General features: G+C 65.5%; 4 protein-coding genes across 9 annotated transcripts; all 4 read right to left on the minus strand.

Annotated features, from left to right (window-relative positions):
• Positions 1-984: 984 nt before the first annotated feature.
• Positions 985-7,763, minus strand: IL6R (interleukin 6 receptor). Its single transcript, XM_064176109.1, has 10 exons — positions 7,618-7,763; positions 4,875-5,126; positions 4,638-4,761; positions 3,165-3,349; positions 2,905-3,065; positions 2,635-2,779; positions 2,498-2,541; positions 2,308-2,377; positions 2,096-2,204; positions 985-1,652 (listed from the first exon to the last, which is right to left on the minus strand). The coding sequence occupies exons 1-10, from the start codon at positions 7,703-7,705 to the stop codon at positions 1,463-1,465; spliced, it is 1,368 nt and encodes a 455-aa protein (XP_064032179.1). The 5' UTR covers positions 7,706-7,763; the 3' UTR covers positions 985-1,462.
• A 1,836-nt stretch (positions 7,764-9,599) lies between these two features.
• ATP8B2 (ATPase phospholipid transporting 8B2) lies at positions 9,600-35,457 on the minus strand. Of its 2 annotated transcripts, XM_064176055.1 has the most exons (27): positions 35,311-35,457; positions 33,203-33,261; positions 31,975-32,088; positions 31,771-31,869; positions 31,573-31,634; positions 30,453-30,525; positions 30,099-30,169; positions 29,931-30,010; positions 28,385-28,543; positions 28,164-28,252; positions 27,137-27,333; positions 26,041-26,249; positions 24,830-24,873; positions 24,556-24,721; positions 24,259-24,447; positions 22,246-22,361; positions 21,105-21,269; positions 20,334-20,445; positions 18,808-18,913; positions 17,726-17,906; positions 16,701-16,884; positions 16,302-16,525; positions 15,095-15,178; positions 13,729-13,974; positions 12,330-12,468; positions 12,079-12,209; positions 9,600-10,477 (listed from the first exon to the last, which is right to left on the minus strand). In XM_064176055.1, exons 1-27 carry the CDS (start codon positions 35,339-35,341, stop codon positions 10,196-10,198), a joined length of 3,612 nt encoding a protein of 1,203 aa, XP_064032125.1. In that variant the 5' UTR covers positions 35,342-35,457; the 3' UTR covers positions 9,600-10,195. The 2 variants fall into 2 exon arrangements, with proteins under 2 accessions (XP_064032125.1, XP_064032126.1); XM_064176056.1 differs by lacking the exons at positions 31,573-31,634; positions 31,975-32,088; positions 33,203-33,261; positions 35,311-35,457 and having other exon boundaries at positions 9,601-10,477; positions 31,771-31,867.
• A 1,075-nt stretch (positions 35,458-36,532) lies between these two features.
• AQP10 (aquaporin 10) lies at positions 36,533-42,668 on the minus strand. The gene is made up of 6 exons (XM_064176128.1): positions 42,479-42,668; positions 39,913-40,039; positions 39,663-39,800; positions 38,593-38,711; positions 37,619-37,836; positions 36,533-36,793 (listed from the first exon to the last, which is right to left on the minus strand). Exons 1-6 carry the CDS (start codon positions 42,572-42,574, stop codon positions 36,586-36,588), a joined length of 906 nt encoding a protein of 301 aa, XP_064032198.1. The 5' UTR covers positions 42,575-42,668; the 3' UTR covers positions 36,533-36,585.
• Positions 42,626-47,708, minus strand: HAX1 (HCLS1 associated protein X-1). Of its 5 annotated transcripts, none has more exons than XM_064176120.1 (8): positions 47,557-47,698; positions 47,172-47,368; positions 45,898-46,061; positions 45,745-45,790; positions 45,517-45,605; positions 43,909-44,059; positions 43,692-43,823; positions 43,062-43,165 (listed from the first exon to the last, which is right to left on the minus strand). In XM_064176120.1, exons 1-7 carry the CDS (start codon positions 47,607-47,609, stop codon positions 43,711-43,713), a joined length of 813 nt encoding a protein of 270 aa, XP_064032190.1. In that variant the 5' UTR covers positions 47,610-47,698; the 3' UTR covers positions 43,062-43,165; positions 43,692-43,710. The 5 variants fall into 5 exon arrangements, with proteins under 5 accessions (XP_064032185.1, XP_064032186.1, XP_064032190.1 ...); XM_064176118.1 differs by having other exon boundaries at positions 43,683-43,823; positions 45,517-45,632; positions 47,557-47,697; XM_064176117.1 differs by having other exon boundaries at positions 45,517-45,632; positions 47,557-47,696.
• Positions 47,709-60,948: the final 13,240 nt, after the last annotated feature.

Raw genomic sequence — 60,948 nt, forward strand, 5'->3', positions numbered from 1 at the left:
GGGGTGGGGGGCACGGATGCTGCGCAGGGGATGGGATGGGACTGCGGGCAGGGGGCTCGGATGGGGTTGGTGCCCCTGAGGGTAGATGCCCAGGGCGTGGGTGGGCAATGAGGCTGCCCCAGCCTCCTTCTCTGCCTGGGGGTGGTGATGCCAGGCTCTGCTCTGCCAGCTGCTGGGTGGCACTACCCCAAAAACCAGGGCAGGTTTATATTTGGGGTGCTGGGTGGCACTACCCCCTCCCCTCACCAAAATGGGTCACCAGCCTGGCACGGTGCAAAGGGGGTGGCAGCCCTGGGCAGGAGCCAGCCTGGTTTTGGGTGCCAGGGGCTCCCCCTCCCGCACACATCTGCTTCCTGCCAGGCTTTTTATAGCGTGGGGCAGGGGCAGTGCCAGTCCCAGGGGTGCCCAGGCACCAGCTCCCCAGAGCCTGTGGTTTCCTGCCCACAGCTGCAGCTCCTGAGTGGGTGGGGGGAGGGCGTGGGGGGGTGTTGCATAACCCAGCACGGGGTGGGTGGGCACTGAAGGGGCATGGGGCACGGTTTGGGGTGGGTGCATGTTGGCCTCGAGGGCACAACTCGAGGTGCATGGCATGGGAGATGCTCATTGGCATTGAGGGGCACAGTTTGGAGTGCACAGCTTGAGTGGGCACGGGGTGGGGGTGGGGGGGGGGCATGGTGGGCAGGGTGTAAGAGGGTACAGCCTGGAAGTGGGTGGCAGAGGGGCAATGGCATGAGGGTGGCATGTGGGTGACTGTGCTCTGGGGTGGCACAGCAAGGCAGAGGGTGCTTGGATTGGGGGGGGGGGGCACAGAGCTCAGGCTCACCCCAGCACCTCCTGGGGGCACTCCTAAGAGACCTACCCCTTGCCCTGGCACCACGGTGCCAACTCCCATCACATACCCATGGCATTCATGGAAGCAGCACCTCCTGGGGGCACTCCCAGACCTCCTCCCCCCCTGCCCTGGCACCACAGTGCCAACTCCCATCACATTTCCATGGCATTTATTGAAGGGAAAAACCTTTCCCTGACTCCTGAATCAAGAACTGGCCCTGGCAGGGGGCCGGGGGGGGAGGGATGGAGCTGATCCAGCCAGCGCCCCCCCCTCACCTCCCTCCTCCCTTCTCACTCTGTGGGGGGAGTGATCAGCCCCTTCCCCATGGGACCCCCCCCCCCACCCCAAAACCTGGCCCTGCTCCCACGCTCCAGCCTGGCAGAGCTGCCAGGACCTCGAAGCTGCCACAGCCCTGAGGCTGCCTCCCCTGGGACCCATAGCTGAGCCCTTCCCTGCTTGGTTCTCCTCTGGGGGCTGCTTTGATTTCCTCCCCACCACCACTGTCAGAGGCTGCTCCCAGCTACCCACACCCTCCCCCTGCCCCCCAGGCATGGGCAGTGCCAGGCCCTGGGATGCCCTCAGCCTCCCTGCCTGCCCGGCAGGCAGCTGCCAATGTGCCCAGCTTGGGGCTCACTGCCCTGAGAAGAAATAGTCCAAGTTGGTGATGTGCAGAGCCCCAGGGGCCAGGGGCCCGGGGGGTGGCAGCAGGGAGGTGGCACTGAGTGGAGGGCTGGAGGGTGCCAGGGTGACCAACATGTGCTGCCCTTCGCCCTGCGGCTTGGCACTGCAGCCCTGGCTCCTCTGCCACAGCTGCCGGTACCTGCGGGGGGCACAAGGTCGGGGGGGGGCAGAGGGGGACAGGTCAGGGGAGGGCAGAGGGGCACAAGGTCAAGGCAGGCAGAGGGGCAAAAGGTCAGGGGGAGGGCAGAGGTGGACAGGTCAGGGGAGGGCAGAGGGGCACAAGGTCAGGGGAGGGTAGAGGGGCACAAGGTCAGGAGAGGGCAGAGGGGCACAAGGTCAGGGGGGGCAGAGGGGGACAGGTCAGGGGAGGGCAGAGGGGCACAAGGTCAGATGAGGGCAGAGGGGCACAAGGTTGAGGGAGGGACAGAAGGGCACAAGGTCAGGGGCAGAGGGGCAATAGGTCTGGGGGGCAGAGAGGCTCAAGGTCAGGGAGAGTGCAGAGAGACTCAAGATCAGGGGAGGGCAGAGGGGCTCAAAGTCGGGGGGGGGGGAGCAGATGGAGACCCCTCCCCAGTCCCTCACCTCACCACGATGCCAACGAAGAGGATGATGCCCAGGAGCAGGCTCCCCCCGGCCACCAGGAAGGCGTAGGGCGATGCCATGGAGCGGGCACTGGCTTGCACAACAGCCCCTGTGGCAGGGATTGGGGGGCACTGGCTCAATGTGGGGGGGGGGGGGGGAGACGACTCTCAATGCCTCCCCCCCCCCCAGCCAACCCAAGGACCCCTCCTCACCATCAGCAGCACCTTCCTCCAAGAGCTCGGGGGGCAGCGTGACCCTGTAGGTGCCATCCTCCGTGGGGAACTGCAAGAGGGAGGTGGGGCAGGGGTGGGCAAAGGGCTGGGGCAGCCCCTCCCTGCCTTGGTGCCCTCTGGTCCTGCCACGGGAGCCAAGCAGGAGCCAGAGCTGAGGCTGTGCCCCTACCTGAGAGCTGAAGGCTCCCACTTCAGAGGTGAACTCCTTGGGGTCTGCAGGGTGAGGTGGGCAGAGTGAGGCTGAGAGCCTCCAGGCTGAGCCCCCAAGCCTCGGGGCCACCTGCCCCCTCCTCCTCCTCCTCCTACCTATCCAGGGGGTGCCAACCACCTCCTGGCTCCACTCGCTCCAGGTGCCATGGCCAAACTCCTCCTGTGCCCGCACCTGCACCACGTGCGGTGTGCCCTGCCAGGCGTCGCGGATGTCCAGCCAGGTGCTCAGCACTTGGTCCACCTAGGCAGGGGGTGGCACAAGGCTGGCACGGAGCTGGGCACGACCTCGCGGCGGGCCGGGTGGGCGGTGTGCAGGGTGGGGGTGGGAGGGATGTGGGCAGCTCTGTGCCGAGGGGGAGGTCTCACCTCGGTGAAGGTCGGGGCGGGCCGGGGGCGGTAGCGGACCTGGAAGCGGAGCCAGTAGAAGCGAGGGTCCCAGGAGGAGGGGTAGGACCAGTTGACCCTCAGGCGCTGCGGTGCCCTCTCCAGCGGCTCCACCGTGACGTTGAGGGGGGGGTCGGGTTTGACTGAGGTGGGGGGAGGGGGTAGAAAAGAGAGCTGAGAGCCTGGCACTGCGCTTGGGTCAGCTTTGGGCAACCTTGCCCCGTCCCGTCGAGGGCACTCACGGACGCTGCTGAGGGTGATGATCCTGTCCTCGCCCGCAGCGCTGCCCGCGGCGTTGCTGACGCAGGTGGACACCACCAGGGGCTTGGTGTCGTCGGCGCCGGTGGGCACCGGCAGCCTGCAGACGAACTTGCGTGCCCTGGAGAAGTGGCGGCACCGCTGCTCCGTGGCGTTCTCCACCGCGAACCTGCCGGGAGGGTGGGCGCTGCGGTGGCGTTCGGCGGGCACGGGGCACAGCCCCCTGCCGGTGTCGGCGGCGAGAGCCACGAAGGGAGGGACAGCAAAGTGCCATGGGGCATGGGGCATGGGCACAGCCCCCAGCCGGTGTGGGCAACGAGAGCCACGAAGGGAGGGACAGCAAAGTGCCATGGGGCATGGGGCATGGGCACAGCACCAGCCGGTGTGGGCAACGAGAGCCACGAAGGGAGGGACAGCAAAGTGCCATGGGGCATGGGGCATGGGCACAGCACCAGCCGGTGTGGGCAACGAGAGCCACGAAGGGAGGGACAGCAAAGTGCCCTGCGGGGCATGGGCACAGCCCCAGCCAGTGTGGGCAACGAGAGCCATGAAGGGAGGGACAGCAAAGTGCCCTGTGTGCCATGGGGTACAGCCCTGGCTGGTGTGGGCAACAGGAGCCACGAAGGGAGGGACAGCAAAGTGCCCTGTGTGCCATGGGGCATGGGCACAGCCTTGGCTGGTGTTGGCAACGAGAGCCCTGAAGTCCCCTGCGTGCCATGAGGCACAGCCCCAGCTGGTGTCAGCGATGACAGCCACGAAATGAGGGACAACAAAGCCCCCTGCATGCCATGGGGCACGGGGCACAGCCCCCAGCCGGTGTGGGCAACAAGAGCCTTGAAGTCCCCTGTGTGCCATGGGGTGTGGAGCACGGGGCACAGCCCCCAGACGGTGCTGGCAACAAGAGCCACGAAGGGAGGGACAGCAAAGTGCCCTGCGTGCCAGGGGGCACAGGGCACAGCCCCCAGACGGTGCTGGCAATGAGAGCCACGAAAGGAGGGACAGCAAAGTCCCCTGCGTGCCAGGGGGCACAGGGCACAGCCCCCAGACGGTGCTGGCAATGAGAGCCACGAAAGGAGGGACAGCAAAGTGCCCTGCGTGCCAGGGGGCACAGGGCACAGGGCACAGCCCCCAGACGGTGCTGGCAATGAGAGCCACGAAACGAGGGACAGCAAAGTGCCCTGCGTGCCATGGGGCACAGGGCACAGGGCACAGCCCCCAGACAGTGCTGGCAATGAGACCCATGAAAGGAGGGACAGCAAAGTCCCCTGCGTGCCATGGGGCACAGGGCACAGCCCCCAGACGGTGCTGGCAATGAGACCCACGAAAGGAGGGACAGCAAAGTCCCCTGCGTGCCAGGGGGCAGAGCCTCAGCCGGTGTTGGCAACGAGAGCCCGTAAGGGAGGGCCAGCAAAGTGCCCTGCGTGCCAGGGGTAGGTGCCAGGGGGGGGGGCGCTCACCTCCTCTTCACCCGCAGCACCGCCCTCGTCCCCGGGGAGGGTTTGGCCCTCAGCGGCCACTCGCAGAGCACATCCTTGTCGTGGCTCCGCCGGTAGCAGGAGACTCGAGGGGTTTCGGGGGGCTCTGCAAGGCAGGGAGGCGTTGGCACAGAGGGGACCCCCTCCCCCCCCATCCCCCCTCCCCAGAACGGGAGAGCTGCTGGGAGGGGACCCCCCCAAACCCCAGCCCGGACTCACCTTCCACCAGCAGCTTCAGGGCACGCAGGGGGCGACCCCCCCCGAGGCAGAGGTACCTGCCCGAGTCCTCGTAGCGCAGCCCTGGCAGCAGCAGGGAGTTGCCCTCTGCCAGCTGCCGCCTGCCGGTCCCCGCCGCCGGCCCCCGCTCCTCCCGCTGCCAGGACACGGTGACGTCGGCTGCTGGCTCCCGGGACAGGCAGGTCAGGGTCACGTTAGCTCCCGGGCGCCCCAGCACCGTGTCCCGGGGAAGGCCTGGGAAGGGCGAGATGGGATGGGGGGGTGGGGGGGTCAGAGATGGTGGGGGGGGGGGGGGGGTGAGATGCCAGGCTCTAAAGAAAGGGGGCACCTCCTATATGCTCCCTGTGCCCAGGGGCTGCCCGGTGCGGGGAGGCAGCGAATCGTCGCTGAGCTGGGCGCTGGCACCCCCCCCCAGGACCACCGTGGGGATGGGCACCACAGCAGCCTGCCAGGGGGAGGGGGGGAGGGGGGCTGGTGGTGGGGTGAGGCTTGCGGGGGGGGTGGGGGTCTCATGGTGGGACAGGGTGCGATGAGGGGGGGGGGGGGTCTGGCTGCCAGAGCTGCGTGGGCAGCGTGGGCTTAGTGCCCCGAGGAGCTGCGGGGATCGCGGGCAGCTGCGGGGAGGTGCCAGGGTCTGGCTCTGCAGGGGTTAACAAGCCTGGGGGGCACCAGGCCAGGGCTGGGCTGGGGCCAGGGAGGCCTCCCCGGGGCAGCTCTCCAGGCTCTGGCTGCAAAGGGCAGCGGCCAGGGAGGACCTGCCGGGAACGCGCCCAGCACCCAGCGCCCAGAGCTCAGCACCCCAGAGCTCAGCACCCCAGAGCTCAGCACCCCAGCGCTCAGCACCCCAGAGCTCAGCACCCAGCACCCCAGAGCTCAGCACCCCAGAGCTCAGCACCCCAGCGCTCAGCGCTCAGCACCCCAGAGCTCAGCACCCCAGAGCTCAGCACTCCAGCGCTCAGCGCTCAGCACCCCAGAGCTCAGCACCCCAGAGCCCAGCGCCCCAGCGTCCAGCGCTCAGCACCCCAGCGCTCAGCACCCCAGAGCTCAGCACCCCAGCGCCCAGTGCTCAGCACCCCAGAGCTCAGCACCCCAGAGCTCAGCACCCCAGAGCTCAGCACCCCAGAGCCCAGCACCCAGCGCCCAGCGCTCAGCACCCCAGTGCTCAGCACCCCAGAGCTCAGCACCCCAGAGCTCAGCACCCCAGAGCTCAGCACCCAGCGCCCAGCGCTCAGCACCCCAGAGCTCAGCACCCCAGAGCTCAGCACCCCAGAGCTCAGCACCCAGCACCCCAGAGCTCAGCACCCCAGCACCCAGCGCCCAGTGCTCAGCACCCCAGAGCTCAGCACCCCAGAGCTCAGCGCTCAGCACCCAGCGCCCAGTGCTCAGCACCCCAGAGCTCAGCACCCAGCGCCCAGAGCTCAGCACCCCAGAGCTCAGCACTCCAGCGCTCAGCACCCAGCGCCCAGTGCTCAGCACCCCAGAGCTCAGCACCCCAGAGCTCAGCACCCAGCACCCCAGAGCTCAGCACCCCAGCACCCAGCGCCCAGTGCTCAGCACCCCAGAGCTCAGCACCCCAGAGCTCAGCACTCCAGCGCTCAGCACCCAGCGCCCAGTGCTCAGCACCCCAGCGCTCAGCACCCCAGAGCTCAGCACCCAGCACCCCAGAGCTCAGCACCCCAGCACCCAGCGCCCAGTGCTCAGCACCCCAGAGCTCAGCACCCCAGAGCTCAGCGCTCAGCACCCAGCGCCCAGTGCTCAGCACCCCAGAGCTCAGCACCCCAGCGCCCAGCGCTCAGCACCCAGCGCCCAGTGCTCAGCACCCCAGAGCTCAGCACCCAGCGCCCAGAGCTCAGCACCCCAGAGCTCAGCACTCCAGCGCTCAGCACCCAGCGCCCAGTGCTCAGCACCCCAGCGCTCAGCACCCCAGAGCTCAGCACCCAGCACCCCAGAGCTCAGCACCCCAGCGCCCAGTGCTCAGCACCCCAGCGCTCAGCACCCCAGCGCCCAGAGCTCAGCACCCCAGAGCCCAGCACCCCAGCTCCCAGCACCCCAGAGCCCAGCGCCCAGCACGCTGCAGCCAGCAGCCGCCTCCCAGCACCCAAAGTGCAATGCACAGAGCCCAGTGCCCAGCGCGCAACGCCCCAGTGCCCAGCACCCAGAGCGCAGCACCCAGCACCCAGCGCCCAGCACCCAGCGCCCAGCACCCAGAGCGCAGCACCCAGCACCCAGAGCCCAGCACCCAGTGCCCAGCACCCAGAGCGCAGCACCCAGAGCGCAGCACCCAGCACCCCGAGCGCAGCACCCAGCGCCCAGCACCCAGTGCCCAGCACCCAGCGTCCCAGTGCCCAACACCTAGTGCCCAGCACCCAGAGCGCAGCACCCAGCACCCCGAGCGCAGCACCCAGCGCCCAGCACCCAGTGCCCAGCACCCAGCGTCCCAGTGCCCAACACCTAGTGCCCAGCACCCAGAGCGCAGCACCCAGCGCCAGCGCCCGCCCCCGCGCAGGGTGCCCCGGGCCCGGTCTTGCTCCACCGGAGCGGGCAGGGAAAATTCCTGTCCCCGTCCCCACCCCTGCGATCCGCCCCGCGGCGTCCCGGTACCGACAGGCACCTGCCCCCCGCGCCCGTATCCCGATCCGGGACAGCTCCGCCGGGGGCAGGGGGGGGTGTTGGGGGTGTCCCTCCGCTCCCTAACCCCCCCCCCCCACACACCTTCCGCACTCACCGGCGGGGCCGCAGAGCCGCCCGGTAACGGGAGCGGCGGCGAGCAGGAGCAGAGCAGCGGACAGCAACGACCCCGAGCAGGAACACATCGACGGCGCCACCGGCAGCGCGCCCGGTGCCCGCGGTTGTGAAACCGGGAACGGGGCGGGGGGGGGGGCGGGGGGGGAGGAGGGAGGCGGAGGAGGGAGCGGGGGCGGTTCCGTGGCGGCAGCACGTGCGCCCGGGAGGGGCGGGGCCAAACCGGTACCGGGGGAGGGGGAGCGGCACCGGGAGAGGGAGAACTGCACCGCCCCCCCCTCTCCCTCCCCCTCCCCACTCTGATCCCTGGGGTCCCCCTTTCGGTATCTCCCACGGCAGAGCCTGTCCCGAGTGGCTTCCTCTCGGGAAAGAGCGGACACAGGAACCGCCCCCCCCCCCCTCCCCCCCAAACCCCCTCCCCAACTTTCGACTTCCTCCTCTGCCCCCCCTCCCTCCCCCCCCGAACTCTCCGGTGCCAACTTCCCCTTCCTCCCTCCCCGCCACCGGCGGCAGAGGGTCTGCTCTTCCCCCCACGAGGAGGAGGAGGAGGAGGAGGAGGAGGAGGAGGAGGAGGAGGAGGAGGAGGAGGAGGAGGAGGAGGAGGAGGAGGAGGAGGAGGAGGAGGAGGAAGGTTGTGCAAGACCCCAGCGTGGGAGTGAATCACTGCAGCCAGGCTGGAGCCCGCAGAAAGCAGGAAGGACCTGGGGGGGACCTGGGGGCTGCTTCCCCTTTCCCACCCCCGGCGGTGTGTGTTGGGGGGAGACCCTCCGAGAGACTCCTCCTGGATTCTCCCCCCCCCGCTCCAGCTCCCTTCCCGACCCCCTAACCCTTCCCAGCCCTTCCCCACTCCTTCCGGACCCCCCTCCCCACCCCCTCCCCTTCCCCATCCCCTCCCGACCCCCCACTCCTACCCCTTCCCTACCCCATCCCCTCCTGACCCTCACCTCTCCCCACCCCCAACCCCTCCCCATTCCCTCCCGAACCCCCATCCCTACTCACCCCCACCCCTTCCCCACCCCATTCCCTCCCCCACCTCCTCCCCTACCCCCTCCCCATCCCCTCCCGACCCCCAACCCTTTTCCACCCCCTCCCGACCCCCCACCCCATCCCCTCCTCATCCCCACCCCATCCCCATCCCCTTCCCCTCCCGACCCCCCACCCCATCCCCTCCTCATCCCCACCCCATCCCCATCCCCTTCCCCTCCCGACCCCCCACCCCATCCCCTCCTCATCCCCACCCCATCCCCTTCCCCTCCCGACCCCCCACCCCATCTCCTCCTTATCCCCACCCCATCCCCTTCTCCACCCCCTCCCGACCCCCCAACCCTTTTCCTCCCCCTCCCGACCCCCCACCCCATCTCCTCCTCATCCCCTTCCCCTCCCGACCCCCCACCCTATCCCCTCCTCATCCCCACCCCATCCCCTTCCCCTCCCGACCCCCCACCCCATCTCCTCCTTATCCCCACCCTATCCCCTTCTCCACCCCCCTCCCGACCCCCAACCCTTCTCCACCCCCTCCCGAACCCCCACCCCATCCCCTCCTCATCCCCACCCCATCCCCTTCCCCATCCCCTCCCGAACCCCCACAGCTCCCCACTCCCAACCCTTCCCCACCCCATCCCCACCCCTTCCCCATCCCCTCCCGACCCCCAACCCTTTTCCACCCCCTCCCGACCCCCCACTCCTCCCCACCCCCAGAGGTGCCAACCTCTCAACTCCCCCCTTCCTCTCCCCCTCCTCCCCCCCCCAATTCGAATCCGAATCTGCATCCCAACCCCCCCCTCCCCCTCCCCTTTGCCCCCTGCCCCCTCCCTCACTCTCTACCTCTCAGCCCCAAACCCCAGCTGAGTTTTGGAGGTTTTTTTGTTTTCCTCCTCTCTTCTTTCTGTGTTTTTTTTTTTTTCCTGTGGTTTTTATTTGTTGAGATTTTAAATTTTTTTCCCTTTTTTTTATTCCTTTTTTTTTAATTTTATTTTTTGTTTGGGTTTTTTGTTGGTTTTTTTTTCCTCTAAGTTGTGGTTTTTTTAATATATATATATATATATATATAAAAAAGAAGACACCGTGGGTGAGAGGGGGGGGGAGGGGAGGGTACCCCCCCACACCCTCCAGACCTGACCCCCTCTTCCCTCCTCCTCCTCCTCCTCCTCCCCACCTCAAGCCTGCCCTCGGTGTGATACATTCGCTGTGTGTAAGGAGATTGGCAGAGGGGAAGGGGGGGGGAGGGGAAGGAGGAGAGCGTGGGAGGGGGATGCAGAGGGGTTGCCGGGGGTGGGGTCTGTCCCTCTGTCCCTCCCACCCCCACCCCCACCCCCTTTTTTGTCTGCCCACCCGCGGGTGGAGCAGTTTTTGGTTACGCTGCAACAGTTCCGACTCCTCCGAACCTTCACCGCCTGCCCTCGAGGGGCTTGGACCTTCCTCCTCCCCTCCTCTCCCTCCCTTTCGATGCCCACAGTGAGAGAAGGGCACAGTGAGGAGGGGGTCCAAGGGGCTGCCCGAGGGGAGGGAAGGTCATTATTTGCCTCCCCCCCCTCCCCTCCCCCTTCATCTCAGCTCCGGCTTCAGAGCTTGAGGGCTCTGTCCGCGACGGCGCCGCTGGGGCTGCCCTCGCTGCTGCCCTTCTTCTTCCGCAGGGTCTCGATCCAAGCCGTGCCAGGCCGGGTGGTGAAACTGGCGAGTGCCAAGGAGCTGAGCCTCATGTTCTTGCCGGACATGATCAGCTCCCCGAAGCCCTCCTGGTGGGAGAAGGCATAGCCGGAGCGCCGCGACCCCCCGCGCCCCCCGCGCCGCATGCAGCGGTGCTGAGCCTTCTGCTTCTTCCTCACCAGCTGAGTGTAGCGCACCTGGGGGCAGGGCACAGCGTCAGGGACCTCCCCCAGCACCGCCCGTGCCAGGGCACAGCCCCCCAGAGTCTAAGGGTCAGCTTCAGGGATGCCCCAGAACTGCCTGTGCCAGGGCACAGCACCTCAGGGGTCTTAGGGACAGCTTCAGGGATGCCCCAGAACTGCCCATGCCAGGGCACAGCACCCCAGAGTCCTAGGGACAGCTTCAGGGATGCCCCAGAACTGCCCGTGCCAGGGCACAGCTCCTCAGGTGTCTTAGGGACAGCTTCAGGGACCCCCCAGAACTGCCTGTGCCAGGGGACAGGACCTAAGAGTCTTAGGGACAGCTTCAGGGACCCCCCAGAACTGCCTGTGCCAGGGCACAGCCCCCCAGAGTCTTAGGGACAGCTTCAGGGATGCCCCAGAACTGCCTGTGCCAGGGCACAGCCCCCCAGAGTCTTAGGGACAGCTTCAGGGACCCCCCAGAACCGCCTGTGCCAGGGCACAGCACCTCAGGAGTCTTAGGGTCAGCTTCAGGGACCCCCCAGAACCGCCTGTGCCAGGGCACAGCACCTCAGGGGTCTTAGGGACAGCTTCAGGGATGCCCCAGAACTGCCTGTGCCAGGGCACAGCACCTCAGGGGTCTTAGGGACAGCTTCAGGGACCCCCCAGAACTGCCTGTGCCAGGGCACAGCACCTCAGGAGTCTTAGGGTCAGCTTCAGGAACCCCCCAGAACCGCCTGTGCCAGGGCACAGCACCTCAGGGGTCTTAGGGACAGCTTCAGGGACCCCCCAGAACTGCCTGTGCCAGGGGACAGGACCCTGTGCCCCCAAGGGTCAGCTTCAGGGACCCCCCAGAACTGCCTGTGCCAGGGGACAGGACCCTGTGCCCCCAAGGGACAGCAGACAGGACTGGAGACAAAGGCACAGGAGCAGGGAGCTACAAAAGGGCCTGGCCCTGGGGACAGAATCCTGAGTCCCTTGGGGACATGGCCCTGGGTGCCTTGGGGACATGGCCCTGGGTCCCTTGAGGACAAGACTCTGGGTCCCTCGGGATCAGGTCCCTGGGTCCTTTGGGGACAGATCCCTGGGTCCCTTGGGATCATGTCCCTGGGTCCCATGGGGACAAGACCCTGGATAGCTTGGGGACAGGTCCCTGGGTCCCTTGAGGACAAGACTTTGGGTCCCTTGGGGACAAGACTTTGGGTCCCTTGGGATCAGGTCCCTGGGTCCCTTGAGGACAAGACTTTGGGTCCCTTGGGGACAGGTCCCTGGGTCCCTTGAGGACAAGACTTTGGGTCCCTTGGGCTCAGGTCCCTGGAGCCCTTGGGATCAGGTCCCTGTGTCCCTTGGGGACAAGACTTTGGGTCCCTTGGGCTCAGGTCCCTGGAGCCCTTGGGATCAGGTCCCTGTGTCCCTTGGGGACAAGACTTTGGGTCCCTTGGGATCAGGTCCCTGGAGCCCTTGGGATCAGGTCCCTGTGTCCAATGGGGACAAGACTTTGGGTCCCTTGGGATCAGGCCCCTGGATGCTTCGGGCACAGCCCCAGCCCCCCTCCCCTCCCGGGGCACATCCCCCCCCTACCCCCACCCCCGGGCACAGCCCCCCCCGGGCCCCCTGACCGTGTCTGAGAGCTGTGGCTTCAGGTCCAGCTTGAGGAAGCGGAAGGCTACGACGGGCACGATGCAGACCACGGCGGTGAGGGCGATGGTCAGCCAGACCGTGGGCTGTGCCAGCGTGCTCTGGGCACTGCCTGGGGGGGGCAGCAGGGCAGGCAGGGCTCAGGCTGGGAGCTCTCAGCTGGGACAACACCCAGCCAGGTGGGTTGGGGTTGGGGGAGGGTACGAGGGTGGGCACTTGCCCAGGGACTCACCCACGAAGCGGAACTGGTTGGGGAAGAGCTGGAAGAGGCCATCGCTGTGCATGGCAAAGAGGATGGCAAAGTAGGCTGCCAGGCTGCCCCAGATGAAGAAGTGGTTGATGGCAGTCCAGAAGCCTGTGTCCAGCCCGATCTGGGAGCAGGGGGGGAGGAGAAGGGGAAAGAAGAGGCTGCAGCGCCCCCATCAGGGCTGGGGAGGGGGGAGCAGGGCTGGCTTGAGGTCCCTGCCAGCCTGTGCCCACTTTGGCTGCCCTCTCAGGCCCTGGAGTTAAAGGTTGGGGGGTTAGGTGGGCACCGTTCTCTGCCAGCCTGTGCCTACTTTGGTTGCCCTCTCAGGCCCTGGAGTTAAAGGTTGGGGGGTTAGGTGGGCACTGTACTCTGCCAGCCTGTGCCCACTTTGGTTGCCCTCTCAGGCCCTGGTAGGCAGCTGGCAGTGTGTGGCAGGAGGGGAGTTAAAGGTTGGGGTGGTGGTGGGCACCGTGTAGGCACTGTGCCCTGCCAGCCTGTTCCACTTTGGTTGCCCTCTCAGGCCCTGGAGTTAAAGGTTGGGGGGTTAGGTGGGCACTGTTCTCTGCCAGCCTTTGCCCACTTTGGTTGCCCTCTCAGGCCCTGGTAGGCAGCTGGCAGTGTGTGGCAGGAGGGGAGTTAAAGGTTGGGGTGATGGTGGGCACTGTGTGGGCACTGTGTCCTGCCAGCCTGTCCCACTTTGGCTGCCCTCTCAGGCCCTGGAGTTAAAGGTTGGGGGGTTAGGGGGAGGTGGGCACTGTGCCCTGCCAGCCTGTCCCACTTTGGTTGCCCTCTCAGGCCCTGGAGTTAAAGGTTGGGGGGTTAGGGGGAGGTGGGCACCATGCTCTGCCAGCCTGTGCCTACTTTGGCTGCCCTCTCAGGCCCTGGAGTTAAAGGTTGGGGGGTTAGTTGGGCACTGTGCTCTGCCAGCCTGTGCCCACTTCGGTTGCTCTCTCAAGCCCCGGCAGGCAGCTGGTAGTGTGCAGCAGGAAGGAGTTAAAGATTGGAGGGGTTGGTTGCCCTCTCAGGCCCTGGAGTTAAAGGTTGGGGGGTTAGGGGGGAAGTGGGCACAGTGCTCTGCCAGCTGTGCCCACTTTGGTTGCCCTCTCAGGCCCTGGAGTTAAAGGTTGGGGGGTTAGGGGGGAAGTGGGCACAGTGCTCTGCCAGCTGTGCCCACTTTGGCTGCCCTCTCAGGCCCTGGAGTTAAAGGTTAGAGGGCTAGGGGGGAAGTGGGCACAGTGCTCTGCCAGCCTGTGCCCACTTCGGTTGCCCTCTCAAGCCCCGGCAGGCAGCTGGCAGTGCGCATCAGGAGGGCAGTTAAAGGTTGGGGGGGTTAGGGGAGTGGTGGGCACCCTGTGGGCACCATGCTCCTTCCCTCTGTGCCCACCTGCACGCTGACCACGATCACCAGGGAGGTGGCCACGGTGACGGCGAAGGATTGGTAGTCTGCCAGCTGGGCACCGTCGTCGCGGGTGGCATCGGCGAAGACGCCGTAGGGGATGAAGAACATGAGGACGGAGGTGTAGATGCCCTGAGCGATGCAGATGAAGAACTCCCTCTTGTTGAAGAGCAGATTCAGCTGCCCAGGCTCGTACAGCTTGGGGTACTCCATGCTCCTCTGCTCTGGCACGTCCTGGGCACAGAAAAGGGGGCACAGAGAGGCTCTGGGCATCTCCGTCTGGTTGTGGTTAGCTGGGGTCAGGGCACGACCCAGGGAAGGATGAGGATAGGGCAGGCTGGGGAGACTGGGCAGAGCCTTCCTTCTCTGGTAGGTCCTGGGTGCCCTCTTGGGGTAACCCAAGGTGCCCTCCTGGTGCAACCCAAGGTGCCCTGCTGGTGCAACCCAAGATGCCCTCCTGGGGTAACCCAAGGTGCCCAGTTGATGTACCCCAAAGTGCCCTCCTGGTGTAATCCAAGGTGCCCTCCTGATGCAACCCAGGGTACCCTCCTGGTGCAAACTCAGGATGCCCTCCTGGTGCAACCCAAGGTGCCCAGTTGGTGTACCTCAAAGTGCCCTCCTGGTGTAATCCAAGGTGCCCTCCTGGTGTACCCCAAAGTGCCCTCCTGGTGCAACCCAAGGTGCCCAGTTGGTGTACCTCAAAGTGCCCTCCTGGTGTAATCCAAGGTGCCCTCCTGGTGTACCCCAAAGTGCCCTCCTGGTGCAACCCAAGGTGCCCAGTTGGTGTACCCCAAAGTGCCCTCCTGGTGTAATCCAAGGTGCCCTCCTGATGCAACCCAGGGTACCCTCCTGGTGCAAACCAAGGTGCCCTCCTGGTGTACCCCCAAAGTGCCCTCCTGGTGCAACCCAAGGTGCCCTCCTGGTGTACCCCCAAAGTGCCCTCCTGGTGCAACCCAAGGTGCCCTCCTGGTGTATCCCAAAGTGCCCTCCTGGTGCAACCCAAGTTGCCCTCCTGGTGCAACCCAAGGTGCCCTCCTGGTGTACCCCAAAGTGCCCTCCTGGTGCAACCCAAGGTGCCCTCCTGGTGTAACCCAATGTGCCCTCCTGGTGCAACCCAAGGTGCCCAGTTGGTGTACCCCAAAGTGCCCTCCTGGTGCAACCCAAAGTGCCCTCCTGGTGTAACCCAAAGTGCCCTCCTGGTGCAACCCAAAGTGCCCTCCTGGTGCAACCCAAGGTGCCCTCCTGGTGCAACCCAAGGTGCCCAGCTGGTGTACCCCAAAGTGCCCTCCTGGTGCAACCCAGAGTGCCCTCCTGGTGCAACCCAAGGTGCCCTCCTGGTGCCCCCTCAGCTCACCTGGTCGAAGATGCCCATGGCAAGCACTGGCAGCGAGGTGTAGACGATGTTGTAGAGGGTGATGAAGTATTGATCATAGACAGTCTGTGTGGCACAAGACAGAGACTGGCACCTGCCCACCCCTGCCCCAGAGCTGTGCCCCCCCAAACCCACCCCCACAAACTGCTGCAGGGTTGGGAGAGTCACTGGCAGCAACCTCCCCACGGCCCAAGCTGCTCCTCACCCCCTGCCTGCCATGCCAGGGATGTGCCCACTGGGGTAGGATGAATCACAGAGCCATAGAAGCAGGCAGGGTTGGAAGGGACCACAAGGAGCAGGCAGTGCCAACCCCTGCCATGCCCAGGGACACCCTACCCTAGAGCAGGCTGCCCACAGCCTCAGCCAGCCTGGCCTCAAACACCTCCAGCCATGGGGCCTCAACCCCCTCCCTGGGCAGCCCCTGTCAGGCTCTCACCACTCTCCTGCTCAACAACTTCCTCCTCACCTCCAGCCTCACTCTCCTCACCTCCAGCTCTGCTCCATCCCCCCCACTCCTGCCACTCCCTCACAGCCTCAAAAGTCCCTCCCCAGCTTTTTTGCAGCCCCCTTCAGGTCCTGGCAGGCCACAAGAAGGTCCCCTGGGAGCCTCCTCTGCTCCAGCCTGCACAGCCCCAACTCTTTCAGGCTGTGCTCACAGCAGAGCTGCTGCAGCCTCTCAGCATCCTCCTGGCCCTGCTCTGGACACTCTCCAGCATCTCCACAGCCCTCTTGGCCCAGGGGCTCCAGAGCTGGAGGCAGGACTCCAGGTGGGGTCTCAGCAGAGGGCAGAATCCCCTCCCTGGCCCTGCTGCCCACACTGCTGCTGCTGCAGCCCAGGCTCTGGCTGCTCTCTGGGCTGCAGTGCTCACTGCTGGCTCCTGCTGAGCTTCTCCTCCAGCAGCACCCCCAAGTGCCTCTGCTCAGGGCTGCTCTGCAGCCTGGCACTGCCCAGCCTGCAGTGGTGCTTGGCATTGCCTCCACCCAGCTGCAGGACCTTGCCCTTGGTTGCACCTCCTGAGCTTGCCTTGTGCCCACCTCCACAGCCCATCCCTGGCCCTCTGGCTGCCATCCCTGCCCCTCTGGCTGCCATCCCTGCCCCTCTGGCTGCCATCCCTGCCCCTCTGGCTGCCACATCGAATGCCCCTCACCCTTTCAGGGCTGCCAGGCAGAGGCTTTTGGCTGCTCTCACCTGAGCTGAGAAGCCACAGAAGAAGCCAAACCAGAAGTGGACCATGGTGAAGGCAAAGTTCTTGTAGAAGAAGTAGCAGAGGAACTTGCACATGCGGAGGTAGGACCAGCGCCCATGCACCAGCAGGAGGCGCTGCAGGAACCTGAACTGCGAGAAGGAGTAGTCCGATGCCAGCACCGCCTGGATGCCCTCCTGCCCGCTGATGCCCACTCCGATGTGGGCAGCTGGAGAGGAAAGGAGGGAGGCAAAAAAAAAACCCACCCCAGCAGAGGCAGAGTAAGAGCAGAACAGCAAAGGGGAGGAAGCAAACTGGCAGCTGGGGGTGGCAGCCGGGCAGGGGAGGGGGGGAGATGGCAAAGGGCAGAGCGTGGGCACCTCGGGGATGCCCACAGGGCTCACTTTTGATCATGCTGACGTCGTTGGCACCGTCCCCGATGGCCAAGGTGACAGCTCTCTTGTGCTTCTTCACCAGCTCCACCACCTGAGCCTTCTGCAGGGGAGTGACTCTGCAGCAGATCACAGCCCTGCAGGCGCAGGCAGTCTCCAGGAACTCCACCTCCATGTCAGCCTCCAGGGCATGGGCCTGAGGGGGCAGCCGGAGTGGGCACAGGCTGGCAGAGCACGGTGCCCACCTCCACGCTAAGCCCCTAACCTTAAGCTTTAACTCCCCTCCTGCTGCACACTGCCAGCTGCCTGCCAGGGCCTGAGAGGGGCAGGCTGGCAGGGCACAGTGTCCACTTCCCCTCCAACCTTCATCTTCTTCCTGCTGCACACTGCCAGCTGCCTGCCAGGGCCTGAGGGGGCATCCGGAGTGGGCACAGGCTGGCAGGGCACGGTGCCCACCTCCACGCTAAGCCCCTAACCTTAAGCTTTAACTCCCCTCCTGCTGCACGCTGTCAGCTGCTTGCCAGGGTCTGAGAGGGCAACCAAAGTGGGCACATGCTGGCAGGACACGGTGCCCATCTCCACCCTAACCTTAACCTTTAACTCCCTCCTGCTGCATGCTGCCAGCTGCTTGCCAGGGCCTGAGAGGGGTAGGCTGGCAGGGCACAGTGCCCACCTCACCCCCAACCTTCAGCTTCTTCCTGCTGCACACTGCCAGCTGCTTGCCAGGGCCTGAGAGGGCAACCAAAGTGGGCACAGGCTGGCAGGGCACAGTGCCCACCTCACCCCAGCCTTCAGCTTCTTTCTGCTGCACACTGCCAGCTGCTTGCCAGGGCCTGAGAGGGCAACCAAAGTGGGCACAGGCTGGCAGGGCACAGTGCCCACCTCACCCCCAACCTTCAGCTTCTTCCTGCTGCACACTGCCAGCTGCTTGCCAGGGCCTGAGAGGGCAACCAAAGTGGGCACAGGCTGGCAGGACACAGTGCCCACTTCCTCCCCACCCTTTATCTCCCTCCTGCTGCACACTGCCAGCTGCCTACCAGGCTGTGCCCGTTGATCACCAGGGCATACTCGCCCGTGATGGCTTCCAGCACAGAGGTGAGCTTGGAGGAGGAAGAGGAGGAGGAGGAGGAGGAGGAGGAGGAGGAAGAAAGCTTCTCCTGGTAGGAGAAACCATTGCCCACGGAGCGGGAGGCCTCCAGCATCTTCTCCCTGGCTTTCCTGAGCGGGGGGAGAAAGAATCAGAGCCAGGCAGGCTGGCAGAGAGCTCCAGGCTCAGCCATGCCAACCTCTCCCCCAGCCCTGCCCAACCAACCAGCCCATGGCACTCAGTGCCCCCAGCCAGCCTTGGCTTCAGCACCCCCAGCCATGGGCACTGCACCACCTCCCTGGGCAGCCCATGCCAGTGCCAATCACTCTCTCTGCCAACAGCTTCCTCCTCACACCCAGCCTCAGCCTGCCCTGCCACAGCTTCAGCCTCTGTGCCCTGCTTCTGGCCCTGCCTGCCTGGCAGCAGAGCCCAACCCCAGCTGGGCACAACCTCCCTGCAGGCAGCTGCAGGCAGCAATCAGCTCTGCCCTCAGCCTGCTCTGGGCCAGGCTGCACCCCCCCAGCTCCCTCAGCCTCTCCTCACAGGGCTGTGCCCCCTCCCCAGCCTTGCTGCCCTGCTCTGGGCACCTGCCAGCCCCTCAGCAGCTCTCTGCAATGCAGGAGCCCAGAGCTGGGCACAGCACTCCAGGGCTGGCCTGAGCAGTGCCAGCACAGGGGCACAAGAACCTCCCTGCTCCTGCTGCCCACACTGCTCCTCAGCCAGCCCAGGCTGCCCCTGCCTCTGCTGCCCACCTGGGCACACTGCTGCCTCCTCTGCAGCTGCCACCCAGCACCCCCAGGGCCCTCTCTGCCTGCCTGCTCTCAGCCACTCTGTGCCCAGCCTGTGCCACTGCTTGGCCTTGCTGTGCCCAAAGTGCAGACCCTGCCCTTGGCCTTGTTCAGTCTCATCCCCTTGGATGAGAGAGAGAAAGAGAGAGAGGGGAGTGGAGGGGGGGGGGAGGGAGGGGGGGAGGGGCTGTGCATCAGCTGGCACCACCCCGGGGTGGGCATTTCCTTGTGCCCTGAGCCCCACCTGAGCTCCTGGCGCACCTCCAGCACCGTGTGCCCGGCGACCACGAACACCTCAGCCAGGTCCTCGGTCAGCATCTTGCAGGAGTAGCCAATGTTCACTGCCGTCTCTGGGCGGGGCAGGGCGGGGCAGGGCGGGGCAGGGCAGGGCAGGGCGAGGCTGCAGCCGCCTGGCGCCGGAGCGCTCCCCCAGCCCCCCCCCCACCCCCGCGGCCAGCCCATAGCCCCCAGCCTCACCCCCAGCCTCACCCCCAGCCTCACCTCCAGCCCCAGCCCCCTCTTCCTCCCCCACCTTCACCCTCAGCCCCCTCTTCCTCCCCCATCCTCACTCCCAGCCCCACCGCCCTCTCCCTGCCCCCTCTTCCTCCCCCATCCTCACCCCCAGCCCCACCCCCTCTCCCTGCCCCCTCTTCCTCCCCCATCCTCACCCTCACCCCCAGCCCCACCCCATCTCCCAGCCCCCTCTTCCTCCCCCATCCTCACCCCCACCCCCAGCCCCACCCCCCTCTCCCAGCCCCCTCTTCCTCCCCCATCCTCACTCCCAGCCCCACCCCCATCTCCCAGCCCCCTCTTCCTCCCCCATCCTCACCCCCAGCCCCACCCCCATCTCCCAGCCCCCTCTTCCTCCCCCATCCTCACCCCCAGCCCCACCCCCTCTCCCTGCCCCCTCTTCCTCCCCCATCCTCACTCCCAGCCCCACCCCCATCTCCCAGCCCCCTCTTCCTCCCCCATCCTCACCCCCAGCCCCACCCCCATCTCCCAGCCCCCTCTTCCTCCCCCATCCTCACCCCCAGCCCCACCCCCATCTCCCAGCCCCCTCTTCCTCCCCCATCCTCACCCCCAGCCCCACCCCCATCTCCCAGCCCCCTCTTCCTCCCCCATCCTCACCCTCACCCCCAGCCCCACCTCCCTCTCCCAGCCCCCTCTTCCTCCCCCATCCTCACCCTCACCCCCAGCCCCACCCCATCTCCCAGCCCCCTCTTCCTCCCCCATCCTCACCCTCACCCCCAGCCCCACCCTCCTCTCCCTCCCCTACCCCCACACCCTCTCCCATCCTCACCCCCAGCCCTTCTCCCTAGCCCCAGCCTCACCTCCTCTCCCACCCCCATCCTCCAGCCCCGCTCCCCTCTCCCTCCCCCACCCTCATCCTCACCCCCAGCCCCACCCCCACCTCCTCTCCCACCCCCAGCCCCATTCCCCTCTCCCTCCCCCACCCTCATCCTCACCCCTGGCCCCACCCCCACCTCTTCTCCCTCCCCCGTCCTCATCCTCACCCCTGGCCCCACCCCCAGCCCCATTCCCCTCTCCCTCCCCCACCCTCATCCTCACCCCCAGCCCCACCCCCACCTCCTCTCCCACCCCCAACCCCATTCCCCTCTCCCTCCCCCACCCTCATCCTCACCCCCAGCCCCACCCCCACCTCCTCTCCCACCCCCAGCCCCATTCCCCTCTCCCTCCCCCACCCTCATCCTCACCCCCAGCCCCACCCCCACCTCTTATCCCTCCCACCCCGCCCCTCCCCCTCCTCACCCTGTTTGTCCCCTGTCAGGACCCAGATCTTGATGTTTGCCAAGGTCAGCACCGCGATGGTCTCGGGCACCCCCTGCTGCAGCTTGTCCTCGATGGCAGTGGCACCCAGCAGCTGTGGGCACCCAAAGGGGCATGGGCAGGAGGGGCAGAGGGAGCTGCTCACCAGCCCCTGTGCCAGCCCCTCCTGCCCTACCCCGTTGGGTGCCCACAGCAGGCAGGGCAGGGGGGGTCAGAGGGAGCTGCTTGCCAGGCCCTTCTGCCAGCTCCATCCCTGCCAGCCCCACCCTGCCCTGCCTTGCCTGCTGTGGGCACCCAAAGGGGCAGGGCAGAAGAATCAGAGGGAGCTGCTCACCCACCTGCCCCATGCCAGTCCCCTGTGCCCTTCCCTGCCTGCTGTGGGCACCCAAAGGGGCAGGGCAGGAGGGTCAGAGGGAGCTGCTCACCCACCTGCCCCATGCCAGTCCCCTGTGCCCTTCCCTGCCTGCTGTGGGCACCCAAAGGGGCAGGGCAGAAGAATCAGAGGGAGCTGCTCACCCACCTGCCCCATGCCAGTCCCCTGTGCCCTTCCCTGCCTGCTGTGGGCACCCAAAGGGGCAGGGCAGGAGGGTCAGAGGGAGCTGCTCACCCACCTGCCCCATGCCAGTCCCCTGTGCCCTTCCCTGCCTGCTGTGGGCACCCAAAGGGGCAGGGCAGGAGGGTCAGAAGGAGCTGCTCACCCACTCCCCTTCCCCCCCCGTGCCCGCCCCCCGTGCCCTGCCCTGCCCCCCATACCATCAGGTCTTGCTCCACCTCGTCGTAGAGCCGTGCCAGGCGATCCTCACGGGCCTCGAGGGTGGCACGGGCACGGAGCAGCCTCTGTGCCCACTCCTGGTAGTAGCTCTCCTCCAGCTCCCTGTATGCCAGCACCAAGGTCCGCAGCCCCTCCCCGGCGTACTCCTGCAAGCAGCAGCAGCTGGGCACAGGGGGCAGGCCCCAGCCGTGCCCACGGACCTTGGCTGCCACCCCCCCGACGCCCATGGTGCTGCCAACAGAGCCCTGTGCCCTCCCAGGCGCTGCCCCCAGTGCTCTGCGCCCTCCCTGGTGCTGCCCACAGAGCCTTGTGCCCGCCCTGGTGCTGCCCACAGAGCCCTGTGCCCACCCATGGCACTGCCAACAGAGCCTTGTGCCCTCCCTGGCACTGCCCCCAGTGCTCTGTGCCCTCCCTGGTGCTGCCCACAGAGCCTTGTGCCCTCCCTGGCACTGCCCCCAGTGCTCTGTGCCCTCCCTGGTGCTGCCCAGAGAGCCTTGTGCCCTCCCTGGCACTGCTCCCAGTGCTTTGTGCCCTCCCTGGTGCTACCAACAGAGCCCTGTGCCCTCCCTGGCACTGCCCCCAGTGTTCTGTGCCCTCCCTGGTGCTGCCCACAGAGCCTTGTGCCCGCCCTGGTACTGTCCCCAGTGCTCTGTGCCCTCCCTGGTGCTGCCCACAGAGCCTTGTGCCCTCCCTGGGACTGCCCCCAGTGCTCTGTGCCCTCCCTGGTGCTGCCCACAGAGCCTTGTGCCCACCCTGGCACTGCCCCCAGTGCTCTGTGCCCTCCCTGGTGCTACCAACAGAGCCTTGTGCCCTCCCTGGTGCTGCCCCCAGTGCTCTGTGCCCTCCCTGGTGCTGCCCACAGAGCCTTGTGCCCTCCCTGGCACTGCCCCCAGTGCTCTGTGCCCTCCCTGGTGCTGCCCACAGAGCCTTGTGCCCTCCCTGGTGCTACCAACAGAGCCCTGTGCCCTCCCTGGCACTGCCCCCAGTGTTCTGTGCCCTCCCTGGTGCTGCCCACAGAGCCTTGTGCCCTCCCTGGCACTGCTCACAGTGCTCTGTGCCCTCCCTGGTGCTGCCAACAGAGCCCTGTGCCCTCCCCGGCGCTGCCCGCGGTGCCCTGCTCACGTTGAGGTGCTCGGTGGTGAGGCTGGTGAGGGCCTGGTTGGCAGGGCACAGCCTCTCCAGCAGGATGGTGTCAGCTCCTTTGCAGTACAGCAGGATCCTGCCCTCGGGGCTGCGCACTGCGGGCACAGGGCAGGGCAGTGCCAGCCTCGGCGGGCACCGCCCCACGCCCCCCGCTCTGACCCCCGCCATGGGGAGCAGGGCACAGGTCTGCCAGGCTCAGGGGCACAGGAGCAGGACCTGCCCCATGCCCTCCACAATGCCCTCCATGGTGGGAAGCTGCCAGGCTCAGGGGCACAGGAGCAGGACCTGCCCCATGCCCTCCACAATGCCCTCCATGGTGGGAAGCTGCCAGGCTCAGGGGCACAAGAGAAGGACTTGCCCCATGCCCCCCACAAGCTGAAGCTGCCAGGCTGGGAGGTGGCACAGGAGAAGGACCTACCCCATGCCCTCCACTCTGACCCCCATGGTGGGGAGCAGGGCACAGATCTGCCAGGCTCAGGGGCACAAGAGAAGGACCTGTCCCATGCCCTCCACCATAAAGCTGCCAGGCTGTGGGGGTGGCACAGGAGAAGGACCTGCCCTATGCCCTCCACCATGAAGATGCCAGCCTGTGGGGGGTGGGCACAGCAGCAGAACCTTCTCCACACCCTCCACTGCCAGGCACACCAACCCCCCTGCCCTCATGCCAATGTGTGTGTGTGGGGGGGTGCCCCCTTGGCACAGGAGTGGCACAGGAGAAGGACCTGCCCCATGCCCTCCACAATCTGAAGCTGCCAGTCTGTAGGGGTGGGCACAGCAGCAGAACCTTCCCCATGCCCTCCACCATGAAGCTGCCAGGCTCAGGGGCACAGGAGCAAGACCTTCCCCATGCCCTCCACCATGAAGCTGCCAGCCTGTGGGGGTGGCACAGAAGAAGGACCTGCCCCATGCCCTCCCACAATGGGAAGCTGCCAGGCTGGGATGGCACAGGAGCAAGACCTGCCCCATGTCCCCCACTGTGACCCTCATGATGAGGAGCAGGGCACAGATCTGCCAGGCTCAGGGGGTGGCACAGGAGCAAGAACTTCCCTATGCCCCCCACAATGGGAAGCTGCCAGGCTCAGGGGCACAAGAGAACAACCTTCCCCATGCCCTCCATCATGAATATGCCAGCCTGTGGGGGGTGGGCACAGGAGAAGGACCTTCCCCGTGCCCTCCACCATGAAGCTGCCAGCCTGTGGGGGGTGGGCACAGGAGAAGGACCTTTCCCATGCCCTCCACCATGAAGATGCCAGGCTAGGGGGTGGCACAGGAGAAGGACCTTCCCCATGCCCTCTACCATGAAGATGCCAGCCTGCGGGGGTGGCACACGAGAAGGACCTGCCCCATGCCCCACTCCACCATGAAGCTGCCAGCCTGTAGGGGTGGGCACAGCAGCAAAACCTTCCCCACGCCCTCCACCGCCAGCACCTGGCACCCCAACCCCCCTGTGCCCTCATGCCAAGGCACTGGGGGTGCCCCCTTGGCACAGGCATGCCCTCACCGATGCCAGACATGCTCTTGAGGATGTTGTTGAAGTCCAGGATGGCCAAGAGCTGGTAGGTGGCAGCTGTGCCAAGCTCCTACACCGTGATGGGGCACGACCTGCCCCATGCCCTCCCACAATGGGAAGCTGCCAGGCTAGGGGTTGGCACAGGAGCAAGATCTGCCCCATGTCCCCCACTGTGACCCTCATGATGAGGAGCACGGCACAGATCTGCCAGGCTCAGGGGGTGGCACAGGAGCAGGACCTTCCCCATGCCCTCCACAATGCCCTCCATGATGGGAAGCTGCCAGGCTCAGGGGCACAAGAGAACAACCTGCCCCATGCCCTCCACCATGAAGATGCCAGCCTGTAGGGGTGGGCACAGCAGCAGAACCTTCTCCACACCCTCCACCACCAGCGCCTGGCACAGCAGCGCCTGGCACCGCAACCCCCCTGTGCCCTCATGCCAAGGCTCTGGGGGTGCCCCCTTGGCACGGGCATGCCCTCACCGATGACAGACATGCGCTTGCGGACGTTGTTGAAGTCCAGGATGGCCAAGAGCTGGTAGGTGGCAGCGGTGCCAAGCTCCTGCACCGTGATGGTCTGGGGGGTGCGGGCACGGAAGACGAAGCCGAAGTTCCTGGCAGCTGTCACCAGTGCCCCCTCGTCCGGGGACTGGGCTTTGTAGTAGAGCTCCCCTAGAGGTTGGCACAGGGCAGAGAGAGGGGGGGTGTTGGTGTGTGCCAGCTCTTTGCTGTGCCCCTGTAACACCCCAGAGTTGGCTGCTGTGCCCACCCTGTGCCCACCTGGGCTCTTCTCCTCGGCCATGACCGTGTGGCACAGCGAGAGCAGGCGGAAGAACTGGTGCACGTGGCAGTCGCCCACCTTGACTGCCTCCAGCAGCCTGGCATCCCAGAACTGGAAGTTGGCATCAGCCAGAGGGTTGAAGGAGAAGTCTACAGGTTGTGGTTTCTGCCAAAGGCGGGGGGGAGGGCAGAGGTTGGCATCGGCTTGGCACTGTCGCAGGTTGGTGCTGGGGGGGGGGGGGGGGAGGGGAGTGGTGCCCTCTGCCAGCCTTACCTCACCCAGCTCCAGCTTGTGCCCCAGCACGTCCTGAACGTCACCTGCCAACGGGTTCAGCGGGATGAGGGCACTAGGGCTGGCATGAAGGGGTGCCAGGCTGCAGCTGGGCACCTCTCAGATACCTCCTTAGTGCCCTCAGGAGGAGAGCATGCAGGGAGGGCACTTGGCACTGCCACAGCCTAACAAGGACCCCGATGCTGGCACACAGAGGTGCCATGTGGGCAGCCCTCTCAGCCACCTACTTGGTGCCCTCAGGAGGAGGGCATGCAGGGAGGGCACTTGGCACTGCCACAGCCTAATGAGGACCACAGAGGTGCCAGGGTAGGGCACAAGAGCAGCTCTGCCAGGCTACACCTGGGCCCTCTCCTCCACTCCCTTCAGTACCCTCAGGAGGAGGGCATGCAGGGAGGGCACTTGGCACTGCCACAGCCTAATGAGGACCCAAACACTGGCACACAGAGGTGCCAGGGTAGGGCACAAGAGCAGCTCTGCCAGGCTACACCTGGGCCCTCTCCTCCACTCCCTTTAGTGCCCTCAGGAGGTGGGCATGCAGGGAGGGCACTTGGCACTGCCACAGCCTAATGAGGACCCAAACACTGGCACACAGAGGTGCCAGGGTGGGAGCCAAGAGCAGCTCTGCCAGGCTACACCTGGGCCCTCTCCTCCACTCCCTTTAGTGCCCTCAGGAGGAGGGCATGCAGGGAGGGCACTTGGCACTGCCACAGTCTAACGAGGACCCAAACACTGGCACACAGAGGTGCCAGGGTGGGAGCCAAGAGCAGCTCTGCCAGGCTACACCTGGGCCCTCTCCTCCACTCCCTTCAGTGCCCTCAGGAGGAGGGCATGCAAGGAGGGCACTTGGCACTGCCACAGCCTAATGAGGACCACAGAGGTGCCAGGGTAGGGCACAAGAGCAGCTCTGCCAGGCTACACCTGGGCCCTCTCCTCCACTCCCTTTAGTGCCCTCAGGAGGTGGGCATGCAGGGAGGGCACTTGGCACTGCCACAGCCTAACGAGGACCCAAACACTGGCACACAGAGGTGCCAGGGTGGGAGCCAAGAGCAGCTCTGCCAGGCTACACCTGGGCCCTCTCCTCCACTCCCTTCAGTGCCCTCAGGAGGAGGTTCAAGCAGCGAAGCAGAGTGGGCACCGCCGCTGCCACCACTGCCGCCCGCGGGGTGGGCACAGGCTGGCACCTTGGCACTCACCGTAGCTGTGCCCATTGACAGAGCACTTGCTGAAGACCATGATGTTCTGGGTGAGGGTGCCAGTCTTGTCAGAGAAGATGTACTCCACCTGGCCCAGCTCCTCGTTGAGGGTGGTGGTGCGAGCCTCGGCGGGCACTCGCCGCTGGGCACAGTACATCTTCTTGTCCCAGTTGATGAAGTAGCTGTGCCCCAAACGGATCACTTCCACGCTGTGGGTGGGCACAGCAAGGTCACCCGAGGCAAGTGGGCACTGCCACTCCATGCCCACTCAAAGATCAGCCCCGTCCCAAAGCTGCTGCTTTGCCAACTCTTTGTGCCCAGCCTTTACCCAGCTCCTAACCCACAGCCGGGCAGGGGCTGAAAGGGGACTGGCACCAAGGGGTGAGAGGTTGGGGGGGGGGAAGGAGGGGAGAAGGGCAAGGTCATGCCACCTGAGTGCCCCCAGATTCCTGTCCTGGCATCCCACCCTCACCCTGACCCGGGGGAGGGGTGGGTAGGCAATGGTGAGCTGGGTGAGTAAGGGGTGCCAAGGGGGTGCTGGGGGGGGAGGTGCCAGGGGGAGTGCCAGGTTCTTACCTCGGGGGCAGGGGTGACAGAACCCATGCTGGGGAACGAAAAGAGAGAGAAATTAAAAGAGAGAGGGCAGGGGAAAAGGGGCAGGAGCCTGGCAGCTGGGCAGGAGCCTGGCAGCAGGGTGAGAGCCTGGCAGCAGGGCGAGAGCCTGGCAGCAGATCAGGAGCCTGGCAGCAGGGCAAAGTGGGCACAGAGCAAAAAAAACCAAGCAGCATGCAGCCAGGGCAAGGGGCAGAGGAGGGAGGCACAGCCAGGAGAGGGAGGAAGGAAGGAAGGAAGGAAGGAAGGAAGGATGGGTGGGTGGGTGGCACCAAGATGCCAAGCAGTGGGGTGGGTATCTCTTGAGGGCAATCTTGGCTGGCACCAGAGAGGGCAACCTGTGCCCACACCCCACACTCCACACACACACACACACAGAGAGAGCTCTGCCTAGGGGTGGGGGTCTCCATCCTCCCCCTCTCTGCCCACTTCTATCTGCCTTGCCCAGAGGTTGCCAACCTCCCTTGGCACCCTTGTGCCCTACCTGACGTAGAGCGAGATGGGCACCACGGTGTTGAGGATGATGATGTAGGACCAGAAGGAGAGGAAGCCAGAGAAGAAGGCACTGTGCACACCCTCGTCCCAGGGCAGGTAGATCTGGAAGCAGATGCCAACCTCGTGCTCCCAGATGGCATTGCCAATGGCCAGGATCACCCCCATGCACACCAGGAACCCGAAGATCTGGGCACAAGGAGTGGGCACATCAAAGGGCTGCAGCAGGTTAGGAGGGGAGGGTTGAGTAGGTTGGGGCAGTGCCAAGTAGGTTGGGCAGTGCCAAGCAGGTTGGGAAGGAGTATTGAGTAGGTTGGGAGGTGCCAAGCAGGTTGGGAGGGGGTCTTGAGTAGGTTGGGGCAGTGCCAAACAGGTTGGGCAATGCCAAGCAGGTTGGGAGGGGGTCTTGAGTAGGTTGGGGCAGTGCCAAGCAGGTTGGGCAGTGCCAAGTAGGTCAGGAAGGGATATAGAGTAGGTTGGGAGGTGCCAAGCAGGTTGGGCAGTGCCAAGCAGGTTGGGAGGGGGTCTTGAGTAGGTTGGGGCAGTGCCAAGCAGGTGGGGCAGTGCCAAGCAGGTTGGGAAGGGGAATTGAGGAGGTTGGGGCAGTGCCAAGCAGGTTGGGCAGTGCTAAGTAGGCTGGGAGGTGCCAAGCAGGTTGGGGGGTGCCAAGCAGGGTGGGAAGGGGCATTGAGTAAGTTGAGGCAGTGCCAAGAAAATTGGGGCAGTGCCAAGCAGGGTGGGAAGGGTCTTGAGAAGTCTCGGAGGGGGTCCTGAGTAGATTAGGACAGTGCCAAGCAGGCTGGGGGGTGCCAGGCAGGCTGGGGGGTGCCAGGCAGGTTGAGGAGCATCCTGTGCAGGCTGTAGCAAGAAGCAAGCAGGTTTGGGCGGGGGGGAGCAGTTCTGAGCCGGCTGTGGGGGGATGCCAAGCAGGTTTCAGGGAGGTGCCAAGCAGGCTGTGAGGACAGGGCTGCCCCTAGGCATGCCAGGGCCCGGGCTGGGTGGGCAGGTTGGCATCATACCCACAGCACCAGGGTGTTCATCAGGCGGTCGATGCTGGTGCGCTTGAACTTGGTGCGGCCACTGTTCTGCATCAGTTTGGTGTCAGGGCCTGGGGGGAGGATGGGGGCAGAGAAAGGGGCACAAAAGGGGCAAGGGTAGGGCCATGACGAGGTCAGGGGTGGGGGCACATCAGGGTCACTCCTTGTGCCCACTCTGCCCTGCCCTTTGCCCCTGTGCCCACCTGCGAAGAGGACGAGGCCGAAGCAGCACTCGGTGTTGCGCAGGACGCAGCCGCGCAGCAGCAGGTTCTGGTTGCTCAGAGGGTATTTGTTGTCCTTCCAGTGCAAGGTCCCCCCAAACTTGTCCAGTTTGTTGTTGGGGGGCTCACAGATCACCTCGCCTGGGGGGGGGGGGGGGCACCGAGGGGGGGGGAGGTTGGGAAAGGGATTTGGGAGAGGTTGGGAGCGGTTGGGGGTTGGAGTTTGTTGCCTGCATCCAGAGCAGATCCAGTGCGGCGCTGGCAGAGGTGGGAATGGGCTGTGGGTGAGGGGCACAAGGTGGGAGGGAAGGGGGCAAGGTGGGGGGGCAGGAGGGAGGCAGGGCAAGGATGGAGCTGAGCTAGACCCAGGATGGAGCCAGAGCAGGGATGGAGTTAGGGTAGGGATGGGGCTGAGCTACCCAGGATGGAGCCAGGGCAGGGATGGAGTCAGGGTAGGGATGGAGCCAGGGCAGGGATGGAGTCAGGGTAGGGATGGGGCTGAGCTATCCAGGATGGAGCCAGAGCAGGGATGGAGCCAAGGCAGGGATGGAGCCAAAGCAGGGATGGAGCCAGGGCAGGGATGGGGCTGAGCTACCCAGGATGGAGCCAGAGCAGGGATGGAGCCAGGGCAGGGATGGGGCTGAGCTACCCAGGATGGAGCCAGAGCAGGGATGGAATCAGGGCAGGGATGGGGCTGAGCTATCCAGGATGGAGCCAGAGCAGGGATGGAGTCAGGGCAGGGATGGATCTGAGCTAGAACCAGGACAGGGATGGGGCTGAGCTGTCCAGGATGGAGCCAGGGCAGGGATGGGGCTGAGCTGTCCAGGATGGAGCCAGGGCAGGGATGGGGCTGGGATAGAGTCAGGACAGGAATGGATCTGAGCTAGACCCACAGCAGGGATGGGGCTGAGCTCTCCAGAAGGGACCCAGGGCAGGGATGGATCTGGGATGGACCCAGGGCAGAGATGATTCTGGGATGCAGCCAGGACAGGGATGGAGCTGGGATGGAGTCAGGGCAGGGATGGATCTGAGCTAGACCCAGGGCAGGGATGGGGCTGAGCTCTCCAGGATGGAGCCAGGACAGGGATGGACAGGGATGGGGCTGAGCTCTGCAGGATGGAGTCAGGGCAGGGATGGGGCTGGGATGGAGGCAGGACAGGGATGGGGCTAAGCTCTCCAGGATGGAGCCAGGACAGGGATGGGGCTGGCATGGAGGCAGGGCAGGGATGGGGCTGGGATGGAGGCAGGGCAGGGATGGGGCTGAGCTCTCCAGGATGGAGTCAGGGCAGGGATGGGGCTGAGCTCTCCAGGATGGAGCCAGGACAGGGATGGGGCTGGCATGGAGGCAGGGCAGGGATGAGGCTGAGCTACCCAGGATGGAGCCAGGGCAGGGATGGATCTGAGCTCTCCAGAACAGAGCCATGCCAGGCGATGGAGATCTTTGGGTTGGCAAAGCCCTCCAAGCTCATCCAAGTCCCAGCAGCTGCCCACCAGCAGGGTCCCCAGGGCACCAGTGCCAGGCACTCACCATCAAACTGTGCCAGCTTGCTGGTGTCCCCCAGCTCCGAGGTGACAGGGATGGCCTGGCGCACCTTCATGTTGGTCTCTCTGCAGGGCAAGGGGGCACCAGGGCTGGGTCTAGCCTGGCAGGGTGATGCCCACCTAGTTTCAGGTGCCCTGCCAGGGCATCACCTACCCATCCAGCTCAGCTGTCTCGATGTAGCACAGCCCATGGGGCTCACTGCTGCACAGCAGGAGGAGATCAGCCTGGCATGAGAGACACACAAGGAAGGTCCTGCTGGCACCTGGGCACAAACCTGGCCTTGCTTTGCCCCTTCCCTGGGGATCCTCTTGGCCTTTGGGTGCTGCCAGCCTGGCCTGGAGCTCAAACACAGCTCCAAGCTCATGACCTAAGCCCAGCTCCAGGCCAGGAAGCTCTGATGGAGGAGCTGGAAGGGGGGTGGGCAGGGGGTGGGGGTGGTACAGCCCCGTGCCAGGCTGGTGCCAGGCTGGTGCTGCCCCTCTGTGCCCCTCTGTGTGCCCTGCTCACCGCCACGAATTGGTTGTTCTCCAGCTTGATGATGTCCCCCACGCGGACGTTCATCCACGGCTCCTGCCGCAGCCTGCGGGGGGCACGGCCCGGGCGTGGCATCAGCTGGCAGCTGGGCACCGCCCTGCGCCCTGCGCCTGCCCACGCAGCGCCTGCGGGCCCCTCAGGCTCCTCTGCCCCCTGCCCACCTGCTCCAGCCCCTCAGGCTCCTCTGCCCCCTGCCCACCTGCCCCAGCCTTCAGGCTCCTCTGCCCCCTGCCCACCTGCCCCAGCCTTCAGGCTCCTCTGCCCTCTGCCCACCTGCTCCAGCCCCTCAGGCTCCTCTGCCCCCTGCCCACCTGCTCCAGCCCCATAGGGTCCTGTGCCCCCTCCCAAGAGCTCTGTGCCCCCTCCCCATCTGCCCCAGTCCCTCAGGGCACTGTGCCCCCTCCCCAGCCACCCTGTGCCCCCTCCCCATCTGCCCCAGCTGCTCAGGGCACTGTGCCCCCTTCCCAGCCACCCTGTGCCCCTTCTCCAGAGCCCTGTGCCCCCTCCCCATCACTGCAGCTGCCTGTGCCCCCTCCCCTTCCCCATCCCCCCCAGCCCCACAGCCCCCTCTGCCCCCTCCCCAGCCCCCCCAGCCCCACAGCTCCCTCTGCCCCCTCCCCATCCCCATCACCCCCAGTCCTACAGCTCCCTGTGCCCCCTCCCCAACCCCTCCAGCCCCAGCCCCACAGTTCCCTGTACCCCCTCCCCATCCCCCCAGCCTCTCAGCTCCCTGTGCCCCCTCCCCATCCCCCCCAGCCCCACAGCTTCCTCTGTCCCTTCCTCATCCCCATACCCACAGCTCCCTGTGCCCCCTCCCCACCCTCCCCAGCCCCACAGCTTCCTCTGTCCCTTCCTCATCCCCATACCCACAGCTCCCTGTGCCCCCTCCCCACCCTCCCCAGCCCCTCAGCTCTCTGTGCCCCTTCCCCATCCCCACCCACCCCAACCCCTCAGTTCCCTCTGCCCCTTCCCCCTCCCCATCCCCCCCATCCCCACAGCTCCCTCTGTCCCTTCCTCATCCCCAACCCCTCAGCTCCCTGTGCCCCCTCCCCACCCCCCCCAGCGCCCCGTGCCCCCCGGCCCTGGCACTCACACTCCTCCCACCAGCAGCTGGGACTGGCGATTGTTCACTTGGTTGTCGCTTTTATGGCGGAACTGGGCGGGGGGGGATGGGAGATGGGAGGGGACAGCAGAGTCACCTTCCCCTCCCCCCTCCTCTCCTTTAGAGGGACACCCTGGAGGGGGTTGTCTGCGTGTGCCCACCCCCCCCAGCAGGCCTGGCAGCACTCACATAGTCGTCGGTGGCATCTTTGACAGCAGTGATGGTTAAGACAAGCACCAAAGGCACAATGGTGGTGAACCAGGAGAGGGAGGAGATCTGAGGGATCAGCTGGGGGCAGGCAGCAGCAGTCAGCATCTCCCCCCCCCCGCCCCAGTGGGGGGGGCGGTGTGGGAGGGAGGATTTATCCTCTCTCTGCCTTCCTCCAGCACCCACCTGGAGGATGAGGAGGAAGAGGAAGTAAGTGTTGGCCACCTCCTGGAACTGCTCGAAGAGGTTGACAGGCAGGAAGGTGATGATGTTGTACTTGGAGGTCTTGATGCAGTTGCTCTGGGGAGGGGAGAGGAAGGGGGGGGGTGTCAGGAGTTGTTAAGACACAACCCCCCCCAAAATCCCTCATCCCCCCCCCAAGGAGGGGGGGTCAGGAGTTAAGACCCCTCCCCCAAGATCCTTCTCCCCCCCAAGGAAGGGGTTCAGGAGTTAAGACCCCCCCCCAAGATCCTTCTCCCCCCCAAGGAAGGGGTTCAGGAGTTAAGACCCACCCCCAAGATCCTTCTCCCCCCCAAGGAAGGGGTTCAGGAGTTAAGACCCACCCCCAAGATCCTTCTCCCCCCAAGGAAGGGGGTCAGGAGTTAAGACCCCCCCAAGATCCTTCTCCCCCCCGAAGAGGAGGTTCAGGAGTTGTTAAGACTCCCCCCAGGATCCCTCTCCCACTGAGGAGGGGGGTCAGGAGTTAAGACCCCCCCCAAAATCCCTCTCCCCCCAAGGAGGGGGTTCAGGAGTTGTTAAGACCCCCCCCAAGATCCCTCTCCCCCTGAGGATGGAGTTCAGGAGTTGAGACTCCCCCCCTCACAAGCCCCCCCCTCCCCCTAAGGAGAGGGATCAGGAGTTAAGACCCCCCCCCCAAGATCCTTCTCCCCCCAAGGAGGGGGTTCAGGAGTTGTTAAGACCCCCCCCAAGATCCCTCTCCCCCTGAGGAGACCTCTCCACAGCTCCCCACAGCCCCCCGCGGCCATCCACAGCCCTCTGCATCCTCCCGCAGCCCTCCCGGAGCCCTTCCACATCCCCCCGCAGCCCTCTCGCAGCCTCCGGAGCCCTCCCGGAGCCCTCCCGCAGCCCTCTGCAGCCCTTCTACATCCCCCCGGAGCCCTCCCGCAGCTCCCTGCAGCCCCTTGCAGTCCTCCCGAGGCCCTCCCGCATCCCCCCGCAGCCCTCTCGCAGCCCCCGGAGCCCTCCCGCATCCCCCCGCAGCCCTCTCGCAGTCCTCCGGAGCCCTCCCGGAGCCCTCCCGCAGTCCCCCGGAGCCCTCCACAGCCCTCTGCATCCTCCCGCAGCTCTCCACAACCCTCTGCAGCCCTTCCACAGCCCCCCGGAGCCCTCCCGCAGCCCTTCCACATCCCCCCGGAGCCCTCCCGCAGCCCCCCCGCGGCCGTCCCGCACTCACCGCGTACTGGAACCTCTCGTTGTAGTCCCTGTTGTTGGCTCGCACCCTGCGCTCCTCCTCTGCAACACGGCGCAGCCCTCAGCCCCCCCCCGCACCCCCCAAACCTGCCCCCTGCACCCCAAACCTGCCCTCTGCACCCCCAAACCTGCCCCCGCAACCCCAAACCTGCCCCGCAACCCCTCAGCCCCCCGCACCCCCCAAACCTGCCCTCTGCACCCCCAAACCTGCCCCCGCAACCCCTCAGCCCCCCGCACCCCCAAACATGCCCTCTGAACCCCCAAACCTGCCCCCGCAACCCCAAACCTGCTCCCGCAGCCACTCAGCCCCCCGCACCCCCCAAACCTGCCCCCTGCACCCTCAAACTTGCCCCCTGCAGCCCAAATCCGCCCCCGCAGCCCAAACCTGTCCTCTGCACCCTCAAACCTGCCCCCCGCACCCCTAAACATGCCCCCGCACCCCGAAACTTACCCTCTGCACCCCCAAAATCTGCCCCCTGCACCCCAAACATCCCCCCCGCGCCCCAGACCTGCCTTCTGCACCCCAAAACCTGCCCCCCGCGCCCCAAACCTGTCCCCTGCACCTCAAACCTGACCTCTGCACCCCCAACCTGACCTCTGCACCCCAAACCTACCCCCTGCACCCCAAACCTGCCCCTGCAGCCCCTCAGCCCCCCACACCCCCAAACATGCCCTCTGCATTCCCAAACCTGCCCCCTGCACCCCCAAACATGCCCTCTGCACCCCCCAAGTCTGCCCCCCGTGCCCCCAAACCTGCCCCTGTGCCCCCAAACCTGCCCCCCGCGCCCCCAAACCTGCCCCCCGCGCCCCCAAACCTGCCCCTGTGCCCCCAAACCTGCACCCGCAGCCCCTCAGCCCCCCGCACTCCCAAACCTGTACCCGCACCCCAAACATGCCCTCTGCCCCCCCAAACCTGCCCCTGCACCCCCCAAACCTGCCCCCGCAGCCCCTCAGCCCCCCGCACCCCCAAACATGCCCTCTGAATCCCCAAACCTGCCCTCTGCATTCCCAAACCTGCCCCCGCGCCCCCACACCTGCCCCTGCGCCCCCAGACCTGCCCCCTGCACCCCAAACCTGCCCCCCGCACCCCTAAACCTGCCCTCTGCACCCCCCAAACCTGCACCCACAGCCCCTCAGCCCCCCGCACCCCACACCTGCCCCCTGCACCCCCAAGTCTGCCCCCCGCACCCCCAAACCTGTCCTCTGCACCCCCCAAACCTGCCCCCTCAGCCTCCCCACACCCCACACCTGCCCCCTCCAATCTGGATCTCTGCACCCCCAGACCCCTCAGCCCTCTCCTTCTGTCCCCCAGACCCCTCCCACCCCCCCGCCCCCTCCTCCTGCCCCCAGCCCCACACATCTCCACCCCCAGACCCCTCCAGCCCCCCCGACCCCTCCTCCTGCCCCCAGCCCCTGCACCCCCAAACCCCTCCTGCCCCCCAGCCCCCTCCTCGCACACCCCAGACTCCTCCAGCCCCCCCCAGCCCCCTCCTCCTCCCCCAGCTTCTGCACCCCCAAACCCCTCCAGCCCCCCCAGCCCCCTCCCGCCCCTTCTTCCTGCCCCGGCCCCACGCATCTGCACCCCCCAGACCCCCAGCCCCTGCACCCCCAAACCTCTCCTGCCCCCCAGCCCCCTCCTCGCACACCCCAGACTCCTCCAGCCCCCCCCAGCCCCCTCCCGCCACTTCTTCCTGCCCCCGGCCCCACGCATCTGCACCCCCCAGACCCCTCCAGCCCCCCAGACCCCTCCTCCTCCCCCAGCCCCCCCAAATCCCTCCTGCCCCCCAGCCCCCCCCCAGCCCCCTCCCGGGGCTCAGGCCCTGCCGCCCCGCACCCTCCTCCCCCCCCCGCCTTGCTCCCGGCCCCGCGGCCACTTCCCGAGCATCTCCCGGGGCAGCCTCACGGCCTCGGCGCCTCCATCCCGCCGGTACCGGTACCGGTACCCAAAGCTCCGGAACCCTCCGGTCCCCTTCCCTCCGCCTTGCCTTGGCTAACGACCGCACCGGGACCCCATCCCGGGGCCTATCCCGGGGCCTACCTCCCCCTCCCCCCCCCCGCCGTCGGGTCCCGGTTCGGTTCGGTTCGGCTCACCTGGAGCCCTGCGGGACGAGCACCGCTCCATAGCCTGCGGCCCCGCAGCCCATCGGGACCGGGCGGCCGGGGGCCGGGGGCCGCTGCCGGGGCCGTTACGGCCCCGTTCCGCTCCCGCTGCCGCCGCCGCCGCTTCAGCGCTCCATGGCCGCGGCGGCGGAAGTGAGCGGGGGGCGGCGGCGGCCCCGGGGGAGGGGGGGAAAGGGATGGAGAGGTCCGGGAGAGGCGGAAAGGAGGAGGGTGGGGAGAGAGGGGGACCGGGAACGGGCTCTGGGGGCTGGGGAGAAAGGGACCGGGAATGGGCTCGGGGGGCTGGGGAGAGGGGGAACGGGAACGGGCTCGGGGGGCTGGGGAGAAAGGGACCGGGAATGGGCTCGGGGGTCCTGAGAAACCGGGGAGAAGGGGACCGGGAACGGCCGCGGGGGTCCGGGGAGAAGGGGAACGGGAACGGCCCTGGGGGTCCGGGGTGAAGGGGACCGGGAATGGGTTCAGGGGTCCGGGGAGAAGGGGAACGGGAACGGCCCTGGGGGTCCGGGGTGAAGGGGACCGGGAATGGGTTCAGGGGTCCGGGGAGAAGGGGAACGGGAACGGGCTCGGGGGTCCGGGGAGAAGGGGAACGGGAACGGCCCTGGGGGTCCGGGGAGAAGGGGACCGGGAACGGGCTCGGGGGTCCGGGGAGAAGGGGAACGGGAACGGCCTCGGGGGTCCCTGGGGGAGCGGGACCGGGAACGGCCCTGGAGGGCTCGGGAAACCGGGGAGAGGGAGACCGGGAACCGCCTCGGGGGTCCCGGGAAACCGGAGAGAGGAGATCCTGGGAACAGCTCTGGAGCACACCAGGGACAGCCTCGGGGGTCCCGGGAGGGTCCAGAGCAGACCCAGGGGTCCCGGTATCGGTCTCGGTGGCCCCGGGAGGGTCCAGAGCAGACCCCCGGAGCTCGTGGGGAGCTGAGGAAGGTACTGGGGGGGGGGGGGGGGGGGCAGAGGCAGCCCCAGGGGGTACCGAGGGCATCCCTGGGGGGGGACACCTGGGCCAGAGTAGAACCCCGAGGGGTGCCAGGGGGCAGAGTCTGCAGCTTCGGTGGTCCCCGGAGGAGCCCAAAGTACACGCTCGGGGCGGGGGCGGGGGGGGGTGCCAGGCGCCAGCCCCGTTCCCGGTGCCAGGTTGAGGTCGTCCCCCCCCGGAAGGTGCCCACATAAAGGACAGAGACAGCGCAGGTCCTGGGGGCTCTTTTAATGGGGGGGGGGGAGGGGGCAGGGGCTGTGGCATCCCTGGCATCACGTCTTCTGGAGTGCCATCTCCTTGCTGTCCTTCTCGGGGGGCACCTTGGCCTCCAAGGGGATGCTGTGTGCCAGCACCAGGGAGTCGTTGCCGTCGTCCTCCGGGGGGTGGTGGAAGGCCACGAAGAGGTGGTAGAGGAGGACGCCCAGGGCGGCCCCCAGCATGGGTGCCACCAGCGGTACCCACCACCAGCCATTGCCCCTCCTGCGGACGGAACACAGCGGGCAGGAGTGGGCAGGGTCGGGCAGGGGTAGGCAGAGGTGGGCAGGGGTGCAGGAGTGGGCAGGGTCGGGCAAGGGTGGGCAAGATGCGGCAGGGAGTGGGCAAGAGTGGGCAGGGTCGGGCAGAGGTGGGCAGGGTGACTTGGGCAGGGTCAGACAAGAGTGGGCAGGGGTGGGCAAGAGTGGACAAGGCTGAACAGGGTCGGGCAGAGCTGGGCAGAGTTGGGCAGGGCTGAACAGGGTCGGGCAGAGCTGGGCAGAGTTGGGCAAGGCTGGGCAGGGTCAGGCAGGGCTGGGCAGGGTCGGGCAGTGTCGGGCAAGGGTGGACAAGGCTGGGCAGAGTCAGGCAGGGCTGGGCAGGGTCGGGCAGCATCGGGCAAGGGTGGAGAAGGCTGGGCAGGGTCAGGCAGGGCTGGGCAGGGTCGGGCAGCATCGGGCAAGGGTAGAGAAGGCTGGGCAGGGTCGGGCAGGGTTGGGCAGGGTCGGGCAGTGTCGGGCAAGGGTGGAGAAGGCTGGGCAGGGTCAGGCAGGGCTGGGCAGGGTCGGGCAGTGTCGGGCAAGGGCGGACAAGGCTGGGCAGGGTCGGGCAGGGCTGGGCAGGGTCGGGCAGCATCGGGCAAGGGTGGAGAAGGCTGGGCAGGGTCAGGCAGGGCTGGGCAGGGTCGGGCAGGGCTGGGCAGGGTCGGGCAGTGTCGGGCAAGGGCGGACAAGGCTGGGCAGGGTCGGGCAGGGTCGGGCAGGGCAGGGATGGGGTGGAGGTGACTTCTACCACCTCCTTCTCGCTTGGCCCCCCCTGCCCCTTACCCACCTGAAGACCTCCGGGCCCCAACCTGCCACGTAGGTGAAGAGCCTGGGCCCCAAGTCCCGCGCGGGGTTGAGTGGGCAGCCGCAGTTGGAGCCCATCGAGACCTCGATGGCGAGGACCAGCCCAGCCACCACCAGCGGCTCCAGCCCCTTGGGCACGCCCTTGTTGCGCCCGTCCAGGATGGCCAAGACGCCCACCAGCAGCACGCTGGTGCCAATCACCTGCGGGCACCCACAGCAGCTCAGCGCTGCCCAGGAACTGGCACCGCTGGAGGGAGCTGAGGGGACCCTGCCTGGCACCCCCACAGGCTGGAGGGTATGGGGGGAAGGGAAATTGGCATCATTGGATGGGGATGGGCAGGAACTGGCACCTCTGGAGTGGGCTGAGGGGACCCTGCCTGGCATCCTCAGCTGGTCTGGAGGGTATGGGTGCGGGGGAACTGGCACCACTGGAGGGGGCTGAGGGGAGCCCACCTGGCAGCCCCCCAGAGTGGAGGGTATGGGGGGAGGGGAACTGACATCATTGGATAGGGATGGGCAGGAACTGGCACTACTGGAGGGGGCTGAGAGGATCCTGCTTGGCACCACCACAGTCTGGAGGGCATGGGGGGGGAACTGGCATCACTGGTTGAGGATGGGCAGGAACTGGCACCACTGGAGGGGGCCCACCTGGCCTGGAGGGTATGGGTGGGGGGGAACTGGCACCACTGGAGAGGGCTGAGGGGAGCCCACCTGGCATCTCTACCTGATCTGAGCTGTGGGGGTAGAAGGAAATTGGCACCCCTGGAGGGGCATGAGGGTGGACATGAACTGGCATCACTGTGGGGGAGCTCACCTGGCACCCCCAACCCGGTCCGGAGGGTATGGGGCGGGGGGAGGCGGGGAGCGGGGAGGGAACTGGCACCATTGGATGGGGCTGGGAGTAGGAGGGGACTGGCACCAGCGGAGGGGGCTGGGAGGAGCCCAGCTGGCACCCACCTGGTCCAAGAAGCCGTTGGCGATGGAGACGTAGTCGGCAGGGTAGGTGGCGAAGATGGAGGCAGTCTCGCCGGGGCCGTAGGTCAGCAGGGTCCCGTTGGTGTAGTTCTGGATGGCATCTGCGGGGCAGAGATCATCCCTGCCAGCCTGGCAACCCTGGCACGGCCGCGGCGTCGCCTCGCTGGGCACTCCCACACCTGCTTTTGCCACCCCCACGCCTGCCTTTGGCACCCCCACGCCTGCCCCTGGCACCCCCACATCTGCCTCTGTACCCCCACACCTACCCTTGGCACATCCACACCTGCCCCCGGCACCCCCACACCTGCCCTTGTGGCACTGTGCCCCCTGCACCCCCAGCTCTGCACCCCCCAGACTCTCAGCCCTGGATCCTGCTACCCCCAGACCTCTCCAGCCCTCAGCCCTGCACCCCCAGACCCAGTCCTGCTCTCTGTATCCCCAGACCCCTCCTCCCTGCACCCCCAGACCCTCAGCCCTGCACCCCCAGACCCTTCTAGCCCTGCTCTCTGCGCCCCCAGCCCCCTCATCCCTGCACCCCCAGCCCCTTCCACCCCTGCCCTCTGCACCCCCAGACCTCCCCTGCCCTCCCCCCAGCCTTGCCCATCCTGCCCCTCTGACCCCTAACCATCAACTCTCTGTTCTACAACCTTTGCCATCTGCCCCCCAAGCCCCCCAAGCTGCACCCCCAGACCCCTCCAGCCCTGCCCTCTGCACCCCCAGACCCCTTAGCCCTGCACCCCCAGACCCCTCCAGCCCTGCCCTTTGCACCCCCAGACCCCTCCTCCCTGCACCCCCAGACCCCTCCAGCCCTGCTCTCTGCACCCCCAGACCCCTTATCCCTGCACCCCCAGACCCCTCAGCCCTGCACCCCCAGCCCCTTCCACCCCTGCCCTCCCCCCAGCCTTGCCCACCCTGCCCCTCCGACCCCTAACCATCAACTCTCTGCCCTGCAACCTTTGCCATCTGCCCCCTCTCCAAGCCCCCCAAGCTGCACCCCCGGAGCCTTCCACCCCCCACCCCTCCTCCTCCTCCTCCTCCTCCTCCTCCCGTACCGTAGTAGAGCCCATAGACGGCGGCGGCGCCGAGGAAGGCTGCGCAGGTTTGCACCACCACGAAGATGGGCAACTTCCACCAGGGCAGCTGCTCCACCAGGCACATGGCCAGGGAGAAGGCAGGGTTCATGTGGGCACCTGCGGGGGCACAGCGGGCACGGAGCCTGAGAAGCCGGAGCCCGAGAGGAAGACTCCCAAAGCCCTTCCCCGACTCCCAACCCCCTTCCCCTGAGCCCTTCCTCATCCTCACCTGAGACCCCCCCGGCGGTGTAGACTGCGACCATCACCGCCAGGGCTCCTGCCAGGTAGGCGCTGATGAAGTTGCCTTTCTTCTCCGAGGTGGTCACCATCTGCGCCGAGCCCGCCAGGGTGATCAGCTGCGGGAGGGGCACGCAATGGGCACGGCCCTCGCCAAGCGCCGCTGTGCCCACCGAGGCTTTGCCACTGCCCTCACCAAGCGCCGCTGTGCCCACCGAGGTTTTGCCACGGTCCTTGCCAAGCGCCCCTGTGCCCACCGAGGCATTGCCACTGCCCTCGCCAAGCGCCCCTGTGCCCTTGCCAAGCGCCCCTATGCCCACCGAGGCATTGCCACGGTCCTCGCCAAGTGCCCCTGTGCCCACCGAGGCATTGCCACTGCCCTCGCCAAGTGCCCCTGTGCCCACCGAGGCATTGCCACTGCCCTCGCCAAGCGCGCCTGTGCCCCCCGAGGCTTTGCCACGGTCCCTGCCAAGCGCCCCTGTGCCCACCGAGGCATTGCCACTGCCCTTGCCAAGCGCCCCTGTGCCCACTGAGGCATTGCCACTGCCCTCGCCAAGCGCCCCTGTGCCTACCGAGGCATTGCCACTGCCCTTGCCAAGCGCCCCTGTGCCCTTGCCAAGCACCTCTGTGCCCACCAAGGCGTTGTCCCTGCCCTTGCCAAGCGCCTCTGTGCCCACCGAGGCGTTGCCGCAGTCCTTGCCAAGCACCCCTGTGCCCACCAAGGCATTGCCACTGTCCTTGCCAAGCACCTCTGTGCCCTCAAGGGGCCACCACTGCCCTTGCCAAGCACCCCTGTGCCCACCAAAGCATTGCCACTGCCCTTGCCAAGCACCTCTGTGCCCACAAAGATCCATCACTGCCCTTGTCAAGCACTCCTGTGCCCACCAAGGCTTTGCCACAGTCCTTGCCAAGTGCCCTGGTGTGCCCAAAGGCTGCCTCAGGGCTCTGTGGCAGTGCCCTTGCCAAGCACTCCCCTGCTGCCCAAAGAGATGCCCCAAGGCTCCCTCACAGCTCTCTTGCCAAGCACCCTGGTGCCCACCAAATCTCCCTCACTGCCCTTGCCAAGCACCCTGATGCCCACCAAAGCTCCATCACTGCCCTTGCCAAGCACACTGGTGCCCACCAAAGCTCCATCACTGCCCTTGCCAAGCATCCTGATGCCCACCAAAGCTCCCTCACTGCCCTTGCCAAGCACCCCTGTGCCCCCAGGGCTCTCTCACAGCCCTTGCCAAGCACCCTGGTGCCCACCAAAGCTCCATCACTGCCCTTGCCAAGCATCCTGATGCCCACCAAAGCTCCCTCACTGCCCTTGCCAAGCACCCTGGTGCCCACCAAATCACCCTCACATCCCTTGCCAACACCCCCCCCCCCCCTTCTGCTGCCCAAAGAGATGCCCCCAAGGCTCCACCACCCCCACCCCAAACACTGCCAGTGGGACCAAGGCCACTCAGATGCCTCCGCCCATGCCGCGGCCGCAGGGTTGTGCCCTGGGGGGGGTTGGCAGAGCTGTGGGCACCGGGCTGGGGTGGGCAGAGCTGTGGGCACCGGGCTGGGGTGGGCAGAGCTGTTGGTTGCTGCTCTCCTTGGCAGCTCTGGCAGCAAAGTAAATAAATTAACAGCAATTAAGTCGTTTGCTGATTGCCTGTGCCAGGGCTGATGGCAGGGAAGGGCTGCGGTTGGCACAGCGACGGGCACCGGAGGCTGCCCAGGCTGAGCTTTACCTTTGCCTGCCCTCCCCACCCCGAGCCTGGAAGTGGGCAGAAGGTGTCAAGCCATGTGCCACCCTCTGCCACCTGCTGCCACTCCCTCTGGCACCTCCCTGGCAGCAGCACCCGTTTGGCAGTGCCAGGCTGGCAGTGCCACCACAGCACAGCCCACCCCCTAAAGGGTAGCTTGGCACAACCAAGCAGCAGCTCAGGCAGTGCCAAGCCAAGCGTGGCACAGCCTCACAACTCTTCCTCATCCTCCTCCTCCTCTCATCCCAACCCCAACCCCTTGCCCAGCCAGGGATGAACCCCTTAAAGGCTTCTGGGTGCCCACTCCTGGTGCCCACTCCTGATGCCCACTCCTGATGCCCCCCACCCTGTGCCCAGTGAGGGTTGAGCCCCTTAAGGGCTCCTTGGTGCCCACTTCTGATGCCCACTTCTGATGCCCACTCCTGGTGCCCCCCACCCTTTGCCCAGCAAGGGTTGAGCCCCTTAAAGGCTCCTCAGTGCCCATTTCTGGTGCCCACTCCTGATGCCCCCCACCCCTTGCCCAGCAAGGGTTGAGCCCCTTCAAGGCTCTGAGCCCCTTAAAGGCTCCTTAGTACCCACTCCTGATGCCCACTCCTGGTACCCCCCACCCTTTGCCCAGTGATGGTTGAGCCCCTTAAAGGCTTCTCGGTGCCCACTCCTGATGCCCACTCCTGATGCCCCCCACCCCTTGCCCAGCAGCAGTTGAACCCCTTAAAGGCTCTGAGCCCCTTAAAGGCTCTTTGGTGCCCACTTCTGATGCCCACTTCTGATGCCCACTCCTGGTGCCCACCCCCCTCCCCCAGCCCTGTGTGCCCTGCTCACGATGAGCACGAAGGTGCTGAGCAGCTCTCCCAGCAGCTCCCGTGCCAGCCGGTTCCTGATGCGCAGCAGAGGCTGTGCCCACTTCAAGATGCCCATGGTGCCAGGCGGGAGCGGGCAGCGGTGCCAGTGGCAGCAGTGGCAGCAGTAGCAGTGGCGTCAGTGGCACAGTCCTGACTTTATGAGCCCTGGGGCCCAGGTGGGTGATAAGCTGCAGACTTTAAACTGATAAGGGCAGAGCCTGGCACGGGCCAGAGTCCCACAGGGCTGCCAGTGTGAGTGGCACCTTCCACAGTGCCCCCGGGGAGGATTAGACCCAGAGGGCAACCCCTTGCCAAGGTGCCCAGACCTGACTCAGGTAAGTTGACCCCAGAGGCCTTTCCCTCTCCTCCTCCCCACAGCTCTTTTGCCCTGGCACAGCCCTGGGCAGGGCTGGTGAGGAGGCCTTGGAGTGGCACCCAGCGGTGGGCAGGCAGGGGAAGGAGCGAAGAGGGCAGGGAGGAGCAGGGATGGGGCAAAGGGGAGAGGTTGGCAGTGCCAGCAGCCGGGGGGGGGGGCAGAGGGAAGGAGTCCAACAGGGCACAGCTACATAAATAGCTTTTATTCTCTGTACATGGGCACAGGGACCCCACCCTGGGTGCCAGGCAGTGCCCCCAGCATGGTGCCAGCTGCCAGCAGGAGCCGAGCCACCTGCAATAGAAACTGGGGGTGAGAAAAGGCAGGTGCCCAGTGCCCACTGCCCAGTGCCCACTGCTCACTGCCCAGTACCCACTGCCCACTGCTCAGTTCCCAGTGCCCAGTACCCACTGCCCACTGATCAGTGCCCACTGCCCAGTACCCAGTGCCCACTGCTCAGTTCCCAGTGCCCAGTACCCACTGCCCACTGATCAGTGCCCACTGCCCACTGCCCAGTACCCAGTGCCCACTGCTCAGTTCCCAGTGCCCAGTACCCACTGCCCACTGATCAGTACCCACTGCCCAATACCCAGTGCCCACTGCTCACTACCCACTGCTCAGTGCCCCATACCTACTGCCCACTGCTCACTGCCCATTACCCAGTACCCACTGCCCAGTACTCACTGCCTACTGCCCAGAGCCCACTGCCCAGTGCTCAGTGCCCACTGCACACTGCCCAGTGCCCCCTGCCCACTGCCCAGCTCCCACTGCCCACCCAGGGTGCAGCTGGCAGCCCAGCACCTGTGCCCACCTCACCCACCCAGGGGGCACAGTGGCAGCTACCAGCCGGAGAACCAACGCCGGAAGAAGGTGCCCAGGGTGGAGGAGCTCAGGTTGGGGCCCTGCAGCTCCTCCTGCTGTGCCCAGGTGCCCATGAACTGTGCCAACTCCCCTGGGCAGAGAAAGAACAGAGCTGGCTCAGGTCGAGGGTGGGGTGGAGGTGCCCAGCCCTGCTGCCCACTCGGTGCCACACTCACGGTCGTCCATGTTGACCACCTGCTCCTGGCACTGCTTGCCCTGCCCATCCTCCCTGGTGGTGCTGACGAAGGCCTGGTGCCCGCTGCGGCGCGTCACAGTCGTCTGCCGGTGCCCACTGCTGTCCTGCACCGTCCTGCGCTCCTGCACCGCCTGTGCCAGGCACAGCCTGCCCTCAGCCTGCCCTCCCCGGGCACAGGGGGCAGCCACGGCCACTACAGCCTGGCACTGACTGGGCACACCTGGGGCAGCCACGGCCACTACAGCCTGGCATTGGGCACTCCTGGGGCAGCCACGGCCACTACAGCCTGGCACTGACTGGGCACACCTGGGGCAGTCACGGCCAGCACCAGCCTGGCACTGACTGGGCACACCTGGGGCAGCCACGGCCAGCACCAGCCTGGCACTGACTGGGCACACCTGGGGCATCCACGGCCACTACAGCCTGGCACTGACTGGGCACACCTGGGGCAGCCACGGCCAGCACCAGCCTGGCACTGACTGGGCACACCTGGGGCAGCCACGGCCAGCACCAGCCTGGCACTGACTGGGCACACCTGGGGCAGTCACAGCCACTACAGCCTGGCACTGACTGGGCACACCTGGGGCAGCCACGGCCAGCACCAGCCTGGCACTGACTGGGCACACCTGGGGCAGCCACAGCCACTACAGCCTGGCACTGACTGGGCACACCTGGGGCAGCCAGGGCCAGTGCCAGCCTGGCACTGGGCACACCTGAGGCAGCCACAGCCAGCACGAGCCTGGCACTGGGCACACCTGGGGCAGCTATGGCATTAGGAGCAGCTATGGCATTAGAGGCAGTCACAGCCAGCACAAGCCTGGCACTGGGCACACCTGCGGCAGCTGTGGCATTGGGGGCAGCCACAGCCAGCACAAGCCTGGCACTGGGCACACCTGTGGCTGCTGGCAGCCATGGCAGTGGGTGCAACCATGGCTACCACACGCTTGGCACTGGGCACACCCACAGCCATCAAAGCTTGGCACTGGGCACGCCCACAGCCATCACACCCTCAGCATGAGTGCACCCATGGCCTCCACGTGCTTGGCACTGGGCACACTCATGCCCATCACACCCTTGGCACTGGGCACATCCATGCCCATCACACCCACGCCATCAGTGCACCCACAGCTGCCACGTGCTTGGCACTGGGCATACCCATGGCCACCATCACAGCCCTGGCACCTCACGTGTTTGGCCCTGGCCATACCCATGGCCATCATCGTCATCACCCCTGTGCCAGTGGGCATACCCATGGCCACCATCACACCCCTGGCACAGGGCACACCCATGGGCATCATCATCACACCCCTGGAACTGGGCACGTCCCTGGGCCCTCACGTGCTTGGCACTGGGCATACCCATGGCCACCATCACAGCCCTGGCACTGGGCATACCCATGGGCACCATCACAGCCCTGGCACTGGGCACACCCATGGCCATCATCATCACCCCTGTGCCACTGGGCACATCCCAGGGCCCTCATGTGCTTGGCACTGGCCATACCCATGGCTGCCACACCCCTGGCACTGGGCACACCCAGGCCTATCATCCCCTACCCCTGGCACTGGGCACCTCTGTGGGCACTCACCCCATCGGGCAGAGTCACTCTGGTGACAGAGACACTCTGGAAGTAGGACTGGCACTTGGGCTCCTCTGGGCACAGGATGGTGCCCAGCCCTGCTGAGGACACCTCAGAGTCCAGGTCTGTGGGCAGGAGGTGGGTTGGTGCCAGCAGGATGGGCACCTGCCCAGCTGGCACCTCCCTACCCCCACCCCCCCATCCAGAGACCTGCCCCCCCCAACCCCTAGCACCGACCTTGGTCTTCCTTGGGGCCAGCAGGTGCCAGGTGAGGACCTTCCAGCTACAAGGCAAAGGCAGAGGCTGGCGCTGGGTGGGCACAGCCTGGCACTGCCATGGCAGCTGCCGCAGCTGCTGCTGAGCCCTGCCGGGGGCAGAGTCCTCACTCACCCCCGGGAAGGGGCCCCAGGGCCGGGCAGACTCTCCGGTGCCCGCGGAGCCTCCCGGGGCCGCGTCGGGCACGGAGCTCTCTGGGTGCTTCAGCATCGAGTCCCGCAGCGACCGCCCCGGGCCGCCGGCACCGGCACCGGCACCGGCCCCGGGCAGGGACGGCTCTGGGGAGCGAAAGGGCAGGGTCGGGACCGGGGCGGCAGGGACGGGGCGGGGTCGGTAGGGTGGGGTCGGGACCGGGACGGAAGGATCAGGGTCAGGACCGGAAGGGCAGGGTCGGGACCGGTAGGGTGGGGTCGGTGCCGGGGCCGGGAGGGCAGGATCAGGGTCGGGGTCGGGACGGGGACAGCAGGGTGGGGACCGGGACGGGGACAGCAGGGTGGGGACCGGGACCGGGACAGCAGGGTGGGGACCGGGACCGGGACAGCAGGGTGGGGACCGGGACCGGGACAGCAGGGTGGGGACCGGGACCGGGACAGCAGGGTCGGGACCGGGACCGGGACAGCAGGGTCGGGACCGGGACATCAGGGTCGGGACCGGGACCGGGACAGCAGGGTCGGGACCGGGACCGGGACAGCAGGGTCGGTAGGATGGGGTCGGGACTGGGACGGCAGGATCAGGATCGGGGCCGGGGCCGGGAGGGCAAGGTCGGGACCGGGACGGAAGGATCAGGGTCAGGGCCAGGGCAGGGGCCGGGAGGGCAGGATCAGGGTCGGGGTCGGCGTCGGGACCGGGACAGCAGGGTCGGGGTCGGGGTCGGGACTGGGAGGGCAGGATCAGGATCGGGGTCGGGACCGGGAGGGCAGGATCAGGATCAGGGTCAGGACCGGTAGGGTGGGGTCGGTGCCGGGACCGGGAGGGCAGGATCAGGGTCGGGGTCGGCGTCGGGACCGGGACAGCAGGGTCGGGGTCGGGGCCGGCAGGGCAGGGTCAAGACCGGCAGGGTCGGGTCGGGGTCGGGACCGGGACAGCAGGGTCGGGGTCGGGACTGGGACGGCAGGATCAGGATCGGGGTCGGGACCGGGACCGGGACAGCAGGGTCGGTAGGGTGGGGTCGGGACTGGGACGGCAGGATCAGGATCGGGGTCGGGACCGGGACAGCAGGGTCGGGGTCGGTAGGGTGGGGTCGGGACTGGGACGGCAGGATCAGGATCGGGGTCGGGACCGGGAGGGCAGGGTCGGGGTCGGGACCGGTCAGGCCCTCCGCGGGGCTCCGTTTGCCCCCCAGAGCCCCGCTCGTTCCCTGCCGGTGCCGGTCCCGTTCCCATCCCTACCGAAGGGCCCTGCCCAGGCCCCTCCGAGGCCCCCCAGGAGCTCGCTCATGTCCCGGAACAGCTCCGCGAAGGCCCCGCGGGAGCCGCCGGGGCCGAAGCCGAAGTCCCGCGGGGGCTGCGCCAGGCCTGGGCTGTCGTCGTCCTCCTCCTCCTCCTCCTCGTCCCAGGCTGCGCCACCGAACAGAGGGTCCCGGGGCCTGGCGGTGGGGGGGGGGGAGCGCAGCGCTGAGAGCCCAGGCCCGGGCGGGCCCCGGGGGTGGGGGAGGGGCGGGAGGGGACAGCGCTGCCGAGGCACGGAGAGGCCCAGGCGGGGCCTGCGCGGCGGAGGCGGCACAGGGACACCGACAGGGAGCGGGGGGCGGCCCGGGGGAGGCCCTGCCGGTACCTGCCGCGTCCCGGGAAGCCGAAGAAGCCTCCAAAGGCCCCGGGGAAGTTCATGGCGCTCCGCAGGCCCGGGCCGCGCTGCCGTAAAGCGCCGCGGCCGGAAAGCGCAACGGCCGTAACAAGTGTGACGGTCGCAAAGAGGCTCTGCGGCCGTAAAGCGCAACAGGCGGTGTCGCGAAGCGCTGCGCTGCCGCCGGCGGCTCCCGAGGGCAGCTCCGCGGCTCCGCCCTCGCCCCTGAGGCCACGCCCAGCCCCGCCAAGCCCCGCCCAGGTCTGCCCGGCCCCGCCCAGACCCGCTCGGCCCCGCCCAGTCCTGCGCGGCCCCGCCCAGTCCTGCCCAGACCCGCCCAGTCCTGGCAGGGAGGAGCTGCGGAGCAGGCAGCAGTGTGCCCAGGTGGGCAGCAGAGCCAGGGGCAGCCTGGGCTGGCTGAGGAGCTCAGTGCCAGGCTCTGCCCTTTGGGCACAGCAAGGCCAAGCAGTGGCACAGGCTGGGCACAGAGTGGCTGAGAGCAGGCAGGCAGAGAGGGCCCTGGGGGTGCTGGGTGGCAGCTGCAGAGGAGGCAGCAGTGCCCAGGTGGGCAGCAGAGCCAGGGGCAGCCTGGGCTGGCTGAGGAGCAGTGTGGGCAGCAGGAGCAGGGAGGTTCTTGTGCCCCTGTGCTGGCACTGCTCAGGCCAGCCCTGGAGTGCTGTGCCCAGCTCTGGGCTCCTGCATTGCAGAGAGCTGCTGAGGGGCTGGCAGGTGCCCAGAGCAGGGCAGCAAGGCTGGGGAGGGGCCTGGGGCACAGCCCTGTGAGGAGAGGCTGAGGGAGCTGGGGGGGTGCAGCCTGGCCCAGAGCAGGCTGAGGGCAGAGCTGATTGCTGCCTGCAGCTGCCTGCAGGGAGGCTGTGCCCAGCTGGGGTTGGGCTCTGCTGCCAGGCAGGCAGGGCCAGAAGCAGGGCACAGAGGCTGAAGCTGTGCCAGGGCAGGCTGAGGCTGGGGGTGAGGAGGAAGCTGTTGGCAGAGAGAGTGATTGGCACTGGCATGGGCTGCCCAGGGAGGTGGTGCAGTGCCCATGGCTGGGGGTGCTGAAGGCAAGGCTGGCTGGGGGCACTGAGTGCCATGGTCTGGTTGGTTGGGCAGGGCTGGGGAAGAGGTTGGCATGGGTGAGCCTGGAGCTCTCTGCCAACCTGCTTGGTTGATTCTATGATCCTGTGAGGGTCTCAACAAGCCTGGACCCCCCCCCACAGAGCACACAGAAAGGTCCAACACTGCCAGGCCTTACCTTCAACGCTGCTTTTTGAAGCAAGAGTTGGGATTTTGGGGATGGTTTCTGGACTCAGAGCACATTTTGGGGGGGGGGGGGGAGGGGGGAAGGGAGGTTGGGGAGGGAGTTGCATTTCCCAGCTTGCTTCTGCTGTAAGGAGGAGACTTTGCCTCATCCCAGCTCCCTCCCAGCGGCTGGAATCGTCACAGCTTCATTCCCAGAAGGATTTGGGAGCTCAACACCATCCCCCCCGCCCCGCACACCCCCACCCCACCCGCCCCTCTTTTGCCTGGGATGAAGCTCACGGCACAGCCCTGCCGGTGGGGAGGACCAGGCACAAGCAAACCTCTCCCACCCCCACCCCCCCCACTCGGAACACGCAAATCATCGCTCCTCAGGCTCCGCCGGGGGGGGCTTGGAGGGGTTTTGTTTCTCTCCCCCCCCTATTTTCATTGCTCATCAGCTCGAACCCAGCCTCTCGCCGGGCTGTGATTCACACCGGGAACGGGGAGAGGCACCGGGGATGCTACACCCCCACCCCCCCCCACCCCGCGGCGCTGCCTTTTGCCCGGTGCCAGTCATCGATCCGGGCTGGCATTTTATGGGGCTCACAGCAGCGGGGACTGAGTTGAGGAAGAGGACACCCGATCGATGTCGGGGGCGGGGGAGGAAGAGGGGAGATCCATCCTTTGCTGCCTGGGACTCAGGCGGGCAGGCTCCCGACCTAGTTGCCATGGGAACGGGGATGGGAGAGCCGCTGGGCTGCCGGGGAGGGAGCTCCGGTGTGAACGCGGCCACCGCTGCCGCCGCCGCTGCCTTTGCATCCCACCCGCAAGAAGCTGCCCGCGGACCCCCTCCCCCCCCCCCCCCCCAACAGCTCGGCCACGGAAACCCAAACAGTGCCTGCCGTGGGCTGGTTGCTGCCTTCTGGGTGGGCACCTGCCTTGGTTCTACCCCACACACACACACCCCCCCACACACCCCACACACCCCACACACCCCACACACCCCACACACCCCACACACCCCACACACCCCACACACCCCACACACCCCACACACCCCACTCCGGATTTTGGGGCTGGTTCCCTGTAGCATCACTGATGCCAAAGAGGTGCTAAAGAGCTGGGCAGAAGAGTTTTGTCCATGATGGGTGGGCAGAGGCCAAGGGGGTGAGAGTGAACAAGGCCAAGGGCAGGGTCTGCACTTTGGGCACAGCAACCCCAAGCAGCTGCAGGCTGGGGCCAGAGTGGCTGAGAGCAGGCAGGCAGAGAGGGCCCTGGGGGTGCTGGCAGAGAGGAGCTGCAGAGGAGGCAGCAGTGCCCAGGTGGGCAGCAGAGCCAGGGGCAGCCTGGGCTGGCTGAGGAGCAGTGTGGGCAGCAGGAGCAGGGAGGTTCTTGTGCCCCTGTGCTGGCACTGCTCAGGGCAGCCCTGGAGTGCTGTGCCCAGCTCTGGGCTCCTGCATTGCAGAGAGCTGCTGAGGGGCTGGCAGGTGCCCAGAGCAGGGCAGCAAGGCTGGGGAGGGGCCTGGGGCACAGCCCTGTGAGGAGAGGCTGAGGGAGCTGGGGGGGTGCAGCCTGGCCCAGAGCAGGCTGAGGGCAGAGCTGATTGCTGCCTGCAGCTGCCTGCAGGGAGGCTGTGCCCAGCTGGGGTTGGGCTCTGCTGCCAGGCAGGCAGGGCCAGAAGCAGGGCACAGAGGCTGAAGCTGTGCCAGGGCAGGCTGAGGCTGGGTGTGAGGAGGAAGCTGTTGGCAGAGAGAGTGATTGGCACTGGCATGGGCTGCCCAGGGAGGTGGTGCAGTGCCCATGGCTGGGGCTGTTGAAGCCAAGGCTGGCTGGGGGCACTGAGTGCCATGTTCTGGTTGGTTGGGCAGGGCTGGGGGAGAGGTTGGCATGGGTGAGCCTGGAGCTCTCTGCCAGCCTGCTTGATTGATTCTATGATTCTATGATCTTTGCCCTCAGCCTGCAGAGGACACCTGAGCAGTTAATGTTGGTTTGCTGCTGGAGGCTTGGAGGCTCTGACCAGGCTGGGTCCACCCAATCAATTCAGCAGGCTGGAAGAGACCTCTAAGACCACTAAATCCAACCTAACACCTCCTAATGAGCCAAACCCTGGCACCAAGTGCCTCATCCAGCCTCCAAATCCATGAGCAAGGGGATGAGGTTCACCTGCCCTTGGGTCTCAACAGCCTCCCCCCATGGGGGCTCCAGGCTGGGGGCAGAGTGGCTGGAAAGTGCCCATCAGAGGCAGACTTGGAAGTGTTGGTTGGCAGCAGCTGGAGATCTGCCAGGATGTGCCCAGCCACAGTGTGGGCAGAAGGAGCAGGGCAGGGATTGTCCCTGGGCACAACTGGAAGCCTGGGGTCAGGTTTGGGCCCCTCACTTCCAGAAGGGCATTGAGGGGGTAGAAAGGGGACAGAGAAGGACAATGATGGTGAGGAAGGGTCTGGAGAAGAGGGCTGGGGAGGAGCAGCTGGGGGAGCTGAGGGTGTTGAGGCTGAAGGGAGACCTCATTGCTCTCTGCAGCTCCCTGAGAGGAGGCTGCAGGCGGCTGGGGGTTGGGATCTGCTGCCTGGGATCAGGTGATAGGAGAGGAAATGTCCTGGAGTTGTGCTGGGGGAGGGTAAGGTTGGAGGAGAGGAGCAATTTCTGCCCTGCTAGAGTGGTCAGGGACTGGCACAGGCTGCCCAGGGGAGGAGGTGGAGTCCCCATGCCTGGAGGGGTTCCAGAAACCTGTGACCATGGCACTCGGGGCCAGGGTTTGGTGCCCGTGGTGGTGTGGGGTCCTCCTCTGCTGCAGCCTGCACAGCCCCAACTCTTTCAGGCTGTGCTCACAGCAGAGCTGCTGCAGCCTCTCAGCATCCTCCTGGCCCTGCTCTGGACACTCTCCAGCATCTCCACAGCCCTCTTGGCCCAGGGGCTCCAGAGCTGGAGGCAGGACTCCAGGTGGGCTCTCAGCAGAGGGCAGAATCCCCTTCCTGGCCCTGCTGCCCACACTGCTGCTGCTGCAGCCCAGGCTCTGGCTGCTCTCTGGGCTGCAGTGCTCACTGCTGGCTCCTGCTGAGCTTCTCCTCCAGCAGCACCCCCAAGTGCCTCTGCTCAGGGCTGCTCTGCAGCCTGGCACTGCCCAGCCTGCATTGGTGCTTGGCATTGCCTCCACCCAGCTGCAGGACCTTGCCCTTGCTCTTGTTGCACCTCCTGAGCTTGGCTTGTGCCCACCTCTGCAGCCTGCCCAGGGGCCTCTGGCTGCCATCCCTGCCCTGCAGCCTCTCTGCTGCCCCACACAGCTTGGTGTGGGCAGCAAAGCTGCTGAGGCTGCACTCAGTGCCTCTGCCCATGGCAGCCACAGAGATGCTGAGCAAGCCTGGTGCCAGGACTGACCCACCCCTGAGGGGCTCCACTTGTCCCTGGCCTCCACCTGGCCATGAAGCCATTGACAGCCACTCTTTGGGTGCCATCAAGCCACTTCTTTACCCATCCAGTGGTCACCCATGGGTCACCAGCTTGGTGTGGGCAGCAAACCTGCTGAGGCTGCACTCAGTGCCTCTGCCCATTGGCACCCACAGAGATGCTGAGCAAGCCTGGTGCCAGGACTGACCCACCCCTGAGGGGCTCCACTTATCCCTGACAGCCACTCTTGGGGTGCTGCCATCAAGCCACTTCTTTACCCATCCAGTGATCACCCATGGGTCGCCACAGCAAACCTGAGGCTGCCCTCGATGCCTCTGCCCATGGCACCCAGGGTTCAGCTCCCCCAAACCCAAACGCGGAGCTCCAGCGGAGGCTTCCCCACGCGATGGCAGCATTGGCTCAGCCTCCAGCGCCGGCTTGGAGCAGCCTCAGGTGTCCTCTTCTTCGGCTTTGTTCCCACTCCTACGAAATGAAAGGAGAAGAAACCAACCAGCAGCAAAGCTCCTTCTCTCCCCCCCCCGTTCCCCCCCAGCCCAGGACTCCTCCGTTCCGCCGCCAGCTGCCGGTCGGGGCCATTGTTCCGCAGCGCTTCGCTCGCAGCCGCTCCCGCAAGGTCCCTTCGTGGTTCTTCGACGCAGCTTTGGTCCTATCGGAGAGATCAAAGCTGATGGCCAGAAGGGACATTTTAGTTGCCCTTCCAAGCTTTGGGTTTCCATTTGGAAGGCAGCTCCTGGGAGGGTTGCTCTGGGACCTTCCCCCCCCCACCCCGCGGCTGCTGCTTGCTGCCCCACGGACGAGCTCGGTGATCCCCGGGAGGGTTTTTGGTGCCCAGCAAATGCCTCCCGAGCTCCTCAGATGTGGAGCAGTTCTCACCTTGGGCTTTGCTGTGCCTGGCTGCAGGCACCGAGCAAGGAAAACCTTCCCTCGGAGGGGACAATTCCTTCGTTCTCCTCCCTGCAGCTGGAAGCGTGGGGGGGGGGGAGGGGGCATCATGCCAGCCTTCAGCCTGGGCACTGCAGGAGGTGCTGGTGCCCACAAGATGGTTTTTTTATTGCCAGCCTCTTTGCCTCCTCTCTGCCTCTCTCTTCTTCTCCCCAGGGGCTGAGGAAGCAGCTGAGCTGCCCAGGGCATGCATGGCACAAGGTTTACTCCTGCCAGGGTTCCTCACCACTCGCTGAAGGAGGGAACCTGAGCTTGGGTACCACCCCAGCAGCTGCCATGCCAGTGCTGCCAGGTGCCAGCAGCAGTCACTCGTCCGGACAGCAGAGGGCAAGGGGCAGTGGAGGAGCTCTGCTGTGTCTCCTGGCACCTCTGTCCATGCCACCCTTCTGCCCCTCTGGTGGCAGTGTGCTCCAGGGATGCCATGGTGAGATCCCAGGGCATGGCACAAGGTTTACTCCTGCCAAGGTTCCTCACCACTCGCTGAAGGAGGGAACCTGAGCTTGGGTACCACCCCAGCAGCTGCCATGCCAGTGCTGCCAGGTGCCAGCAGCAGTCACTCATCTGGACAGCAGGGGAGAAAAGGGGAGGGGGGGAAGGAGGAGCTCTGCTGTGTCTCCTGGCACCTCTCTCCATGCCACCCTTATCCTCCTCTGCTGTCAGCGTGCTCCAGGGATGCCATGGTGAGATGCCCCCTGTGGAGCATGGCAGGGGTGGGCAGGTGAGGCTGGCACAGCTGCCACTCCCACGGCAGCTGCAGCGGTGGGAAGCAGCAGGCAGTGGTTGGGTTCTGGCTGGCACAAAAGGTACCCTTGAAAAGAGAGAGAGAGAGGAGAACAGCAGCCACCTGCATGCCAAGGGGGTGCCATGTGAGCCACAGCCTGGCACACACCTTGGATTGCTCGGGGGTGGGGAGGGCACTGATCCAGCCTGGGTTTAAAGCCAGCACAGCACCTTAGAAGGGTCAAGAAGAGACCTTCAGAGGACATCTTCAGCTGCAGCAGGCTGCTCAAGAGATCCTGCCCGACCTCACCTCGAGTGCTTCTCAAGGTTGCCCCTCTTGGCAACTGTTCTCTTCCAGCCTGGTGCCAAGGTGGCCAAGAGGCCACCTCTTGGCACCAGACTGGCACAGACCATCCCAGCTCTACCAGCTCAGAGAGGGCCTCCAGAAACCCAGCAGCTCCCACCACAACCTGCTCCACACAGCAGCCTTGCTCCTTGCCATGCCTCCAGCCTGGCCACCCTCTCCTTTAGTCAGCTGGCATCTCTTGGGCAATGCCCAAAGCATCGCTGTGGGGTGGCAGGCAGGGACCTCGGCCAGATCCTGAGCTGCTCAGCACCTCCTAGAGCTGGTTCTTGGAGGGGCAGCAGCGAGGAGAGAGCTGCAGCTCTGCTTGACCTGCCTGCAGCAGTTAAATTAATGAATCCTCCCTAATGCCAGGACTCGAGGAGCTGCCTAAGAGCTGTCAGTTGACATGGCATTAATTCCATCTTCCCTGACCTTTACATTGCCACCCAAGTCCAGGTTTCCCTCTCCTGCCCTTTGCTGTTCCCTTTCATATTTAATCTGAGATCTGATTTGGCTGCAGGAGAGCTTTGGGAGTGTGCTCAGAAGAGGTGAGAGGATTTCACAGCCCTTCCTCTGGAGGGGGGGGGGGGAAAAGCTTTGACCTGAGGGTAAATGGCATCCCTGGGCAGGAGCTCTCCCTGCTGCCACTCACAGAAACACAGAAGGGGGAGGTTGGAAGGGACCTCCTGAGATCATCGAGTCCCAACCACCCCCTGCCCAGAGCAGGGTCACACAGGAACACACCCAGATGGGTCTGGGGAAGTCTCTAAAGGAGACTCCACAACCTCATAGGGTCATAGAAGCAGGCAGGGTTGGAAGGGAGCACAAGGAGCAGCCAGTGCCAACCTCTGCCATGCCCAGGGACACCCTACCCTAGAGCAGGCTGCCCACAGCCTCAGCCAGCCTGGCCTCAAACACCTCCAGCCATGGGGCCTCAACCACCTCCCTGGGCAACCCATTCCAGCCTCTCACCACTCTCCTGCTCAGCAACTTCCTCCTCACCTCCAGCCTCACTCTCCCCACCTCCAGCTTTGCTCCATCCCCCCCACTCCTGCCACTCCCTCACAGCCTCAAAAGTCCCTCCCCAGCTTTTTTTGGAGCCCCCTTCAGACCCTGGCAGGCCACAAGAAGGTCCCCTGGGAGTCTCCTCTGCTCCAGCCTGCACAGCCCCAACTCTTTCAGGCTGTGCTCACAGCAGAGCTGCTGCAGCCTCTGAGCATCCTCCTGGCCCTGCTCTGGACACTCTCCAGCATCTCCACAGCCCTCTTGCAATAGACTGGAAGTGAGGAGGAAGTTGTTGAGCAGGAGAGTGGTGAGAGCCTGGCAGGGGTTGCCCAGGGAGGGGGTTGAGGCCCCATGGCTGGAGGTGTTTGAGGCCAGGCTGGCTGAGGCTGTGTGCAGCCTGCTCTAGGGTAGGGTGCCCCTGGGCATGGCAGGGGTTGGCACTGCCTGCTCTTTATGATCCCTTCCAACCCTGCCTGCTTCTATGATTCTATTCTAGTGGCTCCAGCACTGAATGCAGCATCTCCACCTCCCTGCTTTCCCCTCACACTTCTCTTGCCTGGGTGGGGGCCAGTCCCTGTGACCCCAATTTCCTCAAGGTCATTGCTCAGCAGGCTCTGGGGGCTGCTGGGAGCTCTCTCTCCCCTCAATTCTTCTGCTGCCGAGCAGGGGGAGCTCCGATGGAGCAGCTCGCAGGGGCCAGCCTGGCACAGCCGAGTCTCTGAAGGGCTTCCTCGCACGCAGGGCTCCTTTGTGCCTCCCACGAGATCTTTTTTTCCACCTCCTTCACCTTTTTCTTTGCCTTTTTTAATTCCTCGACTGTGAATTCTTTCTTTCTCTCTCCCCCTCACCCCCTTCCTCTTCTCCCAGGCAGCTCAAACCAGCTGCCAGAGGCAGCAGCAGCAGCAGCAGCGGCAGCAACCCTGCCGGCGAGGCAGGCGGGCGGCTGGAGGCAGTGATGGATAGCACCGAAGCTGCCGGCTGCAGATCTCAGGGACACGAACAGCACTTTAATTGGTTGCCCTGCACAGATTTCCTCCCCAAAACGGCTTGGGGTGGGGTTTTTTTTATCATCTCAAAGAGAGCCAGAAACTGGAACGTGTCTTGCTTCTTTCATGGCTTCCCTGGAGGCAGCAGCAGCACATTAAGGGAGGGGGGGGGGGGATAAAAAAGAGAGAAGGAGGAAGGGAAAAGAGGGGGGAGAGAGGGGAAAAAAAAAAGCCCCTAGTCAGCAGCGCCAGGTGGCTGAATGTCTTGCAGCTTAATTGATTCCTCTTTAATTAGTAGCAAAGAAAAAAACATTCACCCTGTTGCTCTCCACCGATGCTCAGTGCCAGCTTCGGAGCAAGCAGCATCCTCCTCGGAGCAAGCAGCATCCTCCTCGGAGCAAGCAGCATCCTCCTCGGAGCAAGCAGCATCCTCCCCGGCCCGGCGCCAGCGAGGCTCCGTGTTCCCGGAGGCAGCCGCAGGGAACGGTGCGGGGCTTGGCCGCTGCCTCTTCAGCACCTGCGAAGCGAAGCGAAGCCACCTCCGGCTCCTGCAAAGGCAGCGAGAGCAGGAAGCAGGAGAGTCGCAAGCTGTGGATGTTCCCTGCTTGGAGGTGTTCAAAGCCAGGCTGGGCTAAGTGGGAGGTGTCCCTGCCCCGTGGTAAGGGGTTGGAAGTGGATGAGCTTCGAGCTGCCTTCCAAACCTGACTTGTTCCAGGCTCCTGTCGCATCCTGAGCTGCTGTGAGGGGGTTTGGATGGGACCATCCCAGGGATTTTTGTGCCCTGGCTGGGGATCTGCTGCTCAGTTCACCCCCAGATCCCCTCACTTCTCGAACAGAAAGGAGCTCAGCTCTGTTTTCAGGGATGTTTCTCCTCTGCTTTTTGCCTCCTGACTGCTGAGAGGACATCAGAGCCCTTGCATGGGTTTGGCACCAGCCCCACACTGCCTGCTCTGGGTTAGGTGCCCATGGCAGGGGGGGGTTGGAACTTGATGATCTTTGTGGTCCCTTCCAACCCTGACTGATTCTATAGGTGGTGACTTGGAACCATAGAAGCAGGCAGGGTTGGAAGGGACCACAGGGAGCAGCCAGAGCCAACTCCTGCCATGCCCAGGGACACCCTACCCTAGAGCAGGCTGCACACAGCCTCAGCCAGCCTGGCCTCAAACACCTCCAGCCATGGGGCCTCAACCCCCTCCCTGGGCAACCCCTGCCAGGCTCTCACCACTCTCCTGCTCAACAACTTCCTCCTCACCTCCAGTCTATTACAAGAGGGCTGTGGAGATGCTGGAGAGTGTCCAGAGCAGGGCCAGGAGGATGCTGAGAGGCTGCAGCAGCTCTGCTGTGAGCACAGCCTGAAAGAGTTGGGGCTGTGCAGGCTGCAGCAGAGGAGGCTTCTTGTGGGGACCTTCTTGTGGCCTGCCAGGATCTGAAGGGGGCTCCAAAAAAGCTGGGGAGGGACTTTTGAGTCTGTGAGGGAGTGGCAGGAGTGGGGGGGATGGATCAAAGCTGGAGGTGGGGAGAGTGAGGCTGGAGGTGAGGAGGAAGTTCTGCACCATGAGTGGTGAGAGCTCAGGTGCCCATTTAACCTGGTGCCTTGCAGAGCTGTTTGCTTGTGTCCTGTGGAAGGCAGCAGTTCCCTTCTGGTTATGAAGAGCTTTGTCTGTAAGGAACTACTGAGCAAAACAGTAATTAGCTGTGGGGGCTTCTTTCTCTTTCCCCCTCCTTTCCCCACACACCTGGGTGCTGCCATGGCCATGTGGTGCTGGGATGGGTGAAGGTGCCCAAGGTTCAGCATCCTCCTCCCTTCCTTCCTCCCACTCTCCAATGGTCCTGTTCAATATCTTCAGTGATGCTCTGGAGCAGGGGATTGAGTCCAGCAGCAGTAAGTTTGCAGATGACACCAAGCTGGCAGCTGGAGTGGAGCTGGGGGAGGGGAGCAGAGCCCTGCAGAGGGACCTGGCCAGGCTGCATGGGTGGGCAGAGGCCAAGGGGGTGAGACTGAACAAGGCCAAGGGCAGGTTCTGCACTTTGGGCACAACAGCCTCAAGCAGCTGCAGGCTGGGGCCAGAGTGGCTGAGAGCAGGCAGGCAGAGAGGGCCCTGGGGGTGCTGGGTGGCAGCTGCAGAGGAGGCAGCAGTGCCCAGGTGGGCAGCAGAGGCAGGGGCAGCCTGGGCTGGCTGAGGAGCAGTGTGGGCAGCAGGAGCAGGGAGGTTCTTGTGCCCCTGTGCTGGCACTGCTCAGGCCAGCCCTGGAGTGCTGTGCCCAGCTCTGGGCTCCTGCATTGCAGAGAGCTGCTGAGGGGCTGGCAGGTGCCCAGAGCAGGGCAGCAAGGCTGGGGAGGGGCCTGGGGCACAGCCCTGTGAGGAGAGGCTGAGGGAGCTGGGGGGGTGCAGCCTGGCCCAGAGGAGGCTCAGGGCAGAGCTCATTGCTGCCTGCAGCTGCCTGCAGAGAGGTTGTGCCCAGCTGGGGTTGGGCTCTGCTGCCAGGCACCCAGCAACAGAGGGGCACAGAGGCTGAAGCTGTGGCAGGGCAGGCTGAGGCTGGGTGTGAGGAGGAAGCTGTTGGCAGAGAGAGTGATTGGCACTGGGATGGGCTGCCCAGGGAGGTGGTGCAGTGCCCATGGCTGAAGCCAAGGCTGGCTGGGGGGCACTGAATGCCATGGCCTGGTTGGTTGGGCAGAGCTGGGTGCTAGGTTGGCATGGGTGAGCCTGGAGCTCTCTGCCAACCTGCTTTGTTCTACGATGATGATTCTGTGATGATTCCCTCCTTGGGCTGAGGAAGGGAGGGATAAATGGCCACAGGGAGGCAGAGATCCATGCTGTGACCAGACTCTGCCCCTGCTCAGAGAAGCTTTAATCCCAGGCCCGTTAATGAAAGGAGATTTGGTAGCACATGCAAAGCTTAAACCAATTTTGGCCTGGCCTCCCTGGGCAGCATCAGGGATGCAGCTGCTTGGGGCTCTGCTGAGCTAAGCCACTAATGCTGGGTGGGTTTTAATCACCTACCAAAGAGTCCCCCCCAAGACTGCTGGAGGTATTTTTAGCACTTCCAGGTATTAGCTCAAGCCCCAAATAAGCTAAATTTATCAATTCATCATGATTCAAGCACTGCACAGCACACCCCCCCCTCCTCCTCCTTTCTCCTCCTCCTCCTCCTCCTCTGCTGGCCCCACGACACCCAGAGCTGAGTGAGCTGGGTGCAGGGAGGAGGCTGTGCCTGTTGGCATCCTCCTGGAGCAGGGTGGGTGTTCCATTCTGGGGCTGCTGGTCCCCCAGGTTACTGGTGGTGTGAGCCAGAGCTGGTGGCACAGCATTGCCAGGCTCTGAGGGAGGCTTTTGAGTCGTCCCTTGGATTCAGCAGCGCTCAGCAGGAACAGGTCCAGCCTCTTTTGTTCCCTCTGTGAAAGTTGTTTTGGTGCCCTTTGCACCCAGGCTGCTTTGCTCCTCCTTTCTCTGGAGATGAGAGATGAACTCAAACTATTGGGGGAGCAGGAAGGGAGCAGCCCAGCTCTGATGGGCTGCATCCAAAGCAGGGTGGCCAGCAAGGATGAGGGAGGGGATTCTGTCACCCTGCTCTGCTTTGCTCGGCTGTGCTCTTCTCTGCTCTGCTCTACTCTGCTCTGCTGTGCTCTTCTCTGCTCAGCTGTGTTCTGCTCTGCTCTGCTCTGCTCTACTCTGCTGTGCTCTGCTCTACTCTGCTGTGCTCTTCTCTGCTCAGCTGTGTTCTGCTCTGCTCTTCTCTACTCTGCTCTGCTGTGCTCTTCTCTGCTCTGCTGTGCTCTTCTCTGCTCAGCTGTGTTCTGCTCTGCTCTACTCTACTCTGCTGTGCTCTTCTCTGCTCTGCTCTACTCTACTCTGCTGTGCTCTTCTCTGCTATGCTCTGCTCTGCTCAGCTATGTTCTGCTTTACTCTGCTGTGCTCAGCTGTGCTCTGCTCTACTCTGCTTCACTGTGCTCTTCTCTGCTGTGCTCTGCTCAGCTGTGTTCTGCTCTGCTCTACTCTGCTTCACTCTGCTCTTCTCTGCTGTGCTCTTCTCTGCTCTGCTCTACTCTGCTCTGCTCTACTCTACTCTGCTGTGCTCTTCTCTGCTCTGCTCTACTCTACTCTGATGTGCTCTTCTCTGCTCTGCTCTTCTCTGCTGTGCTCTTCTCTGCTCTGCTCTACTCTGCTCTGCTCTACTCTACTCTGCTGTGCTCTTCTCTGCTCTGCTCTACTCTACTCTGATGTGCTCTTCTCTGCTCTGCTCTTCTCTGCTGTGCTCTGCTCTACTCTGCTGTGCTCTGCTCTACTCTGCTGTGCTCTGCTCTACTCTGCTGTGCTCAGCTGTGCTCTGCTCATCTCTGCTTGCTCTACTCTGCTCTACTCTGCTGTGCTCTTCTCTGCTCTGCTCTACTCTACTCTGCTCAGCTGTGCTCTGCTCTGCTCAGGCCCCACCTGCAGTGCTCTGTCCAGTTCTGTCCCCCCCATCACAGGAAGGACCTGGACCTGTTGGAGCAAAGGCCTGGAGCACCTCTACTATGGGGACAGGCATAGGGAGTTGTTTCTGTTCAGCCTGGAGAAGAGAAGGCTGCAGGGAGACCTTAAAGCAGCCTTCCTGGATCTGAAAGGGCTCCAGGAACGTTGGAGAGGGACTTTGGACAAGGTCTTGGAGTCACAGGACAAGGGACAGTGGCTTTGAGCTAGGAGAGAGGAGATTGAGAGTGGAGGTGGGGAGGAAGTTCTTGACAAGTGAGGGTGGGGA

This window comes from Pogoniulus pusillus, chromosome 43 (genome assembly GCF_015220805.1).
Source record: "Pogoniulus pusillus isolate bPogPus1 chromosome 43, bPogPus1.pri, whole genome shotgun sequence".
In the NCBI taxonomy this organism is placed as follows: Eukaryota; Metazoa; Chordata; class Aves; order Piciformes; family Lybiidae; genus Pogoniulus; species Pogoniulus pusillus.

Excerpts from the sequence above, each read along its gene's own strand:
- IL6R (XM_064176109.1), bottom strand. The coding sequence starts at position 7,705 with ATGTGTTCCTGCTCGGGGTCGTTGCTGTCCGCTGCTCTGCTCCTGCTC. Across the intron at positions 2,780-2,904 it reads CCGCCCCGACCTTCACCGAG|GTGGACCAAGTGCTGAGCAC; the intron begins GTGAGACCTCCC and ends CCCCCTGCCTAG. Across the intron at positions 2,542-2,634 it reads GGTTGGCACCCCCTGGATAG|ACCCCAAGGAGTTCACCTCT; the intron begins GTAGGAGGAGGA and ends CTCACCCTGCAG.
- ATP8B2 (XM_064176055.1), bottom strand. The coding sequence starts at position 35,341 with ATGGAGCGGTGCTCGTCCCGCAGGGCTCCAG. Across the intron at positions 31,635-31,770 it reads AAGATGCCACCGACGACTAT|TTCCGCCATAAAAGCGACAA; the intron begins GTGAGTGCTGCC and ends CCCCCCGCCCAG. Across the intron at positions 12,469-13,728 it reads TGATCGTGGTCAGCGTGCAG|ATCGGGCTGGACACAGGCTT; the intron begins GTGGGCACAGAG and ends CCCTGCTCCCAG.
- AQP10 (XM_064176128.1), bottom strand. The coding sequence starts at position 42,574 with ATGGGCATCTTGAAGTGGGCACAGCCTCTGCTGCGCATCAGGAACCGG. Across the intron at positions 39,801-39,912 it reads CACCGCCGGGGGGGTCTCAG|GTGCCCACATGAACCCTGCC; the intron begins GTGAGGATGAGG and ends GTGCCCCCGCAG. Across the intron at positions 37,837-38,592 it reads CCAACGGCTTCTTGGACCAG|GTGATTGGCACCAGCGTGCT; the intron begins GTGGGTGCCAGC and ends GGGTGCCCGCAG.
- HAX1 (XM_064176115.1), bottom strand. The coding sequence starts at position 47,609 with ATGAACTTCCCCGGGGCCTTTGGAGGCTTCTTCGGCTTCCCGGGACGC. Across the intron at positions 46,062-47,171 it reads GGCCTGGGCAGGGCCCTTCG|AGCCGTCCCTGCCCGGGGCC; the intron begins GTAGGGATGGGA and ends TTCGCTCCCCAG. Across the intron at positions 44,060-45,744 it reads TGGCCCCAAGGAAGACCAAG|GCGGTGCAGGAGCGCAGGAC; the intron begins GTCGGTGCTAGG and ends TGCCTGGCACAG.